Source organism: Triticum aestivum, chromosome 5B (assembly GCF_018294505.1).
Source record: "Triticum aestivum cultivar Chinese Spring chromosome 5B, IWGSC CS RefSeq v2.1, whole genome shotgun sequence".
Classification (NCBI taxonomy): domain Eukaryota; kingdom Viridiplantae; phylum Streptophyta; class Magnoliopsida; order Poales; family Poaceae; genus Triticum; species Triticum aestivum.
Window position 1 is genome coordinate 361,441,645 of NC_057807.1, and position 71,293 is coordinate 361,512,937.

The following is a 71,293-nucleotide window of genomic DNA, read 5'->3' on the forward strand; positions in this document are numbered from 1 at the left end:
GACAAGAAGCCCATTGTCAGTGACATGAGATGGGTTTATTGGGAGCACATTGACAACAGTGTTGATTATTTCCTAGGAGTTCATGACAGCTTTAGACTGACTGGAGTTGATAAGTTTGTTCGTCAGAAGCTCACTAAATGGAATGATGAGATGGTGATGCAGTTCTACGACACTTCACATTTCTACCCAGATGGTAAAATTTTCTGGATGACTGAGGGTACAAGGTACCAATCTTCTGTTGCTGAGTGGGCCCAGCTTATCAATGCTCCTGAAGAACAAGAAGATGACACAGATGTTGTGGTGGGTGCATGGCAGATGCCATGGGATGGCTAAAGAGAGGAGGGGGCTCGAGGGCACTGGTGGGCTCCAGAGGCGGGGTTGGCATGAGCGAGCGCGGGACGCAAGACATACCCAGGTTCGGGGCTCTCCGGAGAGATAACACCCCTAGTCCTGCCGAGTGTAGTTTGATGTGCGACAGTACAAGGTTGCTCCTGGAGCTGTATGGAGGAGGAAGGAAGGCTGGCCAAGGCTTAGGCTGCTCCTTCTCCCGGGGTGGATGCTACTGTTTGGTGGCTAGTTCCTCTATGCTTTCCTGCTTGCTTTTTCTCTCTTCCCGTATGCGTGGGCTCCTGGGGGGTTTTATAAGCCAACCCCCCAGGGATACGATGGTAATGTTACAAGTTGGTCGGTCCGGGTTGTCGGCGTCTGGGGACCCGCGCTGGGACCCGCTGGGGGCATGTGGTTCGCCGGGTTCCCCTAGGTGCGGGCCCCGCATGCCTAGGGGGACTGTGTGTCGTCTTGTCGATCGTCGGGGCGTGGCTGAGTCGAGTCATGTACAGTGGCGCTCCGTCAGATCACCGCTTTCTGTCGTCAGCGGTGATGACGGGAGCACTGTAGCCACACTGGCCCTTGTCAGCGGGTAGGTGAGGGGCACTATTGCCATGCTCCGGCTAACCAGAGGCATGGGCGGGGCACTGTTGCCTCGGTCGTCAGTGGCTGAAGAGTCGTCCCATCGTACGGCCTGGATGGGACGGGAGCTGACCCGTGGCTGGGTTGCGGAACATGCCACGGGTGGAGCTAGCTTGTTGAGGAAGCCTTGGTTGCGCCGGGTTCGGCTATCTTGTGCTAGTTGTTGAGGACGAGTCGATGCGCCTGGCCGAGTCAGAGAGTTTGGCCAGGTTGCGGGGTTTGGCCGGGTCGAGCGACCCGGCCAAGCGCGTGCTGGCTTGAGGGGTGAAGCCGGCCCCGTTGTTTTTGAAAAGGATCCGGGTTCCGTTGCATGCCCGGGGTTCATCCCCTGATAGTAGTCCCTGAAGCTGTGAAGGTCCGCCGTCTTCGGATGAGTGGGCCTTCGCAGTTTCCTCCTTAAGCAAGGCGGATTCTGCGAGCGCCGGGTCCGGCAACACCCACTGTGTGCCGGTCTTTTTGGAAATCGGATCGCGGCATCCCGGCGGTGGCGGGAACCGAGGAGTCCATCGAATATGTGGGCAATCCCTCGGGCTTCGCGCGGGCGCCACGTGGTGCCTGGAGGTCGGAGGGGCCTGACAGGACACGCGTGTGACGGGACTGGGTGACGGGCCGAGGCCCGCCGCCGCGCGCCCTTGGCCCATGCGCGCCGATTTATTACAGCGTCCGGGGGCCGTTTGCTCTTCCCCGGGCAGTTATTGCGTGCGTATGTGCGCACTTATTGCGGGGTAGTGGGAAAGGCGAGCGCAGACGATCCCACTCCCCCACGTTCAAACAAGGGGCTATAAATTGGGAGCCGGGGGCGGCAGACATTATTCTCGCTCGTGCCCTCCTGCCCCTTCACTCTTGCTCTGCTTATTGCGACCGCCACGCTGCGATGTCCGTTGCTTCGAGCAGAACCTCGTCGTTATCCATCTTCTTTCTTCCTCTCTTGCCCTCATCGATGGCACTACCGTCGGGCTCTTAGATGGGCTCGACCATCACCGACGAGGACATCGCCTATCTTCGCGTGTCCCGGCGCTTGCCGCGGGAGACGGACGTCGTCGTCCGTTTGTCGCGCGGCAAGCAGAGGCCGCATCCCCAGGGTGCGGAGCGCATGGTCTTCCTCATGCACTTCGAGCGCGGATTTGGGCTGCCGGTGAGCACCTTTTTCCGCACGTTCCTGGAGTTCTTCGGGCTCCACCCTCACTATCTCGGCATCGACGCCGTCGTCCAGCTTTCGGGCTTCGTCACCCTCTGCGAGGGGTATCTGGGGGTCGAGCCTATGATCAACCTCTAGGCACGCTTCTTCTCCCTGAAGCAGCAGGGACTGACGGCCGGAGAGTTCGCCGACTGCGGCACCGCCATCGTCTCGAAGCGGTCGGGGGCGGACTACCCAAAGATTCCGCTGGAGGATTCTGCCAAAAAATGGCAAAACTCCTTCTTCTACATCTGCAACTTGGGTGCGGACCTCATCAATCTTCCGACCTTCGCCATCACACCGCCGCAGGCGGAGATGAACTGGGGCTACTCCCCCAGGCGCCTGTCGCAGGAGATTCTCAATCTCTGCAAGCAGGTGGCAGTGATGAGGACGCGGGAGGGGCTCACCGGCAATGACCTCATCGCCGCATTCATTATGCGCCAGGTTCTCCCACTAAAGAGGCGCTCCTGCCTCATTGGTGAGATGGCCGGTCTTCAGGGCCCCAATCGCATGGGGTCGGCGCCTGACGGCGGAGTAGATCGCGCGCCGAGTGAACGATATCTCCAAGGCCAACCTTGGGGAGGACTGGCAGTTCGGCAAGGTGCCGTACAGCGAGTCGAATCCGGCATCACTTGTGAGTGTTTGATCTCCTTACTTTGATGTTGCGCATCTCCTTGTTCGCCCTCACGCGACGCGGGAGGTGCTTCTGAACGCCATCCGGCATCCTTACGCCCGGGCTCCATCGCAGGTGGTGCGGGCAGCGTCGGAGGAGGACGGGGCCACGGCGGGGAGGAGGAGGCCAAGGTTGACACTGGCGCTGGGCGTCGCGCGGGTAAGTCTTGTCTCTTCCTTTGTGTTTCTCGAGTTGTCGATCGCGACACGGCGCGGGAGATGCTGATGCCACTTATTGGTGTAGTGGCGCTAGGCGGGGGAGGCGACAACGCCGGGGGAGCCGGGTCGTCGCGTGAGGCGGCGCTGAGTCGCCCGCACGGGAAGGACAACGTTGCGTCGCGGCCCTAGGCCCCGAAACACGTGGCGGACCCGACCGGGAGCGGGAGGCCGGCCAAGAGGAAGCGTGGCGCCAGGAATGGGAGGTCGGCCCCCTTCCCAGTCCTGACAGGGTGAGTTTCTTCTCCTGTGCTCGTCCGAATGGTTGAGCCGGCTTCGCTTTTTGTTCATTCTGTCTTCTTCTTTAGGTTGCCAATCACGCTGGCGAGGGCGGAAGCGGATGCTGCGGCCGCCGAGGAGGCCGCTTCCGCAGGAGCCGGTCCGACCCAGTCGACCAGGTCGAGGAGGAGGAGCGGGCCGACCCGCCGCCGCCGCCAAGGAGGCCGCGTTCCGTAGGAGTCGGTCCTACCCCGTCGACCAGGTCGAGGAGGAGGAGCGGGCCAACCCGGACCTTGGCCTGGACCCGACCAACGCCGAGGGCCTGGCCTGGCAGGATAGGAACATGGTCGAGCCGGAGTTGGAGGCGGCGTCGGTCCGGGCTTGGACCGACGCTGCGGCAGCATGGGCGCGAGCCGGAAAGGAGTCGGCATGGCGCGAGATGTCGGAGGGCTTGGTGGTTGCGGCGACGGTCTTCGAGCCGTCGTCGGTGGGGGAGTGCGGTCGTGGAGGCCGGGCTGACGTGGTGATCCTCTACCAGGAGGTCGTGGATGTGGAGGACGACACCCCGCCGTGGGTCGACGCTGTCGAGCGGGCGGGGGCCAACGGAGGTGGCGATGGCACCGTCTTGGAGGAGCCGCCGTAGGCGGCGGTGCAAGGGACGCCGCCGGTGTTGGAGGAGGCGCCGCGGGTGGAGGTGCCGCAGGCCACCCTGGCTGCTAGGCCGGTGGTGGTGCAGCAGGCTGTCCCGGTGTCCGGGTCGTCAACGGCGCCGGAGAGGGCGTCGGAGGAGGTGCTGGCCGCGTTGGGAGCGGCCAGTGGGGAGCACGCTCTGGTGCCCCGGCAGGGAGGGCGTCGGGCCGGCGCGGAGCGGGAGCGTTGTGCTCTTCGGACCTCAGACCCAGGAGAGGCGGCGATGGACGCCGTCAGCTGCCGTCTGTGTGGCCGGACGAACCGGCTTGAGGCCTTCACCCAGGCCGAGGTGGAGCGGACGCGGGCCTGGAGCGCGCCGTGCGGGTAAGCTTCTTCTGCAACTTCTTCTTTGTGGTGGCGCGCCAGCACACCCACTGGGTTTAGCCCCCGAGCTTCGAGCCAATTATGTAGTAGTTGGGTCGAATCTTTAGAATGCCGTCCTTGTTCTGATTACTGCATTCTTCAGCAACGCGATGCCTACCAGGTCGACGCCTTCAACCGCCTCCTGGGCAAGTACCAGGAGCTCTAGGAGTAGCTCGCCGCCAAGGAGGAGGAGCTCTGCGTTGCCGCAGGTGTCTTCATGATCTTTTCTATTGGGGGCGCGCTAGGTTGGGCCAAATCTTAAGTCTTGCTTTTTTCCTTTCCTGAATCTTCCTTTTTGCAGCTGAGGTGTTGCCCCGGCAGACCCGGCTGCTCCGGGCTGGTCATCACTATGACCGGCTTGTTTCCGAGATTGGCCGCCTTGGCATCGAGGTGGCGCAGGCGAGGGCAGAGGCGGCAGCATCCCGGTGGTCGCTTGATGAGGCCCACCAGCTGTGGGAGAAGCTGGAGGGCCATAAGAGTCGCCTCGAGGCCGAGGTGGAGCTCCTTAAGGCGGAGGCCGCCAAGGTGGTGGAGGCGCAGTAGGCCCTGGTCAAGGCGGACCAGCAGCGCGGCAGGCTGGCCGACGACAAGGGTCGGCTCCAAGCCGAGGTGGAGCGCCTGATAGAACAGGCTGCCACGACAGAGGGGGCCCATCAGGATGAGGTCCGTCGCTGCGAAGCGGCCGAGAAGACGACCGATGACAAGGACGCTGAGTTGAAGGCGGCCCTTGCTAAGGCGGCCGACTTGGATAAGGCGCTCCAGGAGTGCGACCGCACTATTGAATGGGAGCCGCGCGGTACGTTGCTCGAAGCACAACACCTGGAAGAGTCCTTCTCCAGAAAGTGCTTTTCTTATGTTTCGCCAGGTCGGGATTCGGCTTTTTGTCCTTGTTGTACTTTTTCCTGACAGGCTTCGTTTTCTGGCAGGGGCCTTCCCAGAGATGCATCGGCTGGCGGAGGAGGCCGTCCGCTTCCAGCGCGACCCGACGGGAGTCGTCGGATCCGGGATGGGCCCGCAGGTGGCATGGACCTTCCCAGAAATCGTGACCGCCACCGAGGCCCGCCTGCGGGTTCTAGGGGAGCCGATGGGGCGGTTGTCCCAGGCCGGCACAGCGATGACGACGGCCCTTTGGTCGGGCTCTGTTGAGCCGAGCAGCTTCACGCGGCTGACGCGTTGGCTAGAGATGGGACCAGACCGACTTCATGAGTGGGGCGTCTCCGCCGCTCGTGTCAGTGCTGAGATGGCGCTCCGGTTCGCGTTGTCCTGGCATCCGGACCTACAGCTGGACGCGCTGATGGGCCAGCGGGACGGCTCGGAGCAGCTGTTGCAGGAGCAAGCCGGCCGGATTGCCTCCCGGGCCAGCTACATTGCCGAGTTCGCCTTCCACAACGAGTTCCACCCAGAGCAGGCGGAGGACGGCGGGGTCGTGGCCGGCGACGACTACGGTCTGCTTTTTCATGACCCGGAGGGGAGCTCCAAGGAGACGGGCGTCTACCGCAACGAGGGTGCCGAGGAGGACACCAGTACCTTGCTGGACCCGGAGGCCGCCAGGGGAGAGTCCTCGACATCGTGACGCGGTGCTGGAGATGCCTGAGATGTCTTAGTAAGATTTGTTAGGTAGCAGGTCCACCCACCCAATGGGGGGTCTGGGTGTAATGAACTCGGGCTGTGGGCCTTTGAATATTTATGTGTATATGTCATGAATGTTTCTACTCTTGCTTTTCGTTTTTTGGACCGATTTCTTGGGCTTTTCCTTTCTCAAACTCCTCCCCCCCCCCCGGAGTCATACAGCCGAGGCTCCGGTCCGTGACAAGGAGTTCGGTTCTTCGAGAGGATCGCGTAGTACTTTGGGTTTTTCAAAATGTTGAGCGCGAGCGTAACACCAACTGGGTCGGCTGGCGACAACCCGGCGAAGCCGATTGGCGAGCAGCCGGTCGTGCGGCTATTTACTTTTATTTTCTGAGCGACGGGCCGGGTTGGTCGACTCGGCAGCCTTTGACTTGGTGTTTGAAGCATGAAGGAGCTCTGGCCCATTGTGCTTGCTAGCCGACAGCCGAAGTCGGGTATGTGGCCTAGGGCAAAGTGGGGGACCGCGGCGTCCTTAGTGCATGAGGAATCACCAAGTAAGGCGGCGGGGTGGCGATCAAGCCGGCTAGCCCCCGAGCCCGCGGGTCGAGCGAGTCGGACCGGTGGCCGGGTTTAGAAGCATAGAGATGCAAAAAAGTAGGGACACAATAAGTTCGTCGACAAAAGGCAGCCCCCAGGTCTCGTTCGGGGGCCCCATAGTTTCATGCGTTTACAAAAGGAGACGATACATACACTCGTGCAGCTAACTGTAAAACGGGCCAAGGAGTTCCGCGTTCCATGGCCGGGTCATTTCTTCACCGGCGATGTCTCTCTTGCGCTTGTTTGACTTGCGCGCGTCGATGAGGTAGTAGGCGTTGCGATCGCGCAAGGCCCTGCTCACGATGAATGGGCCCTCCCATGGAGGGGACAGCTTGTACTGGCCGACTTGCTCTTGGACGAGTCGGAGGACGAGGTCGCCCTTGCGGAACGCGAGGGGCTTGATCTTCTTGCCGTGGTAGTGCCTCGGGCCTTGCTGGTAGATGGCCAAACGGCTGAGTGCCAGGAGGCGGGCTTCTTCGAGTAGGTCGATGCCATCTTCGCGGGCTTCTTTGGCTTCGGCTTCGGTGTACATCGCAACACGTGGTGAATCAAACTAGACGTCGGTCGGGATGATGGCTTCGGCTCCATAGACGAGGAAGAACGGGGTGAACCCGGTCGAGCAATTCGGCGTGGTTCGGAGACTCCAGAGAACGGCCGGCAACTCGTCGAGCCAGCTGCCGGGTGAGCGGATGAGTGGATCGACCAGTCGCGGCTTGATGCTGGATAGGATGAGGCCGTTGGCCCGCTCGACCTGCCCGTTGGACTGCAGGTGTGCAACGGAGGCCAGATCAAGGCGGATGCAGGAGACAGAGCAGTATTGCTCGAGCGCGCCCTTGGCGAAGTTGGTGCCGTTGTCCATGATGATGTTGTTCGGCATGCCGTAGCGAACCGCGATGTCTTTGATGAACCGGACGGCTGCTGGCCCATCTAGTTTCTTGATTGCCCATGCTTCGATCCACTTGGTGAACTTGTCCACCGCCACCAGTAGATGCGTCATGCCACCTCTGACAGTTTTGAAGGGTCCCACCATGTCGAGTCCCCAGACCACGAAAGGTCAGGCGATCAGAATGGTGCGGAGTGCTGACGCCGGCTTGTGGCTGCGTTTGCTGAAGTGCTAGCACCCCTCGCACTTGAGAACGAGGGACTCAGCGTCTTGGAGGGCCATGGGCCAGTAGAAACCATGGTGAAAAGCCTTGGCCACCAGGGATCGCGACGCGGCGTGGTGCCCGCATTCGCCCTGGTGTATGTCGAGGAGGATGTCAACGCCCTGCTCCTGCTCGACGTAGCGCTGGAAGACACTGGTGGAGCTGCGCTTGACGAGCTCGTTGTTGATGATGTTGTAGGTGGGCGCCCGGTGCTACACTTGCCGGGCTTCGGTCTCATCCATGGGGAGAACCCCGTTCTCCAAGAATTCTGATATTGGCAGGGCCCAAGACGGAGCCATTGCCACGGCGAAGACGGCCACCGGGGCGGGTTCTGAGTTGGCAGCCCCCGAGCCGGGTTGAGCAGCCCCCGGGTCGAGGATGGCGACGGCCGGGTCTGGGGCGACGGTGGCCAGGTTGGCCTGAGCAGCCCCCAGGCCGGGTTCAGCAGCCCTCGGACCAGGTTCGGCAGTCCCCGGGCCGGGTTCAGCAGCCTCGGGCCGGGTTGAGATGCGGCCGCATCATCTGGAACGTGGATGGACTCGGAGTCCGGCGATGGCTTGACGGATGGCTTGTGTGGGTGCTCGAGGGAGACGCCGGACTGGATGGACTGTCGGGATGAGGTGATTTTGGCGAGCGTGTCGGTCGCTTCGTTCTCCGCGTGTGGAACGTGGAGGAACTCGTATCCCTCGAAGGACCCGGACAGCTTTTGGATGAGGAAGCGGTAGCTTGCCATGTTGGAGTCGCGGGCATCCCACTCGCTGGAGCGCTGCTGCACCACCAGGTCCGAGTCGCCATAGCACAAGATGCGCCGGATGCCGAGTTCCTTGGCAAGCTGGAGGCCGTGCACAAGGGCTTCATACTCGGCGACGTTGTTGGAGGCGGCGAAGTGTTGGAGGCCGTGCACAAGGGCTTCATACCCATGCACAAGGGCTTCATACACGGTGCTGGAGGTATTGGGTCTCGGTCCAGTCGATGAGGAAGTCAGCCAGGACCTGAGACTTGATCATGGTGCATGGCTCGTAGAGGATGGTGTCACCAGCCAGCTGGAGCACCCACTTGGCGACCCGGCCAGAGGCATCCCGGCACCCGATGATTTCTCCAATGGGAGCCGTGTTGACCACGGTGATGACGTGCTCTTGGAAGTACTGCTTCAGCTTCTTGGCGGTAAAGTACACGCCATAACACATCTTCTGGTAGTGCGGGTAGTTCTGCTTGGAGTTGGAGAGCACCTTGCTCAGATAGTAGACCGGGTGCTGGACGACTTGGATCTTGCCCCTCTCTGGTCGCTCGACCACCAGCACCGTGTTGACCGCCCGTGAGGTCGCGGCTATGTAAAGCAACAACGGCTCCTTGTCGGCCGGCGCGGCCAGGACTGGTGCGGTGGAGAGCATGCGCTTGAGGTCTCGGAAGGCCTCGTCCACCTGGCTGTTCCATTCGAACGACTTCATTTTCTTCATCAGCTGGTACAGGGGTAGCGCCCTCTCGCCCAGCCGGCTTAGAAACCGGCTGACCGAGGCCAAGCAGCCGGTGAACTTCTGGACATTGCGCAGCCAAGCTGGCTTGCGCATGCGCTCGATGGCCTTGATCTTCTTCGGGTTTGCCTCAATGCCGCATTCCGAGACAAGGAAGCCGAGTAGCTTTCCGACCGGGACGCCGAAAACGCATTTTTCTTGGTTAAGCTTGACCTTGTATTTGCGGAGGTTGGGGAATGTTTCCTTCAAATCGTCGAGGAGCGTGAGGTGCTGCTTGGTCTTCACCACTATATCATCCACGTAAATGTGGATATTGCGGCCGAGTTGCGGCAACAGGCATTTCTGCATGCAGCACTGGAAGGTGGCACCGGCATTCTTCAAGCCGAATGACATGGTGATGTAGCAATATGCCCCAAAGGGCGTGATGAAGGACGTCTTCAGGGCGTCGGCCGGGTCCAGCTTGATCTGGTGGTAGCCGGAGTAAGCGTCCAGGAAGGACAGGAGTTCGCATCCGGCGGTCGAGTCGATGACTTGGTCGATCCGCGGGAGGGCGAACGGATCCTTGGGACAGGCCTTGTTGAGGCTGGTGTAGTGGATGCACATGCATCAGGTCTTGTTCTTCTTCAGGACGAGGACTGGGTTGGCCAGCCACTCGAGGTGAAACACTTCCATGATGAAGCCGGCCGCCAAAAGCTTGGTGACCTCTTCACCTATGGTTCTTCTCTTCTCTTTGGAAAAACGTCGCAGGGGTTGACGGACAGGCTTGGCGTCCTTGCGGACATGGAGTTTGTGCTCGGCGTACTTCCTCGGGATACCCGGCATGTCCTTGGGGGTCCATGCGAAGATATCCCGATTCTCACGGAGGAAGTCGACGAGCTCGCCTTCCTATTTGCTGTCGAGGCGGGCGCCTACGACAACGTACTTGCTGCAGCTGGGATCTTCCGGGTTCAGCTTCACTTTCTTGGTCTCCTTCGAAGGCTTAAAGGCAGCCTCGTCGGTCGGGTCCTTGGTTGGGATCAACACGGCCGAGGCTTCGCCCACCATGGCGACGATCCGGTCAAGCTGGCGCCGCTCCTCGGCAATGACCAGTGACTCGGCCAACTTGGTGTTATCTCGGGCGCACTCCAGGGACTTGTGGTAGTCGCTAGTAATGGTGATGAGGCCCTTCGGACCCGGCATCTTCATCTTCAGATACGGGTAGTGGGGGACCGCCATGAATTTGGCAAGCGCGGGTCAGCCCAGCAACGTGTGGTATGCGCTGGACAGGTCCACCACTTCGAACCATATTGGTTCGCGCCAGAAATGGTTGATGTCGCCGAACAGGACGTCGAGCCAGACCCGGCCAATGGGAGATCATGAGAGGCCGGGTACGATGTTGTGGAAGATCGTCCGGGTCGGTTCCAGGTCCTTGGCCTTGAGGCCGAGTTTGGTCATTGTGTCGCGGTAGAGGATGTTGATGCTGTTGCCGCCGTCGATGAGGACTCGGGAAAACTTGCACGTGCGCTGTGCGACGATGGTGGGGTTGAGGACGAGGGCGTAGCCACCCAGATTCGGCATGACTGCCGGGTGGTCCTCCCGGGTCCAGGTGACCGGGCGGTCTGACTAGTGCATGAACTCTGGTTTGGCGGGGACGACGGTGTTCACCTCCTGCCGAAGGAGGCGCTTGCTACGCTTGTCGTCACCAAGGCTGGTGAAGATGACATAGGATGCATTCTAGTCTGGGTAGGCGTCGTCGTGCATTGTGCCACCGGCTAGAGGCGGCGGTGGAGCGGAGGCGGCTGCCCTGCGCCTAGAGCCAGAGCTGGAGGAGGCGGCACGTCGCCCCTCATGATGCGCTTGGTGATGCCGCACTGCCGAAGTGTGTGCGTGGACGGCCTTGCCCCACTGTGGTGCTTGCAGGGGCGCCAAGCATCTCTTCAAAGCTCATGGCGGGCTGCCACGCCGTCTTGCCGGTCTGCCGGCGCTTGGCTGCTGGGTCCACCGCGGGCTCGGTGGCCGCGACGAGCCAGTTGTCGTAGCGCTGTGCCGGTTGGTCGGCCTTGCGCTTGTTGTTCTGGTGATGCTGCTGCCGGCCGCTTTCGCCGACCGGCTTTGGAGGGGGAACCGGCTTTGCCTTGCCGGCTTCATCCAGTGCCACCTGGATCTTCATGGCAGAGTCGGCGTTGGCGTATTTGTCCGCCATCACCATGAGCACGGCCATGGTGGCCGGCTCGGAGCGTAAGAGCTTGTGCTTGAGGAGGGTGCCGTCTCGGCACCCGTTAACGAAGTACTGGATTGCTTGGACTTTATGGACGCCCTCGCAGCTGTTCCGGAGCTCGGTCCAGCGTGCGAGGTACTCGCGACCGGTCTCCATAGGCCCTTGTACACACATGGCAAGCTGGCTAGGGCGGCTGGGTCGCTTGTAGGTCCCCGTGAAGTTGCGGACGAAGGCTTGCTCGAAATCGACCCACGTGTTGACGTTGCCCATCGGCAGACTGTTCAACCAGGTGCAGGCCGACCCCTCGACCATGAACGGTGCGTAGCGCACGGCGAATCGGCGATTGGCACCGGTGATGCCAATGGCGGTGGTGTAGTCACTGAGCCAATCTTCTGGCTTCACGGTCCCGTTGTACTTGGGGGTGTCGCGGGGAAGCATGAACCCTTTGGGAAAGGGCTCTTCCCGGATGCACGGCCAAAGCACGCCGGCCCGATAGCGTCGCTTTCCTCCACCTCCAGGGAGTGAGCGAGCTGGTCGAGGCGGTGGTGAGCATTGGCGTCTTCGATGGCACGCGGGCCGAGTCGACTGGTGACCAGGCCACGGGGGGTCGTGTCGGTTGGAGCCGAACGACGGCCATGCTGGCCGAGTCCATGCTGGATCTCCGGGATAGGCTCGTCGCCCAAACCGCCGGCGGCCGTGGTGGCCGGGTCGCACCGAGTCCGAGCTCGGCCGGAGTGTGCCTCGCCGAGTGGCGAGGATGCTGTGTGCTGAAGTTCGCCGGGTCCGGCGACGCGGGCGGAGCCGGATCCGGCCGGCTTGCGGAGCTGGTTGAGGCGGTCCTGCTTGGCGTTGGCCGCATTGAGGAGGTCGCGCATTCGCCTGATGCACTCCTTCAGTTCTTCGCCCGTGAGCTGATCCAGGTTGACTGCGGCTACCTGGGCAGCGCACATGTTCTTCGATGGGGTCTCGTAGATGGTCGGGACGGCTGAGGGAGTCCTGGATTAGGGGGTCCTCGAACAGCCGGACTATATACTTTGGCCGGACTGTTGGACTATGAAGATACAAGATTGAAGACTTCGTCCCGTGTCCGGATGGGACTCTCCTTGGCGTGGAAGGCAAGCTTGGCGATTCGGATATGTAGATCTCCTTCTCTGTAACCGACTCTATGTAACCCTAGCCCCTCCGATGTCTATATAAACTGGAGGGTTTAGTCCGTAGGACAAGAACAATCATAAGCATAGGCTAGCTTCTAGGGTTTAGCCTCTACGACCTCGTGGTAGATCAACTCTTTTAATACTCATATCATCAAGATCAATCAAGCAGGAAGTAGGGTATTACCTCCATCGAGAGGGCCCGAACCTGGGTAAACATCGTGTCCCCCGCCTCCTGTTACCATTAGCCTTAGACGCATAGTTCGGGACCCCCTACCCGAGATCCGCCGGTTTTGACACCGACATTGGTGCTTTCATTGAGAGTTCCACTGTGTCATTGTGATAAGGCTTGATGGCTCCTTCAATCATCAATAACAATGCAGTCCAGGGTGAGGTTTTCCTCCCCGGACAGATCTTCGTATTCGGCGGCTTCGTACTGCGGGCCAACTCGCTTGGCTGTCTGGAGCAGGTCGACAGCTATGCCCCTGGCCATCAGGTCAGGTTTGGAAACTTGAACTACACCGCCAACAGCCGCAGAGACTTGATCTTCGACGGGTTCGAGCCTACGCTAGGAGCGTCGAACAGTCACGACGTGCATGACTTAGGTCTGCCATTGGACGATGTTCCGGATATCGCACCTGCGGCTGCCCCGGCCCTTAATCTGGAGCAGATCACGCCATCCGAGTAAGGGTGGATGGACCCCACCACGGAGGCCGCACACTCATCGGCGTTGGAGCCGAACACAAACTCCACCTCCAAAGAGATCTGCGTCACTGGACCCCCGGACTTGTCTCTGGTCTTAGGTTCCGAACCGTGCGCACTCGTGCCTATCGAATCTGATTGGGCACCGATCATGGAGTTTACCTCCGCGGATATCTTTCAACACTCACCCTTGGGTGACGTGCTCAATTCATTGAGGTCTCTCTCTTTATCAGGAGACTCTTGGCCGAACTATGTCCAGCTCGAGTGGGAAGCGGACGACGAAGAAATTTGTTACCCACCCACCACCCACTTAATAGCCACTGTCGATGACTTAACCGACACGCTTGACTTCGACTCCGAAGACATCGACGGTATGGACGACGATGCTGGAGATGAACGGGAACCACCTCCCATGGGGCGCTGGACAGCCACCTCATCATATGATATATAAATGGTGGATACACCCAAGGAAAACAACGGCGACAAAAAGGATGCAACGGAGGATAATCCCCTCGTGCAGAAACCAAAGCGACGGCGCAGGCGCCGCTCTAAATCCAGCCACAGTAAAAATAGCGATAATAGCGCAAGAAAAAATAACACCCCGGTCGACTCCAAAGGAAACGATGACCCCATGGACCCAGCGATGGAGCAGGATGAGCCAGTGGACGCCGAACATAGCCCGGAGCAGATGCCCGATCACGGCGATCCCGAGGTAAAGTCATCAACCTGCCTCCGGAGAGGAGCACAGTCCAGAAGATGATGCATTCATCATCCTGGAAAAACATTTGGAACAAGAGAACCTCCACAGAAGGCTTATGGCCACCGCAAGGAGCTTGAAGAAGCATAAGAAAAGGCTTAAGGCCATGCAGGATACACTCAATCGCAGATGGAACAAAGTGCTAGACACTGAAGAAAAATACGGCAACAATCGCCACACAAAGAGCTACCCAAAGCGCAAGCTGCTGCCCGAATTCGACGAGGAGGCCATAGAGCCCATTCCACCGAAAAACAATACGGCTGATCAGCCGGACCGACCACCTCATGGCCGCGACAGGGCGGCTAATGATGCCACACACAAATCAGCACACGATTTGCGTGAGCTCCTGGACAAAAAAGCAGGTGTAAACAGGTCCATCTATGGATCCAAAAAGCGTGCTCCAGCGCAGGATTACAGACGCCAAAACGATCATATTGATCGAATACCAGCTCAAAATCAACACCAAACACAACAGCCGTCAACAGCATGCCACGACACGTCCAGATACAGAGGTGTCGCGCACCCACTATGCTTCACCGATGAAGTGCTGGATCATGAATTTCCATAGGGATTCAAACCCGTGAATATAGAGGCATACGACGGAACGACAGACCCTGGGGTCTGGATTGAGGACTTTATCCTTCATATCCATATGGCTCGTGGAGATGATCTCCACGCCATTAAATACGTGCCCCTCAAGTTGAAAGGACCAGCTCGGCATTGGTTGAAAAGCCTCCCCGAAAACTCAATTGGAAGTTGGGAGGAACTTGAGGATGCTTTCAGGGCCAATTTTCAAGGGACCTATGTCCAACCTCCGGATGCAGACGATTTAAGTCACATAATCCAACAACCCGGAGAGTCAGCCCGTAAGCTTTTGAATAGATTTCTCACTAAGAAGAATCAAATCGTCAATTGCCCGGATGCCGAAGCCTTAGCGGCTTTAAAGCATAGAATCCGAGACGAATGGATCACCAGACACCTCGGCCAAGAAAAGCCAAGGACAATGGCGGCCCTAACAAGCCTTATGACCCGCTTTTGTGCGGGAGAGGACAGCTGGTTGGCCCGTAGAGTCACCAGCGACCCAGGCACATCCGAAATCAGGGATGGCAACGGGAAGCCGTGACGCAATAAAAACAAGCGTCGAAACAATGAAGACAGTCCAGATAACATGATGGTCAACGCCGGATTCAGGTGCTCGCGACCCGGTCAACGGAAAAAGCCATTTAAAGGCAGCAGAGATGGAGCGTCCAGCCTAAATAAGGTTCTGGACAGATTATGTCAAATTCATGGCACCCCCGAAAAACCTGCAAATCACACCCACAGAGAATGCTGGGTCTTCAAGCAGGCCGGCAAGCTAAACGCCAAACACAAAGGAAGAGAGACACCAAGTGAAGACGAGGATGAGCCTCGCCAGCCGAACACTAGGGGACAGAAAAAATTCCCACCAGAAGTCAGAACAGTGAATATGATTTACGCAACTCATATACCGAAGAGAAGGCACAAACACGCACTCCGAGACGTATACGCTGTAGAGCCCGTCGCCCCCAAATTCAACCCTTGGTTGGCCTGCCCGATCACTTTTGATCGCAGGGATCATCCGACTAGTATCCGGCACAGGGGATCGGCTGCCTTGGTGCTCGACCCAATAATTGACGGATACCATCTCACCCGAGTCCTTATGGACGGCGGCAGTAGTCTTAATCTGATATACCAGGACACTGTCCGCAAAATGGGGATAGACCCGTCAATAATCAGCCAAAGTAATACTACCTTTAAAGGAGTAATACCAGGTGTTGAGGCCCGCTGCACGGGCTCTCTAGTACTAGAGGTTATATTCAGTTCTCCGGACAACTTCAGAAGCAAAGAATTAATCTTCTACATTGCTCCATTCCGAAGCGGCTATCATGCACTACTCGGAAGAGCGGCCTTTGCTTGCTTTAACGCAGTACCGCACTACGCCTACCTTAAACTCAAGATGCCCGGTCCACATGGCGTCATCACAGTTAGCGGAAACACAGAGTGTTCCTTACGTGTGGAAGAATATGTGGCAGCTCTAGAAGCCGAACACTGAGCGGCCTCTTCAACCAGAATAAATGACCGGTCGTTAAGACCACAGACACGGTTAGACGAGTCCAGCGCACCGCCGGTTGTAACAGCCCAGATAAACCTGAGCTTGGGTCTATGGATATACCCCCATAAGCGGTGCTAGGGGATGCCCGCATGTAAAAAGGCCCACAGTCCGGCTTGACCCTATTAATATAATAATAGATTGCATTTTCATGGTTCATTGAGAATAACCAACTTTTCGCACGATTACACCAGACTCTTTTACCTGGGTTTTTCCTTTTTTACAGATGACCATCATGCTACACCCTTCCAGGATACAACACAACGGAGACAAAGGTGCAGACATGCAGCAGGGCCCCGCTCAAAGGTTTCTCTTTAGATTAAGCCCATGTGTAAACCTTCTTTAATGTCTCTTGTTGCTTGACACCCCCGGTACTTAACGCACCCGAGAGGGATACTGGCGTTATTGGCATTTCATCACGACAGATTAATGCATGTACCTGGAAATTCGGGGTTCATTATCGAGGGTGTTACTCAGCCCAGTATATTTCACAAAGTCCGAATACCTTCGGGAGTGTTCGGCGTCGCGAGTTTGGCCTTATATGCATCAGCTCCAAATCATGTCTTTGGTCAAATGTTGGGTTTGCCCAGCTCCTGGGTTTTGCTACCTTATGTTCCGTTCTATCGGCTAAGGCGGCCAAAGGAGAACTACTGTGATTGTGCCCTGGTTATTTCGGATGAGCACCTCAGTAGAGAAAGCTGAAAAGTGACTGTCATGATACATCGAGAGACTGGTCAACCACTCGATGACTTAGCGGAATCTTCGGGATTCCTCAGCATTAACGAAGGACCGTATTCCCGGTCATGTACATACCTGCACCGTATTCGGATGAACGCGGAAGTACCAGGGGCTATATAGTAGCCCCACCGTCAAACTCCTATGGCTAAGTGAAAGTGTTAAAGCTATATAGTCTGATTGCCTAGTTCGACGTGCTATCACCTCCTTAATGGACCAAGATGTTGGATCAAGTGTGATTACGTGCCTTTTTCGAACACCCCCGCATTATATGCGTGGGGGCTGAAGCCGACGACTGCAAACTTTCAGGTTATATACATACATAAATGGCCGCACAGGAGGCATTACAATACTTTCGGGCAAAAGTATAAACACAGCCTTTATAATCGAAGTAGCATTGTTTTTACAATTGGGATACATGTCACTCGAACATGGTACTCTCGAGCACTGAGCCTCTATTAAACCTGCCTTCTAAGACCTGTTCAAATTAGTGCTCGGTCGGGGCCTTCCGCCGACCCCGGGTTGCAATGTCGGTGGCTTCCATCCCTGCCCAATATGTTTTCACACGGGCAAGAGCCATCCGTGCACCCTCTATGCACACCGACCTCTTCACAGCGTCGATATGCGACACAGCACCAAGGAATTATTGCACTAAACCAAAATAATTGTCCGGCCTTGGTCCCTTTGGCCAAAGATGATCCACGACAGACCTCATAGCAAGCCCGGACAACTTATGGAGCTCGGCCCATGCGGCTATCTTTTCATTCAATGGCAGCGGACGCGTGGGGGAGCTGAACTGCGACCAGAACAACCTTTCCACCTCATGATCTTTCCGATCTTTGAAAAACTCACTCGCATCAGCAGTACTCTTTGCCAAGTCCGCATACGCGTCTGCACCACTCCATAACTGATCCAAAGGAGCATACTTCAGATCTCCAAACTTCATCTGCAACAAAAAGGGCCTCCTAGCCGTGGTATCTCCGGCTTCACGAAGCTCCTCCCTTATCCCTCTAATTTCAGAGCTGGTTTCCTTGGCTGCTTCCAAGGCCTTCTTCAGGTCAGCCGCTTTCGCTTGGCTCTCCTTTTCAAGGAGCTCGTATCGGTCGGCGGCATCTTTCAGCTCAACAGCCATCTTGGCTATTTTATCTTCGCTCTGGCGATGAGCAGCCCGCTCGGCTCTTAACTCTTCGGCCGCCTTTAGGACGGCCGCATCACTTATCTTAGCTTGTTCCTTGGCAACGGCAAGCTCCGCCCGGAGGGCCTCCATGGTAGCAGCTCCATCTGCAGCCACAGCATATTATAGATACTAGCATCATGCTCCTCTTAATAGTTGCTGAAAATACTAAAAACATACCCTGTGCCTCATCAAGCCGCTTGTTCACAAGCATGATGTCGGCATCCGCCACGTCAAGTTGTCGCCTCAGTTCAGCGAAATCAGCAGTCCGGTCAGCCGTCGGACCCTCAGCCGCCTGCACATAACGCAGCGCGATCACTACTTGGGAGTATGATCCACTATTTGCCGCCTCGGGACAGCAACCAGAGTCTCAGGGGCTACTATCTATATGGAGCACACCTAGTGTGTGCGGTACAGCCGAAAATATACATATTACTTTGCGTACCTCAAAGCCTTTGAGCAAGCTCGTAAAAGCTTCATTCAACCCGCTTTTGGCGGATGAAATCCTCTCAAACACCGTACCCATTAAAGTACGATGCGCCTCTGAGATAGCCGCTTGCTCCAGAAGGCCCGTCAGTGTGTCCGGCTATGTGCCGGACAATCCCAAACTCCTCCTGCTGCTCTCCTTGGGAGCCGAATACTTCGGGCTTCGGGTGACCGAAGCGTTAACTTCTGGCCTTGACGGATCAGGAGAAATCCTCCATGACGACACCTCGGGGTCGCCTGCCCCATGTGCGGCGAGGCAGGAGGAGGCGTTTTGCTCTCCATCATCTCTGGAAGAAGATCCCCCAAAGACGAACTCTCTTGAGAAGGGCTACGGGCCGGACTACAAGAGATAGGTCTTGGTTATTATTCTCAGAGGTAAAGCAGGATATATTTACCAAAGTACTTTTGATTCACTTACAGCTCGGTGGAGGGCTCGCCCGTTTGCGGGCGCTGTGTGGTGAGAACGCCCCCTGGGGCAGGGCCCCCTGGTGAGGGTTTCTTCCCTCGTTTGGAAACCTCCGTTTCCAAGTCTTCGGAGGCGGCCCTTTTCTTCCCATGGGGGGAGGGGATTTTAGATTCCCCTCCCCGACTATCCTCCTTCATGGAGACATTAATTCCCTGGTTTGGATGTGTAATGTATGAAGCCCGCTCTTGGCTTCTTTATTCCTCCCTTCATCTTCTCCTGATGGCACTTGATAGGGTGCGCGCTCAAGCATCCTGGCTAGTACAGGATCCGGCGAGCCTTCGGGAAGAGGGGCCGAACACCTGATCCTCTCCGCCTGCCGTATCCAGTCCTGGACGAGAGCATTTTTCAGATTGGTGTTGTGTCAAATATAAAGACAGCATGTTCGGTTGCGAGATTACTCACTTGGGTATCTGGACGGTTGCAGTTGAGACCCGCGTCCTCGGTGGTGTCCTGACACTTTATCCGTGATCCAAAGAACAACCTCTACATCCCTTCGAGCGTCATGCCGAAGAATTGTTGAATAGTTCGCGGTCCTTCCGGGTTGAACTCCCACATGAGGAGAGGTCGACGTTGGCACGGCAGGACCCGACGAACCAGCATTACTTCCATTACCTTGACAAGACTGGCATCCCTCTTGAGAAGATCCCGAATGCGGCTTTGCAATGTCGGTACGTCATTAGCTGGCCCCCAATCCAGTCCCTCGTTGACCCACAACGCCAGTTGAGGTGGAGGGCCCGAGCGGAAGGCGGGGGCGGCCGCCCACTTTGTGCCTCGGGGAGCTGTGATATAGAACCACCTCCGCTGCCATAAGTCGGACACCTCCGGGAAGGAACCCTCTGGCCATGGGGCATCGGCGCTTTTGCTTATTACAGCGCCTCCGCACTCCGCATATCGCCCATCGATTACCTTCGGCTTTATATTGAAGGTGTTGAGCCATAGCCCGGAGTGTGGGGTGATGTGGAGGAAGGCTTCACACACGACGATAAACGACGAGATGTGAAGGATGGAGTCCGGAGCTAGATCATCAAAATCTAGCCCATAATAGAACATGAGCCCTCTAACAAAGGGAACGAGACTAAAGCCTAAGCCTCGGAGGAAGTGGGAAACAAATACGACGCTCTCGTTGGGTTCGGGAGCAGGGATGACCTGCCCTTGGGCAGGTAGCCTGTGTGGGATTTCGGCGGTCAGATAGCTGGCCTCCCTGAGCTTCTTGATGTCCTCCTCTGTGATAGAGGAGGCCATCCACTGACCTTGAAGGTTGGTTCCGGACATGATTGAAGGTCCGAAGCACTTAAGCCTGAGCTTTGGGTGTTGGAACTCGAGGTTGGGGAAGGAGCAAGCATGGGAAGAAAGGGACATGCCTTGGTCCCTCTTTAAAGGGGGTGAATATCAAGCGTCCTCAGTGTGACCGTTTGGAACTTGCCTAAAATCGAGGAGTCATGCTAACAGGCGTAGTTGGGTTACCCACACCCGTATTGATGAGAATCCTGTGATAAAGGGAACACGATCTCTGCTTCGACAAGACGTGCCAATAAAACCGCCTCGCAATACGTCTAGTGGCAGGCTGGGAAAAACGGTTCGTAATAACCGGGCCGCGGCATGATGTCATGCCGTAAAAGGTTGTCAGTAGGTTAGGATTGTGGAGTATTGTGCTCTCTACGGTGGTAAGTGGAAGTTATTTTGCAGAGCCGGACACGATCCTCATATTCAAGATCTTCTATGGAGTATTCGGAGAAGGAACCTGCCTTGCATGATGAAGACAATCTGCGTGCCGGACTCATCGTCATTGAAGCCTGGTTCAGGAGCTACCGAGCGAGTCCTGGATTAGGGGGTCTTTGGACAGCCGTACTATATACTTTGGCCGGACTGTTGGACTATGAAGATACAAGATTGAAGACTTCGTCCCATGTCCGGATGGGACTCTCCTTGGCATGGAAGGCAAGCTTGGCGATTCAGATATGTAGATCTCCTTCTCTGTAACCGACTATGTGTAACCCTAGCCCCCTCCGGTGTCTATATAAACCAAAGGGTTTAGTCCGTAGGACAAGAACAATCATAATCATAGGCTAGCTTCTAGGGTTTAGCCTCTACGATCTCGTCGTAGTTCAACTCTTGTAATACTCATATCATCAAGATCAATCAAGCAAGAAGTAGGGTATTACCTCCATCAAGAGGGCCCGAACCTGGGTAAACATCGTGTCCCCCGCCTCCTGTTACCATTAGCCTTAGACGCACAGTTCAGGACCCCCTACCCGAGATCTGCCAGTTTTGACACCGACAACGGCGCCGAGGGCCCGGCCGATTGCTCCTCCCCAGGCACGCATGTCGGCAACCCGGCTCGGCTAGGCCGTGGCAGGCGTGAATCCGTACGCGGCATTGTGCTCCAGCTGAGTGGAATCTAGGCGATGCTGGGTGGCGGCGAGCGTCTCGGTCAGCTCCGGCATCTGCTGGCGCCTTTCCTCGAGTTGGGCTCGGGCCTCAGCGACGTTGGTGGCGTCGATGTCGGAGCCGATGGGGACGCGGAGGCTCTGCATCACGGTGCGCAATGGATTGGACGGCTTGGTCCATTCCGTTATGGCCCTGGCTTCGACAGCCTTCCTCGTCTTGCTCGATGAGGAGGAGGCGTCGTCGCCGGTGACGAAGACCTCCACGTGGACATCCATTGCCCCGACGTAAATGCCACAGTTGAGGGAGAGGGGGAGTCGGAGTAGCTAAATACCTCGCTGGGGTACCCATCGGTCGTGGGCACATCAGAGATGCGCAGCGCGGCGAAGGAGGCGGCGAGTGCATCGACGACATCGTCCGCCAGCACGACGAACTCGTCGGAGTAGGAGAAGGGCCCCGTCTGAAGCGTGCTCCCGGCCAGCTCCTCGAGCTGCCCCATGGTGGGCGCCAACTGTCGTGGTGGGTGCACGGCAGATGCCATGGGATGGCTAAAGAGAGGAGGAGGAGGCTCGAGGGCACTGATGGGCTCCAGAGGCGGGGTTGGCATGAGTGAGCGCGGGACGCAAGACATACCCAGGTTCGGGGCTCTCCGGAGAGATAACACCCCTAGTCCTGCCGAGTATAGTTTGATGTGCGACAGTACAAGGTTGCTCCTGGAGCTGTATGGAGGAGGAAGGAAGGCTGGCCAAGGCTTAGGCTGCTCCTTCTCCCCGTGTGGATGCTACTGTTTGGTGGCTAGTTCCTCTATGCTTTCCTGCTTGCTTTTTTCTCTCTTCCCGTATGCGTGGGCTCCTGGGGGCTTTTATAGGCCAACCCCCCCAGGGATACAATGGTAATGTTACAAGTTGGTGGGTCCGAGTCGTTGGCGTCTGGGGACCCGGGCTGGGGGCCTGTGTTTCGCCGAGTTCCCCTAGGTGCGGGCCCTGCATGCCTAGGGGGGCTGTGCGCCGTCTTGTCGATCGTCAGGGCGTGGCCGAGTCGAGTCGTGTATAGTGGCGCTCCGTCAGGTCGCCGCTTGCTGTCATCAACGGTGATGACAGGAGCATTGTAGCCACACCGGCCCTGGTCAGCGGGTAGGTGAGGGGCACTGTTGCCACGTTTCGGCTGACCAGAAGCATGGGCGGGGCACTGTTGCCACGGTCGTTAGTGGTTGAAGAGTCGTCCCATCGTATGACCTGGATGGGACGGGAGCTGACCCGTGGCTGGGTTGCGGAACACGCCATGGGTGGAGCTGGCTTGTTGAGGAAGCCTTGTTTGCGACGGGTTCGGCTGTCTTGTGCTAGTTGTTGAGGCCGAGTCGATGCGCCTGGCCGAGTCGGAGAGTTTGGCCGGGTTGCGGGGTTTGGCTGGGTCGAGCGACCCGGCCAAGCGCGTGCCGGCTTCAGGGGCGAAGCCGGCCCCGTTGTTTTTTGAAAAGGATCAGGGTTCCGTTGCCTGCGCGGGGTTCATCCCCCCGACAACAGATGTATATGCCAAGCCTAGGAAAGGACGCAACTCCATGGCACACATGTACAAGAAGATTCCTGATGCTGCCTTGGAGACTCACAAGTTTGGCTCAATATATTATCTATTGTATGGGCTGCCCACCATCAACTCTATTCTAAGGCACACATTGTTGCCCAAGTCTGGAGATGACAGGATGATCAGAGGGCATTCAATTAACTTGTTGCATATGTTTGATGTGCCAAAGAAGTTCAAGGTGATAACCTTGATTGTTGAGACAATAAAGAGGAATGCTGCTGATCAGAAGAGATCATGTAGCTATGCTCCACACATTCAGATGCTCATCAACTCTAAGATGGGCAAAGACATATATCTTTTGGACAAGGAGCACCATTCCCTGTTGCATGAATCTGAGGACAATGAGGTTGTCATGGATGCTTCACATCCTACATCAGTAGAGGCTCAGGAAAAGAGGGAAAAAGTAAAGGCAGAGAAGGCAGCACAAACTTCACAAGTTCCTGGTGCTTCAGCTGTACACCTCAAGACAAAGTAGGATTAGCTTAGCTATCTACTTGAGGCCACTGTGAGAATTGAGAAAGGATTGGCAACCCTGACTCAAAATCAAGAGAGTCTTGAGAGGATCATCGAGACAAAGTTTTATGATCTAGACTTGAAGGTCACAGAGATCCAGACTACAGTTGAGCAACTCCAGGAAGAAGCTGAAGAGAGAAGAGGGAGAGCTACCACTGAATTTTTCAGAGAGTGCCAAGGGCACAAAGGTCTGGAGCTGTTCCAACCAGTGACACTAGGGCTACTACTTCAGCACCAGCAGCTACAGCCTCAGTTGTTCCTCCAGTTGCAACTCCACCAGCTCCACAGACTTCTTCAGATGCATTTGTTGCAGGACTCCTCCCCACGCCACCTTCGCACACCGGAGCTCCGGTGATCGTGCTTATAGAGACGCATAGCACTATGCATTTTCAAGCTTTTTGGTACCTTTTTGCCAAAGGGGGAGAAAATGTATAGATCATAGGCTTCAAGAGAGTGAATGTTTTGCTTCATTTGCCTCTCTTGCTACTTGTTTACTTGCTTGTTTGGTTGATACACTATTTATGCTTGTGTGTGAGATACTTCTAGGATCATGTGTATGATCATATTATGCTTTAATGTGTGCTTGAATGATGATATTCTATCTCTTATGTATGATCATTCATATCTTGCCTTGGTGATGAGTGCATATCTTATATTCTATCATTTTGAGCACTCCACCAAGATGTATGTGACATGAAAGAGTAACCCATGATCCTAAACGATTGTGCATTTGCATTCAAAAGCAAATTTTAAATAATGCACAAATTTAGGGGGAGCTCTTGCTTATCACATACTTCTCAAAGCGACGATGTACTTCATTTATATTATCATTTGTCGAAGCTTTGATCTATATATTGTCATCCATTACCAAAAAGAAGGAGATTGAAAGATCAAATGTGGGAGATCATGACTTGTTATGTCATCTTGTACAACATGATTATTGAGAGCGAGCGGGAAGAGCCAGTGTTTGACACTGAACCATATTACATACAGGGTCCTCTTTCCCAAGTTGATCACCAGCTACCGGCAACTTGAACTGCCTTCCTCAATATGTGTCAGGAGATCTGAGACCCACAGGTGCATCAACAACTGCAGCGGGATCTGTTGGAGCACCTATGGAGGCTCAAGGGAAACGCCTAGCTCGAGACGTGATGAAATATGAGTTTTTATTTGTTGAACTATTTGTATTGAACTATTTGATTTCTATTGATTTTCTATGATGAACTATGTGATAAAAATAGCTTCGGTTCAATTTGTGCCCTTAGTACGCCGAATACGGGCTGAAATTGGTCAATTTGCGCCTATAGTGGGCTAATTTGCGCCGAAAATGAGCTGATAAGAGCATTTCTAGCAGACCTCGCATAAGTGGTCAAACTCGTAAATTTTTTGCGTTTTACAGTTTTGGGCGAAAAAGTGTCCAGAACAAAAACCATAAAAGTGGTCCAACCCGTAAAATTTTTAAGGGCCACCGCAAATGCCCACCCGAAACCCTTATCTTTGGAGGTTGGAAGGCCGAATCTAGGGGGGCCCGTATACCATTCAAACCTCGTCGGAGCAAACACGCCGCCGCGGAGTTTGCCGGAATCCGCCCTAAACTCACTGGAATTCATCACCGCTCACCGGAAAAGGCCGCTAGGCGCCGCAATCGATCACCGCCGGTTCGAATTGGACGAGCTCGACATAGCCGTGGCCTCCCATGACCTCAGCCTGGCCCCCGGAATCCTCCCGGCGCGGCATGCAAAGGGGCATGACTCGGCTGGCAATAGAGTAAGGCGCGGACGGCCGAGGCGGCGGGGCGTGACCGGCAAGGCTGGGCGCGGACGAGGAGGCGACAGGGCAAGGCTGGGCGCGGCCGGCGCGGTGATGGGGCGCGGCCGACAGGGGCGGGACGCGACCGACGGGCGACGCGGCATGGCCTGTGGGCGATGGGTGCGGCCGACGGGGTTGGACGCGACCGGCGTGGCCGGCTGGGAGAAGGGGCGGCAGCGGCCGGACTGGAGGAAGGAGCTCTTTATTCTAATTTTACAGTTTGTTTTATAGTATATGTGCAGCCGCAGCTAAAATGAACCATTAAAATGCACTTTTTCCAACTCGTATCCCAGTTTTTGCAGTTTGCGATTTTAATGGGTCTACTAGAGATGGTCTAAATGGGCTAATTTACTCCAAAAATGAGCCGAAATCGGCACCTCGGGCGACGGGTGAGAACCAGACCGCCCCAAGCTGATATTTCAGCCAACGCGTCCCAGGACGACGTTTTTTTAACCCCTGAGGACCAAACGAGTGGGGATGCTCTTATACTTCTCGAATAACATAAACGGATACGGGTGAGAACGCATGAGATGAAGAAGGCGAGGGTCTCTGGCAGGCAAACAGTTTGTTAGTAGGAGTACCTTTTTGTAGACTACTGTGTGATGTCGTTTGCAGGGCGCCTTTACCCTTACCTTCGGTGGCGAGAATGGTTTTGACAAATTCATAATAGAAATTTTGCAGTTTTTTATGTTCCAAAAGAAGACCAGTTTAGTGCAGTAGTGCTCCACGTGTCCACCATTGCCCATTTGCAGTGTGCTGAGACGAGACTAGATGGGGCCAGCCAAAACTCCCCTCCCCTCATGGCCGGCGCCTTTTCCCTTCACCACATTTAACGCCACCACTTCCCTCGAAACGGCAACTGCGTGACCTCCTGCTCTCCTCTCCTCTGCTCCTCCTCCACCACCACCTCCCTCTCCCTCCTCCCCCAGAGCTCACCAGACGCCACTAGCTCCGCCGGCACAAGCGAGGTGCGATGGGCAACTGCCAGGCGGCCGAGGCGGCGGAGGTCATCATACAGCACCCCGGCGGCAAGGTGGAGCGCCTCTACTGGCCCACCCCGGCCGCCGAGGTCATGAAGACCAACCCCGGCCACTACGTCGCGCTCGTCATCCTCCGCCTCTCCCCCGACGACAAGGCGGCCGCGGGGGACGAGGCAGCCGCGGCGGCCGCCGTCGCAGGCGCGGGCGCCGCCGCCAAGATCACCCGGGTCAAGCTCCTCAAGCCCAAGGACGTGCTTCACCTCGGCCAGGTCTACCGCCTCATCACCGCGCAAGGTTCGTGTACTGTCCTCCACTCTCCCTGCGTGACTGCGTCCGTCGACATCGAGAGCCGCCGTGCTCTTCTTCCGTGTCATCCATGGCGCGGAGCTCGTTCCTGTGCCTGGATTCCGCCGTTCGTTGCAGCAATCTGTTTCTAATCGATGCTTGTTGGTGTTGCGGTGCGCAGAGGTGACCAAGGCGCTGCGGGCGAGGAAGAACGACAAGATGCGGCGGTGCGAGGCCATCAAGCAGCAGCACGACCAGCTCCGGCGCGGCGACGGGGCGGAGCAGGGCGCCTCTGACAAGGTCAGTGCCTCTCCATTCTCCTGATGATAATCTCCTCTTCCTATCTGAAACCGCACGAAGCAGTATACTGATTCCTATACGCGCTCCTGCCTCCTCAGGACGCGAACGCGAACGCGAAGCAGCGGGGGGAGAAGGACCGGCACCGGGGCTCCGGCGGCGCGCAGCCGGCCGGGAGCGGCAGGGGCCGGCACTGGCGCCCGTCCCTGCAGAGCATCTCCGAAGCCGCGGCGGGCCAGAGCAGCAGCGCCAGCAGTAGCATCTCTGAATCCACTGCGAGCTAATCGACGGATTAACAGTCCGCTTTTCTTCTCCTTTCTTTTGTTTTTCTTAGTAGTATAAAAGTGCTTGGAGTTGGGACCTACCAGACCAGAAGAAAAAACCTGTAAAAATCAGAGTACCAGAGCAGCAGCAGCAATAGGAACGAAGCTTGTTTCATCTCTCGTGTACTGTAGTAATTATTGCCGTGGTGAAACTGTGAGTGCTTTCGATGGAGTGGCTTGCAACCTCGTAATCTCAAAGCCTCTTTTGAATTTGAAACGCCCGAATTTCCGCCAAACTCCCGCGACTTAGGTTAGTAAATCTTATTAATAAGAGCATAAAAGACTTTCATTCTAGACACTTCTCAAAAATCCAATTTCATCTTGCCTGGGTGCTGTGCCCGTTTTTAATAAAAATGGGGAGGGTGAAAACCCCTTTTGATCATTTTTTTAATTTCGTCATTAAATAGAAACCCTTTTGGATTTTTTTTCATTGTATTGAAAGAATTTTCAAAAATCAAATGAGAAATTAATCAGAAAAAGGTTAGTTCTATAATTGAAGTTAGAGAAAATAAGTTCAAACTCTTTCAAGCAGTGTTTCTATCTGGCATGGGCGCTGCCTCCTAGCGGCGGATCTGGTTACTCCCAGATTGGATCGGGGATTGAGGCTTTGGAGATGGGATTGGCCGGTGGCCCTGCGGGATGGCGGTGGTGGTGCATCTGGTGACCAGGCTCCGCCGGTTATCTCGAGGCCTCTGGGTGGAGGTGCCGGCGGCAGCGTGTGCTCAGCCTGGTGGTGGCGGCGGCCGTGCACGGGAGTTGAATTCCTTCGAACAGAGCTGGGTGAAAACTTGCTTTCGGCTACAGCCAAGGCCGGCGGTGACGACGCTATCTGCATCGTTCCCTTCTTGAAGGCATCGCCATGGAGAAGTTCAAGGCCACTCTCTGCTACCTTCGGAGGAAACCCTAGATTGGATGACAGCGGCCCTCTGGTGTCGTTCCTCCCTTGGGGGCGTCATTCTTGGAGGTACACACGTGATCGAGGGACCAGAGAATGGATTCTTTGGTGGAGCGATGCGTCGTCTCACTCATTGATGGCGGCGGGTCTCGGCGGCATGGCGCTGTGGTGACTCGGCGTTCGATGCGCGGAGATGGACTCGCGCAGGAGGGTGACGCAGTTTGGCGTCACGGTGGCGTCGACGGCAGTTAGAACGGGCAAAGTAGATGCAGCAGTACATCTTCGAAGATGGATTGGTGGCAGGTGGCTGCGGCGGCCTCATACCCGGCAGGCGTCCTAGTTGAGGAGTGCGCCGGACCGGTGGGTGACCCATACCCGGCAGGCGTCCTGCATGGGACCTCAGGTCTTAGATGTTAGGTTTGGCTGCGAGGTCTGTTTGGTATTAGGCCTAGACTATCAGCATCCCTTCATCAATTGGATAGGAGTAGCGACAAATGTTGCCTAGACGGTGGCTTTAGTCTTACTGTTGTATCACTTTGTGAGATTTTGTGTGAATAATTAATAAAGTGGATGCATGCATCGTTCAGATGCAGAGACCGGGGTCCTGCTCCATTTCTAAAAGAAAAGGCAAGAGTTTGTCGTGAAAATAATAATGAAAATGATTCTACCAGACGAAGTCTATTTTAATGAAAACTCTAATGTTCCTGAATTTCATGGATTTTCCCAATATCGCCGATTCCCGGCGATCTCGATGGAACGCCGAAATTTCGGCTGTTGGTCTGCGGCATTGCAAGTTGTACATGAGCGGCTGTTTGTTTTACCATGCACGGCACGTCGTTTGCAAAAATCAGCAGATTTCCATGTGTATTGGCAACCTGCTGGAATCAAACCGTACCACTAGTTGTCACTGATGGCGACAAAGCTGCATTGAACAACCGCAAGATCGAGGCTCCAGATGAAACTCAAGCCCGTTTTGAATTTTCAGGAAGATGGCACATGCGTTTCCAGTGTTCCAGAGCGTAAAAAACTCGGCAGCCGAGGACAACAGCGGCACCACTGCTGGTGATTCTGCACTGTTTAGTTTATCTGCTACATATGCTAACTATAACTAAGCTCGGCCAGTGACAGTCGTCCAGTCCACTTGGATAGAGCCCAGGCCGAGGGCGATGCCATTGCCACTTGCCATGCCGGACAGGCGCCGCCCAACGATGCCCGCCAGTCGAGCTCCAGCGGGGCTCCCGTCGGGCAGAGGCCACCGTCGCACGTGTGGCTCCGCGCATCGGCGCTGCTCCGGCCGCTCACCGCTCGGGATCCGGTCTCGCATGCTGTCCTGCACGCCGCACAAGGGTCAGTCAGGGTCAGGGTCAGTCTCTGCATTTGGAACAACTGAAACTGAAGCTGAGCTGAGCTAATAAAGAACTGGTGCTGATTGTACTGAGATCCGGATCCACAGGCCACGGCCAGTGCAGCAGGCCAGTGATCGCGCTTAGTTTTAGCCCCGGAGGCCAATCCCGACCTCTGAAAATAGTATTTCAGACATGTTATCTAGTATACGGTTACCAGGACATTTGTGCCAGTCGCGCGTCGCGGTTCGGTTAGAGCCCGAGCCACGACGCATGAAGATATCTGTTATCCAGCTGGTAACTTCTGTGCGTGTCTGGTCCCTTGAGATGTTCCAGATCCAGATCTTACAGTTGCGTGCATTGGGTATTTGGGTGGGAGGATTAATTGGCGATCTGGCTAGAACTGTGATCCCATGCATCCTGGCTCATGATTAAGTGAAGTGGCGAAAGCCTGATTAGCTGCGGCGTGCGTTGCTCAAAAAGGTCGGTCGAGGTGGTGGTGTATCATTGTTGAGACAAAAGCCTCCTCTTTTTTGACCAACAAATCAATCAAACCCGTGCCAGAAATTGCGAAAAAAAAGGAGCACCAGAAGAGGACTCAAGGGTAGAGGAATGTGCTGCAAGCACTAGAAGAGAGTAGTATATATAGTTGGGCATATGAACATCATGATCAGGTATCATTGGATGAGATGTTGACAAAATATCTGAAAACTAGAAGTGGAAATTACTGACAAGCTCCCCGGTCCACGACACATACGTACAAAAGCGCCATTACACCTCCACCATCATCACTAAATGTCTAAAACTACTCATAATCATAGCTGCTAAGTGATACCAGCATGCATTCACTAAAACCGTCTGAACAAATGTCGCCCTTCGCACATTTCTCGTCTTTAAATCCAGCGTCTCCTTCCAAAAAGATAAAAAGGATCCTGCATCAGAAAGGTAACTGTTGAGCCATAGCTTAGTACTACTAGTTCAGAATCGGATTGCCGTGTATAAATTTGAAAAGGGTCTTACATGGAAGATTAAGAAGGCCCAAGTACTCAGTCGGAAAGATCATTGGCTGAGGCCTTGCTTGCAGAACCTAGGGTTGCACAATGTATGGTTAATACGAGAATGTGACAGGATATCGATGAGAAAAGCGAGAGAGTGGAACGTACGGTCTGGTCCGAGCCAATTTTGAGTACAGACAAGCTGCTCAACCCAGTGCTTATGACCTGACTCGCAAATTGCAAGTCCGGCAGTCCTTGTTGCTACCTCGTAGTCGCATCTGTACGGCATAGCCAATATATCACGTGCCATTCGAGCAATTGTAGGATAGGTCAGGTTATGTTCCTTCCACCACTGAAGAACACTCGTCTGGCCTCTACAGTAGCTTGGCTCATGCAAGTACTGGTCAAGTTCTATCATCGGCCGCCCTTTATTACATTTGTCTCCATAATCGCCACAGCATGCAAATGGTGCATCATCTTCATTCATACCATCTTCAGTGATAACAGTTTCCTTGCTAGTTTTAGACCCAGAAGTGCAGCTGGCGTCTTCCACCTGACCAGAATATTCATAGAAGAGACTTAGCAATGTATCATGGACATCCTTTTTATAGCCATCTTTGTCATTTTTACAGAGGTAACCGCTCCTAGACTTGATGTGTTTCAGGCCGTATGAAGGATCCATGGCTATAGTCATACATAAATGTAAGCAACAGAGTTTCCAATATTGCTTGAACTTCTGCTGCATCTTCTTTAGCATATTGGAAAATGATCCATCCGCATCGCTCTTAACTCCGCGGCGCAAATCACGCTTCACATCCCTAATTGCATCAAATAAGTGGACTGGACCACGAAGACTCTGACTTGTGTCCATGTACTGATGAAACTCTTCCAAGGTCTCACACATCTTACGCGCTTCGCCCCAGTCTTCCTGAGATGGTGCGTATTTGTAGTTGGGATACCGCACTGCAGACGACTTAGGACCCATCATAGGTTTAGAACAGTTCGCTGATTTCTCCATGATTTTTTCAAGTTCATCCAGCCCCACCTGAATAACCTGATCAAGTAAATGAGTTCCACGACGCACCACAAACAGGCTCTGGTTTGCAAAGGTTGAGTTATCTTTCATGAGCTGTGCTTTGACACTTGAAGCCACTGAATCATCAATAAATGCATCATCCAGTACAATGCTAAAAACTTTTCCACAAAGACCCCAATCTCGGATAGCCAGCAATATGGCTTCACCCAGTTCTTCTGCATTGCAGATAGTATCCATGGCACGAAATGTGACGATCTTTTGTTGCCTCTCCCATTCATCATCAATGTAATGAACACTCAAGCACAAGAATGCCGAGAGTGGATCATAGTGCCAAACGTAAACACTCAAGCATACCCGACTGCGAAGGGCTGCAAACTTCTCCTTCAGCTTGGCCTTTTCACTGTCGAACAAATCCAAAAATGTAGATATCAAGTCAGCATAGGATGGCATCTTGACCACAGGATTCAAGAAATCCACAGACTTCCTGAGTCCTCCATGGTCCATCATCAAGGGCAGGTAACCGTGCAAGGCCAATTTCCTAACAAGCTCGCCATGGGATCCGTCCTGACCAACATCCTGATTCTTCTGTTTCGTGGCTGTAGGAATGGCCTTGTGTTCAGGCAATGCAAGTTCCTCATGGGACTGATTCTTTACATTCTTGTTGATGGGATTGTCAGGGAAGGCATCATTCTCCTGCTCAGCTGTAGCTAGTTCGTCATGAGACCCATTTTGATCAACTTGTTGACTCTTTGTTTTCGTGTCGGTGGGAACATCAGGCAAGGAAAGATCATTCTGCCCAGGCGATCCAAGTTCCTCGTGAGACCCATTGTGATTACCCTCTTGGCTCATCCGATTAGTGTCACTGCGAAGCAAAACAAGATCCTTCTTCTCAGGCCTTGCATCTGCTGTGCCCAAGCATTTCTTCTGGCTGGTGGGAAAGAACGATAACTTCTTCTGTGTCGGATCAGAGCCAGCTGATGCTGTACTCTTCCGTTGCATTGGCCTCTTCTGGGCCCGGGGGCCGCACATGGCTTGGTGCTTAAGCAGGTTGCTAGTGCCATTTGTGCTGTTGCTATTGAAGACCAGGTGGCAATGCATGCACTCAGCCTTCGCGACCTTCCCGCCAACGTAGATTGGTGTGAAATCTTCCCACGCCTTCGATCGGAGCCTTTTCGGGTTTGCACGGGAGAGGCTGCCATTGTTGTGCTCTTGTGCCACCATGTTTTTGCCACCGTCAACTTCCTGTTCCATGCCTAGGCATAAAAAAAGGCAGGACCAGTAAAAATGTAGCCATTTGAAGAAAAAAAGTGTGTGTTAATATTTCAGCATTTCCTTATAAGTTTGAACAAGTTCTCTGTGGAACTTTAAGTAAACAAATTAGCAAATGGTCGATTCCTGTAAAAATGGATCGAGAGACCGAATTGGGAGTTAGAGGAGTAACAGCTAGAAGAACAATGGGAGCGCAACAGAAAATACCGATACCATTCAAATCGATCAAATGGAATATCGTTGCAGCTTCTGATTAATGGTTCTGATGCCATTCAAACTACATAGATTATAGATTGGTATGGGAGATGGTACCATTTTTCACCCCCATCCCCTCCCTGCCGAGCCATATGCGAGAATCACATTACTGATCCATACGTACACAGTTAGGGAGATGCAATTTTATCCGACGCAAGTTGACCAATCAGATCTGACGCACATATCAAACGAACAGGAAAGTGCAAAATCCACCAAGAAAACCAGTCATGAGTGACAGGCTGACAGCACTATCTACGGAGAAGAAACGGAGCAAGAATTCCAGAAGGCGCATACCGTTGGCCCGGAGGCGGCAGGTCAGAGTAGAGCTGGATTGCGATCGCTGCCGTGTTTCTTCTGCGCCCTCGGGGAGGGTGAGACCAAGAGCGGATTGAGATTTTTGTTGCCTTCTTTCTTTTACCTCGGCGGCGGAAGAGAGGGGGCCGTGGAGGGAGAAGTGAAAAAGGAGAGAGCCTTTCGCGCCGCTTTTCCGCGCGCAATCGCTGCGCCTCCTGCCTTATGGGCTACTGGGCTTGCTATGTAGACAGGCCATACCCTAAAAGACAGGACGTTTCGGCCTAATGGATGGATTTGTTTCTAACTGCACACAGTTTCTGTCCTATCAAAAAAATGCACACAAGTTCAAAATAAAAATGCACACGTTTTGTTTTTGTGTATGAGGATGATCCGAAAGTACAAATCACTCCAAACATAATAAAAAAATTCATCGAAGCCCCTGAACTACCAAACGACCACTACCACCGCCGAAACAAGCCACCGGCTTGACCTGCCGATGACAGCTTGCACACGAATTTTGATCCAAAGACTGCAAACGGGCTTTACTTTCATAATTTTGGATTCCATCATTCCAAATAAACATTTTATTTTGCGCAAAAAAACATTTTATTTTGTGGATAAACATAAATATTTTTTAGTATAATTGTGAAATGTATGAAACTATGTGTGCACTAAATATATGTTTACGGAGTATTAATACCGTTGTGAAAGCAGTCGAATCGACCGTCAGCCAATAATTATACCTGGCCAAACCTCGGGCCGGGCCTAGCCAAGCCCGAGGCAAAAAAACCAGGCCCAGGCCCGGCCCGGCCATCGGGCCTGGTTTTTAGGCCCGAGCCCGGCCCTAACATGTAAAAGCCCGACGGGCCTTGGGCCACGGGCTGGGCCCCTTCAGGAAATTGCAAAATCGACGGGCCCGACCATCAGGCTCAAAATCTAGGCCCGAGCCCGGCCCGGGAGCAGCGTCGGGTCGGGCCAGGCTTCCCATGGCCAGGACTACCAATAATGGTGATTAAACGGAACCGAGATACACCTACACACACAAAATCGATGGACGCATGACATTTTGGGAACAAACGCTAATGCCATTGCTCACAATCTCATCGCTTCACTTGCAAGCAGTGTAAATGAATTTTTAGTGACATTTCTTTGTTTGGCCATGCATCTGATTCTTATTGACGCCTTGTTGAGACAACCGTAAGCAAATTCATAGTTGATTTATTATTATTGTTGCTGTTAAAAGAAAAGAAACCAATGAATTTCGCAAACTACAGGCAGTCCCTATGGACCACGCTTTGGACAGCCTCGGATGAGAAATTTATAAACAGAAATCTTAGAAAGACAGGAAAGAGGATTCTAGTCGTAGAAGTGGCATAAATCAGATTAGCAGCGTGCTGAAAGGCTGAGTGCATCACATTGTTCAGAAGTCTGAACCTTTGAACCGACAAATCAAGCTGGTCCAGGAAAAACGTAAATTTTTCACGCGAGGTACTAGCAAAATTATAAGTAATATCTGGACATAATTTTCAGGTGTATCTGAAGCTAGAAGTAGGAATTACTGACAGACTCCTCACCAAGCATAGACACAAAAGCCTCGCTACACCTCACTAGTAACTGAGAAGCTACTGTGCTGTTAACTACATCTTGACAAATCAGCTTAGCATACTGCCTCCAAAACTGTCAAAAAGGAACTCCCTGTCTGCGCAATATCTCGTATTTGAATCCTGCATCAGAAAGGTAACCAATCAGCAGTCACTCGTCGAAAAGGATAGGATTAAAGTGGGTGGACTAGGAAGCAAAGCAGCTTACATGGGACATCCTGAAGGTTGAAATATTCACTTGAAAATATCACTCGCTCGAGGAACCTATGATGACATGAGAACTACGATTAGCACAAGACAGCTTTAATGGGATAAAAAAAGAGAAAACCAAGGGTATGGACCATACCATCTGATCTGAGCCAGTCCTGAACACACACAACCTCTTCACGCCACATGCTACTAGACTCGCAAATTGTGCGCCTCGCAGTCTTTATTGCTACGCTGCAGTCTACACTGAGTGGCACGGCCAATATATCACGTGCCATCCGAGCAATTGTAGGATAGGTCAGGTTGTGTTCCTTCCACCATTGGAGAACACTGGACTCATCTGCAGAGAGACCTGGCTCCTGCATGTACTGATCAAGTTCTATCATCGGTCGCTCACTGTATGGATATTCGGCGGCTTGGTAATAGTCCATCAGTGTATCACGTCCCTCCCCAAGAGTTCTTTTTCTAGTTTTAGATCCAGACGTGCAGCTAGTGTCTTCCACCTGATCAGAATATTCACAGAAGAGGTTGAGCAATATGGCATGCACTTCTTCAATATAATCTTCTATATCATCTTCAAAACTCCGCTTCTCCAGATGATAATTGCCTGCATCAGACCGGAGACGGGACTTGATGCGTTTCAAACGGTATGAAGGATCCATGATCATAGGCATACATATATTTAAGCAACAGAGTTTCCACTGCTCCTTAGACTTTTCTTGCATCTTCTCCAGTTCTTTGGAAATTTTACTATCTCCCCAGATATAGGAATCAGCATCACGATGCAAAAGTTTCTTAACATCCCACACCTTGTCAAACAGGTCAGCTGGATTGCAACAATTGTGTATTTCATCCATGTGTCGTTGCAAATCTTCCATGACCTTACAAATCTTCTTTGCACTTTTCCAGCCTCCTGGTGACGGTGCATATCTGTGGTTCGGATAATGTACTACCGGAGGAATGTGGCCCTTTGTATACTTAGAACACTTTGTTGACTTCTGCGTGACTTTCTCAAGTTCATCCTTCCCAACCTGTATGACATGTTTAACTAGATGAGTTGCATACCTTATCACAAACAAGCTCTGATTTACAGATGTAGACACACTCCGATTAGCCGAGAGAAGGTTCCATTTTTCGAGACGAGCTTTGACATCTAAAGTAACTGAATCATCCAGAAATGCATCGTCCAGTATAATGCTGAAAACCTTGTCACGAAGACCCCAATCGTCAATAGCATACAATATAGACTGGCTCAATTCCTCTCCACTGCAGGAAGGATCGACGGCACGAAATTTGATGATATTTTTCTGCTTCTCCCATTGACCATCAATGTAATGAACACTCAGGCATAAGAACGCTGAGAGCAAATCGTAGTGCCACACATAAGCACTCAAGCAAACCCGACTGCCCAAAGCGGCAAGCTTCTCCTTCAGGTTGGTCTTTTCTTTGTCAAACAGTTCCTTAAAGTACCTGCACATGACATATTCATCTGGCATCTTGACCATAGGATTCAAGCAAGCAACAAACTTGCTAAACCTATCATGGGCTCTTATAAATGGTGACTGCCCGTGCGCAGCAAATATCCTGACAAGTTCTTTGTGTGGCTCACCCTGATCAACCTCTGGATTCTTCCGATTCATGTTAGTGAGAATGTCCTGCTCAGGCACTGCAAGTTTTGCTCCCAACTGATTCTTCTGCTCGCGTCCTGCAAGTTCCTCATGAGATGAATTCTGATGAACCTCCTGATTCATGTCATTGGGAATGTCAAGCAAAGCAAGACCCTTCTTCTGAAGCATTGCATCGGCTGTGCTCAAGCATTTCTTCTGGCTGGCGAGGGAGAATGGGAGCTTCTTCTGTGTCAAACCAGGGCTAGCTGCAACGGTGCTCTTCTGGGTAGATGGCAACATTTGAAGCTTGTCTTGCATTGGCCTTTTATGGGCCCTAGCGCTGCACTTGGCCTGGTGCTTTAGCAGGTTGCTAGTGCCACTGGAGCCGACGTTGTAAACCTTCTGGCAGTGCATGCATTCAGCCTTTGCAAGCTTAGTTCCGACGAAAATGGGCATGAAATCGTCCCACCCTTTCGACCGGAGCCTTTTCGTGTTTCTGCCTGAAAACGATGGGCTAGGGGCGCTGCCGGTGCTTTCCTCTTGTTCTACCATGTCATTAGCACTGTCTACTTCATCTTCCATGCCTAGATATCAAAACATGCAGCCATTTGAGTAAATTGTGTATATTGACAGCTGAACATTTCCTGATGAAATCGAGTAAATTCTTTACAGATAATAATTGAACACATTTGAGCAAATGACCAAATATCGAACAGGCCAAATTGGACCCCGAAGACTAAAACTGGATCTCAACATCGTACATTTTATTTATACTAAGATCAGTGAGCAAACGAGACAAGTAGCACTTGGAAGGCTAGAGGTAGGGTAGAGTATGTACAAGTATGTCAGGGCGGCCAACAGTCCCATCCAGATGGATTGAAGGAAACGACATTGCATCGCAGGAACATATTGCAAGAACGAGATAAGAATCGTACCCGTCAGTATTTCCACCTCTTCCTTGCTGCTGGGACTGGGATTGGGGCCATCACGTTCTTGGTCCATACCTACACACATTTGTCCCAACCAGCCAAGAACATGGTGAGACGAATCAGCCACTGGCTAGGAGCAAAATCACCAAGAAAAAAAAAAGTCATGCGTACAAGATTAGAGAGGGGGGTCTAGGATTCAGGAAAGCACATACTAACCCTCACAGGTATCAATTGCAATGGATCAGTGAGGCGCGGTGCGACCAAGATTTCTCGCCGGCCCCTTTCTCCGTGGCGGGGAGGAGGGAGGACCGTAGGAGAGAGAGACAGAGGAAAGAGGAGGGGACGGAATGGAGGGAAAGAGCGAACACAGGAAAACACTTTGGCGCCGCTTTTCCTCCTCGTTGCCGCCTCTCACACACGGCACAACATTTCGTCCCCGCGGAATAGCGGATGGGCTAAGCAAAGTATAAGGCACTAAATGTTCCGCCCACGTCCGTTTGAAAATAAACACACGGAAAACATGGTCCAAAATTTTCGATCCATTCCCGACCTAAACATCAACCCCTATTACGTGTTCTGACCAGTTGGCCCCACCACCGGCGACCATGACTCCTCCTGTTGGACTGGAACGGCCGTGACGACCAGCTGGCCGCAACAGCTGCTTCCCGGCCCATGTCTGGGACACCACAGACGTGGTTAAGAGGAGGTCGAGCCCTCCTGCGTGTGGTGACGAACAAGTATTGTGTATTGGCGGCGGCTTCTCTTCCTTGATCCCCTTCTCCCCCTCGGGAACCCTAGCTACCAATTGAATAATTATATCCCATTCAATATTCGAGAGATAAATTCCTAGCGAGAGCGTAACAAGTGGTATCAGAGCCGTTCCGATCCACCAATTTTTTTTCTCTATCTCCGAATCTAGTCGGGTGTTTCCCCTCCATCATCAAAACCCCGCGCAGCAAGGACGAGCACGCCAAGGCGCTGACGAACCTGACCACGGCCATCGCTGCGCTGACGGCCAAGATCAACGACATCCACCCTGTGGTGCTCGATCTCTAGAGTTGGAAGCCCTCCATCGAGCGATCCATGGACGAGTTGCGACAGGAGGCCAACAACATCCATACCCAGATCAACGACAAGGCCCCGTCGGTGGACAAGGCGAAGGAGACAATGATTGCACATGTTCGTCTTACTGATCTGCCTGCTCTACTTCCTCTGTTGGCAGACATGTCGTGCCCACATCAAGGCAACCTACCTCAGGCCAGGGGTGACGAAGGTTACTGGTCGCATGGCCACGGCGTTGCAGTAGATCTTCGGGGGAAACCGTTGGGGGAGATCCACACCCCACGATTGCATCTGGCCACTGGTACGTCTGATTCCTTCCATGCTGGGGAGCACTCGTTCTCAGGTGACCAAGAATATCACCGTTTTCCACCATCATCGCGGTTCGATTTTTCTCTGTTTGATGGAACTAACCCAAAGGCTTGGCGCCTCAAATGCGAAGCCTACTTCCGGGTGTGCACTCTTAGTCCTGATACATGGGTTTGTTGTGTTGCCATGTACTTCACAGAGGGAGCCCTAACATGGCTTCAATCCTCTCAAGCTCACGTACATTACCTAGATTTGGGAGAGTTTGCCACCGCCATTTGCACCCAGTTTGGTCGGGAGAAATTCCAAAATCTTCTTCGCCAGTTCAATAGGCTTAAGCAAACAGGGACGACAGCTGAATATGCACAACTCATGCACCAACTCCTAGCTCATCACACATCTTGGGATCCTGCATTCTTTGTTACTCAATTCATGGATGTTTTGCAATGCGACATCCGCGCAACCGTCGTTTTACATCGTCCCCAAACCTTGGATACTGATGTGGATCTCGCGTGTTTGCAGGAAGAGGTGGTGGAGACATTCAGGCCTGAGGACAGGAGGCACTCCTTTCCGCCCCTACTGTCGATGAGTGGACACGCGGTACCCACATGGCCCTTCCTCTGCCATTGCCGCCATCAAGATCAGGCGTGCCCTAGCCTAACGTGTGCCAAGAGGACAACCGCGCAAACGACAACAACCGGCCAACCACGAACAACGACAAGCTAGCTGCTCTTCGCGCATATCGACGCAGCAAGGGCTTATGCTTCACTTGTGGTGAATGGTAGGGACGCGATCACCGATGCGCGTTGTCGGTGCAACAAACCCCAGGTGTGTTGCCCTGACTATACACAGGCACAAGGGCAAGCTTACAACATCCAAGACAATACCAAGCAGAAGAAATAGCTCTTTGAGAAATCAAAGGGCAGATTAAGAAGACCAAGTCAAGCCAAATGAGAAAAATACCACTAAGGAAAAAGCTCCCTCGTTGGGCAGGCGAGCATGGCAAGGTCGAAGTTACCCCGAAGACAACCTCAAGAATCCCCCGGCAAGCTTGTCAAGCCCCCAAGTGACTGAGTGGCTATTATTTGACACATGGCAGCCACTTCTAAAGGAAATCACCTCCAAAATGACACCCATCCAGAGACGTGTCAAGCAGATAGGCGAGAAGGTGGCCGAACGACCCGGCAAGGCTTGTCGGGCACACCACGATGTGACACTAAGCGGCCTGCCCTGTCTGCAGAGTTAGGTATGATAGCATTTTTTACTATCTAGTCAGTACACAATGACTGATTTGCCATTGTGGTGACCCCTTAATTTATAAAAGGAGGGCCATGGCAACCTTGGAAAGGATTTGGACCTTTGTACACCCATACACGCATAGATGCTCTCGTCCCAAGGAAACCCTGTCGGGCTAGAGCGATGCGTCTCCACCACGGTCCTCTCATCTATCCACCAAACCAGGAGTAGGGTTTTACGCCTCGTGGTGGCCCGAACCTGGGTAAAATTGCATGTGTGATCGCTGTCGCGCTGCCCCTGCACCCTCCGCTCTTTATGCAATGCATTCCTTCCCCCCGCCAAACCACAAGTGGTTGATGGCCCCATAGGTGGTCGTGGTTTCCCACGACATCTTTGGTGCGCCAGGTAGGGGGAGCGCTTGTGCGAACCCGAGAGTGTATGCAGCGCGTCATCTTCATCATCGTTTTCTTCATCGATGGCTTCATCATCCATGGCGCCCAAGAAGAAGACCGGCGCTGCAGCTCCCCCGTCCACCTCGAACGCCCCTCCGCACACGGTCGTCGAGGTCGTGGGGGCTTCGGGGATGCACGAGGACATGGACGCTGTGGGGGATGGGGCGGGCGTAGGAGGCGGCGTCACCACCTCCCCTGCGTCTGAAATGGGAGCAGGAGGCACCAGAGAGGGATAGCGCCAACAACATCCCAACAGCCACGCCCCACAAGGTACGGGTGGAGAAATCATTCCATCGCTGCCTCTCCGTCCCGTTGAGGGGCGTAGCCGCACCGATGGCGCTCGTTCTGGGGCAAACCGCCGCGATGCTCTGGCTGCCCCCGCTGCGGGTGCGGCCATAGGTCACGCGCCACCCCAGAGCAAGCTGGCAAAGATAATGCACCGGACGGGGTCGACAATCCCCGCGCACATCCTCCTCGTCGCCACGCCGCGTTGGCGACCGGCTCAAGGCGGCGAGAGCATGGTGCCATCACTACTGGCACCATCAGAAGCCGAGCAATGTCACAATCTGCGTCGCCGTCCATGCCAAACACTGCTTTGGAGGCTATGGCGCGGGCCCAACTCCTATTGAGATTCCCACTGGCGGCCGATCAAATGGATGAATGGAGAGCTACCATTTAGAGTTTGATTGGTTTCGACGAGGCGGGAGGACCACAGCTGGTAGGCCCGCCATGGCCTCCATAGGCGGCAACGACGGCCCGGGCTGCTGGTCGTACCGAAGGGGGTACCCCCATGGTGCAGTCCCCTCCGCGGCAGCCAGCGCAGGGGCCACAGCTAGAGCCACACAACCAAGAACCCGACGACGTATCGATGGCTTCATCCGACCCTCGAGTGCATCGAGACCAGCGGCGAGCCTAGAAGACATGCGGAGGGAAGACACGCGCGTCACCATCGAGCCATGCCGAAAAACATGTCGCTAGTCTGATAGGTGCAATGGCCCCGATGTCGACGAACCCACACCCGGTGAGAGCGGGTACCTGCCTTTCGAAGTTGGGTGCCCCGCCTTCACTCGTGAATTGTGGCAAGTTCGTTGTCCATCCTCCCGCATGTTCAAGCCAGAGATACCGAAGAAGTACAATGAGAGATTGAACCCGTCAGAGTTTCTGAGCATCTACACCATCGCTGTTCAGGCAGATGGGGGAAGAGATGAGAAGGTATTCGCCAACTACTTCCCTTTGGCACTTAAACCAAATGTGAGATCTTGGCTGATGCACCTGCCAAAGAACTCCATCTTAACCTGGGCTGATCTATGCCGTGAGTTTGTTGGTGCCTTCACGGGTGGCCATCAAGAACCTGGACGGCCCAGCGACTTGCAGCTCCTCCCGCAGAAGGAAGGAGAAAGTCTGCGGAAGTACATGCAAAGGTTCAGTCGAGTGCACAGGAACATTCCAGACATCCACCCGACATCGGTGATAGCTACATTGCAGTCCAACATACGCAACCGCATGATACGTTCCAAAATGAACGTGCGGTTGCCCAAGACTGTGAATGAGCTGTACACCCTGGTGGACAAGTGTGCCCGTGTAGAAGAGGGGAGGCGGCTCCCCGATGAAGAGGATGGCGCCGATGTTGGCTCAAAGGAGGACGACGACGACACCACCAATCAGAAGAAAAACGGAAAGAAGCGCAAAGACAAAGCAGTGATGACAGTTGAAGGATCGAGCGCACCTAGTACCGGCAAGAAGGCCAAGACCGAGGCCCTCGGCAAAGAAGCTGCCGCGTGCGCTGATTGCCAGGAAGTCACGGTTGTCGAGAAGGCTGGGAAGGGTGATTGGCAGTACTGCAAGATCCATCAGACCAAGGGCCACGATCTTCAGGAGTGTCATCAGGTTGAGCAACTCGTCAAAAAGTAGAGGGCTGAGTATGATAAGCGTGATAAGGAGAAAGGTCAAGATGGTGCTGGCGAGAAAGGCCGAGGCGGTAGAGCAAACCGCCCTGGCAAGGCTCCTTGGTATCAAGGGAAACCCACCGGAGGTCGTGACAAGAAGGATTGTGATGGTGAGAGTGATGAATGGGATGAAGAGGAAACCAACGAGCAGGAGTTCCATAAAGCCACTGACGCCTTGTGCATTGACGGGGGTGCATCTTTGCACTCCTCTCACCGCCAACTTAAACTGTGGGCGTGTGAAGTCAATGCCATGGAGCTAGCGGCAGATTCTCGGAAGTCGCACAAGTGGTCTCGCACGCCCATCATCTTTGATGAAGAGGATCACCCTGACCGCACCACTATGGTAGGGTGCTTGCCGTTGTTGGTCTCACCAACAATCCGCAACCTCGAAGTCACAAAGATGTTGGTTGACGGCAGGGCCAAGTTGAATCTGATTTCTCCAAAGGTCATCAGCAAGCTCCAAATAGAAGATGAAGAACTCAAGGTTACTCGTATGTTCCAAGGGATCAACCCCGGCAGGAGATGTCCTAAGGGAAAGATCACGCTGCCGGTGACATTCGGAGGGGAGTTAAACTACCAGACCGAGAAGATCGTATTTGATGTAGTTGACCTCCCCCTGCCGTACAATGGAATCCTTGGATGCCCAACACTGGCCAAAATCATGGTGGCACCCACTATGCCTACAATACTCTAAAGATGCCAGGGCCGGTAGGCATCATTTCCATTCCATTAGACCAGAAGGAGGCAATCATTTGCATGGACAAGATGTATTGGGAGGTAGTCACTGCAGAAGCTGCGGAAGCTACTACTCCCGCCAAGGAAAGCAAGAGACAAAAGAAAGCTAACAAGGGCTCCAGTGAGGAATCCGGGAAGCGCACCTCTTTGGAGTGTGCTACGCCTGTTGATGACTTGTCGGAGAGTTCCAATAGTAAGAGATCCAAAGCTGTTGCACCTGCTGTGAAGAATGTCCTGGCAGGGCTGGCTGGCGCTGATGGTACCTTTACTATCAGTGCCACCCTCGACGACAAATAGTAAAGTGCTCTTGTGTTTGCATGGCAACCATCTGACATCTCCAGTGTTCCTAGGGAGGTAATCGAGTACCACCTTGTTGTCTGCCCACATGCCCGGCTTGTCAAGCAGAAGGTACGGAAGCAAGCTTTGGAGCGACAACAGTTTATTGCTGAAGATATCAAGAAACTTGAAGCGGCTGGTTTGGTTAGAGGAGTGTTGCACCCAACATGGTTAGAAAATTCAGTGGTGGTGCGCAAGGCGAATTGGAAATGGAGACTCTGCATAGATTTCACAGATCTAAGCAAGGCATGCCCGGAGGACCCATTCCCCTTGCCGCATCGACCAGATTGTGAATTCCACCTCTGGATGTGACCTGCTTTCCTTTCTGGATGCCTACTCCGGATACCACCAGATCTTCATGTCCAAGGAATACAAAGAGAAGACCGTGTTCATAACCCCATGTGGCACATACTGCTTCGTACAGATGCCCTTCGGGTTGAAGAGCGCTGGATCCACTTTTGCAAGAGCAGTACAAATTGGCTTTGAGTCCCAGCTGCACAAAAACATTAAAGCCTACATGGATGATGTAGTCATTAAGACCAAGGACAAAATGACTCTCATTCGGGATTTGGAAGAGACCTTTGCAAATATGCGTAGGATCAACTTGAAGCTGAACCCGGAAAAGTGTGTCTTTGGCGTTCCTTCTGGCAAGCTACTTGGCTTAGTCGTGTCCCATCGGGGGATAGAGGCCAACCCCAATAAGATCAAGGCTATCGAGCAAATTCAAGCCCCCAAGATGGATAAGGACGTGAGACGTTTGACTGGATGTGTTGTCGCGCTAAGCAGGTTCATTTCCAAGTCTGCCGAGCGCGCCCTGCTGTTATTCAAAATCTTGAAGAAGGCAGGACCCGTGGAGTGGACCCCATAGGCAGACGCTGCGCTACAAGATTTGAAGACCTATCTTTCCTCTGTGCCCACTTTGGTTTCTCCCAAACCACAAGAGCAGTTGCTGCTATACTTAGTGGCAACCAATCAAGTGGTAAGTGCAGCACTAGTGGTGTAGCGGGAAGTGGATGAAGCGACAACCACAACCACTGTTGAGAGGAAAGCGAACATGTCCCGGCAAGGTCAGATGCAGTTCAAGATAAAGAAGAGCAAGGCAGCGGAGACAGTTCTAAGGTCACGACAAGGAAGAATGTGGTGTAGAGTTCAGTGTACTTCATCAGCTCCCTATTACAGGGGGCTAGATCGAGGTACTCTGGCATGCAAAAGTTGATTTTTGGCCTCGTCATGGCCTCAAGGAAACTGCACCACTACTTCCAAGCCCACGAGATCATAGTTGTCACCCAATTCCCTTTGTAATGCATACTCAGAAACCCAGAGGCCACCGACAGGATAGTGGAATGTGCCTTGGAGTTATCTAGCTTTGGATTAAAGTTTGAGAGCACATCAACTATTCAGAGCAGAGCACTCACAAAGTTTATTGCAGAATGGACACCAACCCCTGATGAAGAAGTGTTGGAGACAGTCATCCCCGGCAAGGAAGCGCCCCAAGAATGGATTATGTATTTCGATGGTGCCTTCTCCCTACAAGGTGCAGGGAATGGCGTTGCTCCCACTGGGGAGCACCTTAAGTACGTCGTCCAGATGCATTTCCCTTGGGAGAAGGCTACCAACAATACTGCAGAGTATGAAGGGCTCCTTGTCGGGCTCGGGATCGCAACAGAACTGGGAATCAAGAAGCTGATCATCCGCGGAGACTCACAACTTGTGGTGAGACAAGTAAACAAGGACTACCAAAGCCCATTGATGGAGGCATACGTCGAGGAAGTGAGAAAATTGGAGGAGTGCATTGACGGATTACAAACAGAGTGTGTGCCCCGTGCGGAAAATAGCATTGCTGATCATCTGTCAAAGTGAGTTGCGCAAAAAATCCATGTGGAACCAGAGAATTTTGTTCTCCATCTGACTCACCCTCCATATCCTCGGCAACAATGACCAGAAATAGGAGGAAACTAGACTCCGGCAAGCCTCTCCAGGCAGAGTTTTCCGAAGCCCCCGACATAGAGCTTGGCAGGAACAACTCCCCTTCGATTGGCGAGTTGCACCCTCCTGCCAGACCACCGGTCCCTGCGGGCGAGGAGTGCGCTCCCATGAATGAGGAGGTGCCGCTGGTCCTTGTTGTCGAGCCTCTGGCTCCAACTTGGGCACGACACATTGTCCATTTCCTCCAAACAGGAGAACTTCTCGAAGAGCAAGAAGAAGTTGAAAGATAGCCCGGAGGGCCAGTATGTATTAGTTTGTTGACGACACACTACATAGAAGAGGGCCCAACGGTGTGAAATTGAAGTGCATTTGTCGAGAAGAAGGAAAGGAACTATTGGCAGAGATACACAAGGGTATGTGCGGCTCACACATTGGATCGAGGGCCCTGGTTGGAAAAACCTTTCAGCAAGGATTTTACTAGCCCACGGCCCTCCAAGATGCAATTGAACTCGTCACAAAATGTGAAGCCTGCTAGTTTCACTCCAAGAACATCCATCAGCCTGCCCAAGCTCTCCAGATGATCCCTTTATCATGGCCCTTCTCGGTCCGGGGGCTCGACATCTTGGGCCCATTCCCCCGTGCTAGCGGGAGCTTTGCGTTATTGTTCATCGCTATCGACAAGTTCACAAAGTGGCAAGAGGTGGAGCCTGTGAGAAAGGTGACCGCACAGTCAGCTATCAAGTTCTTGAAAGGATTGGTGTGCCGCTTTGGGGTCCCTGCCCGAATCATCACCGACAATGGCACCCAATTCACGAGTCATGCCTTCATGCAATACGTTCATGCCCTCGGAAGCAAGATCGCATTTACCTTTGTTGCCCATCCCAGGAGCAACATGCAAGCTGAGAGGGCGAACACTGAAGTGCTGCGAGGCCTCAAGACAAGAAAATTTGATAAGGTGTGGAAGTGCGGCAGACGATGGATCGACGAGCTGCAGTGGTTCTTTGGTCCCTCCGTACGTCACCAAATCGAGCTACCGGGCAGACTCCCTTCTCCCTAGTCTATGGGGCAGAAATATTTATCCCCACGGAACTCATATACAGGTCACCTCGAGTGCTTTCCTACGATGAAGTAGCGCAAGAACATCACCACGTGGGATGATGTTGTGCTACTTGAGGAGAACCGTCTCCGGGCTACTAAGTGTGCTGCACAATACCAGCAAGCCCCGCGTCACTATCACAGCCGCAGGGTTCATGCCCGTAGCTTAAGGAAGGTGACCTTGTCCTTAGGCTCATTCAGTCCGCCAAGGGTACAAACAAGTTGACGCCAAAGGGGGAAGGCCCTTACCGGGTAGTACGAGTCACCAGACCTGGCGCAGTCCGTTTGGAGACCGGAGAGGGCATTCAGTTGCAAAACTCATGGAACATTGAGCATCTCCATAAGTTCTACCCGTAAGGCATGGCTGTTAGGCCCTGCCCAGCAGCCACCCTTTTGTATAGGCCTTGCCGATGTTAAATGTAACCCCTTGTACAAAGCCAGGCGTAGACCCTGAGCGACAGAGAAATAAACAAAGAACAGCCCCCCTCTGACAAATGCACGCATGCATAAGCATATCATGAGCATAGCATGCTCATGTACATAAGATTGCATGTAGCACTGTTTTCATCTGCACTAAGTTGCAGGGTCCTTGCCGTGGATTTGGACCCGAAGAAAGGAAGAGAAGACAAGTCTACACAGCGATCCCTGATGAAAGGTCGTGGATGTCGCCTAGAGGGGGGGTGAATAGGCGCTTTAAAATAATTACGATTTAGGCTTGAACAAATGCGGAATAAACCTAGCAGTTAATTTGTCAAGCACAAAACCTACAACAACCAGGCTCACCTATGTGCACCAACAACTTATGCTAAGCAAGATAAATAACTAAGTGATAGCAAGATATATGACAAGAAACAATATGGCTATCACAAAGTAAAGTGCATAAGTAAATGGCTCGGGTAAGAGATAACCGAGGCACGCGGAGACGACGATGTATCCCGAAGTTCACACCCTTGCGGATGCTAATCTCCGTTTGGAGCGGTGTGGAGGCACAATGCTCCCCAAGAAGCCACTAGGGCCACCATAATCTCCTCACGCCCTCGCACAATGCAAGATGTCGTGATTCCACTAAGGGACCTTTGAGGGCGGTCACCGAACCCGTACAAATGGCAACCCTTGGGGGCGGTCACCGAACTTGTACACTTTGGCAACCCTTGGGGGTGGTCACTGGTACCCATCAAATTGCTCGGGGCGATCTCCACAACCTAATTGGAGACCCTGACGCTTGCCCGGAGCTTTACACCACAATGATTGAGCTCCGAACAACATCAACTGTCTAGGGCGCCAAGGCACCCAAGAGGAACAAGCTCTCGGGTGCCCAAACACCCAAGAGTAATAAGCTTGTCAACTTGAAACTTCCACGTATCATCGTGAAGAACTCAAACCGATGCTCCAAATGCAACGGCTAGGGCACACGGAGTGCCCAAGTCCTTCTCTCCCATATTCCACCAAAGCAACTAATGCTAGGGAGGAAAATGGGAGGAAGAACAAGAAGGAGAACACCAAGAACTCCAAGATCTAGATCCAAGGGGTTCCCCTCACATAGAGGAGAAAGTCATTGGTGGAAATGTGGATCTAGATCTCCTCTCTCTTTTCCCTCAAAAACTAGCAAGAGTCCATGGAGGGATTGAGAGTTAGCAAGCTCGAAAAAGGTCAACAATGAGGGAAGAACACGAGCTAAGGAGGTAAGGTTTATTGGGGAAGAAGACCCCCTTTTATAGGTGGGGAAAGTCCAACTGTTATCCTCACAGCCCACACAGAGCGGCACTACCGCTCCAAGGAGCGGTACTACCGCCGGAGCGGTACTACCGCTCATCCTCACGGTACTACCGCTAGGGATCATGGTACTACCGCAAAGGGTAGCGGTACTACTGCTTGCGAGCGGTACTAAACAAATACATCCGTGCCTACCACTGCATGACTTGGGATGAGTTTTTGGTCCAGAGCGGTACTATTGCTGTAGGAGCCGCGGTAGTACCGCTCTGGAGCAGTAGTAAAAAAGTATATCCGCTCCAATTTGCAGTAGTACCGTTGCAACCTTTTTAGAACACAAAAACTGCCACAACTTCTACAAACGGACTCTGAATTCAACGAAACCAAGTTTGTTGGAAAGCTAGCGACAAGGCCTAACACAATCTTGATAGAAATAACAATAAGAAGCAAATTAGAAAAGGCCCAAAAGAAAATAGTGAGAACCCTTCCTCGAATATGATCGGTAAAACCTCCAACACCGAAAACGCAATAGAAGAAGCATGTGAACTCCGTTTTCGATGAACTCGAGCTTGTCAAGAAGATGACCACAAGCTCTAAAACCTCAAAATAAAAAACAAATAAGAATCAAGAAAGATGATGCAAGGATGCATTGGTTTGATCTCTCGACGAGCGATACGATCAAGCTAGTAACTTGAGAGCCCCCCTTGATAGTACGGCTATCGATCCTATAACCCGGTCGCCAAACTATCACCATGAGACCGGTAAAATATAAAACCTATCAAGGGAAAACCTTTGCCTTGCACGAAGTCCACTTGAGCTAGATGATGATGATCGTGACTCCCTCAAGTTGGACCACCTTTCTTGATTGCGCTCGCTCGACGAAGACTAGTTGATTGCTCCCCCATACTCCACTATGGGTGAGCCACTCTTTGGCACATCTTCACAAGTCGATTGACACAAAAATGGAAGGCAAGCTTCAAGCATTTGATCTCTTCGTGACGCTCCACTTGAACTTGCACACGGCAATCTTGATGACAATGACCACTTGATGTCATCCTCTCCATGGGTTGAGTGATATCTTCCTCTTGACGCAAGCCCATGAACACGTACCTAACCCACATAGAACTCTCACATAGACCATGGGTTAGTACACAAAGCACAATGGACAATGCTTACCATACGATGGGATCACTTGATCCCTCTCGGTACATCTTCTACGCTTTGTGAGTTGATCAACTTGATTCACTCTTGACTTAGTCTTGATCAACCTTGAAACTTTCCAACTCTCTTCATTTGGATGATGTCTTGAAGGTAAACATGAATGATCACACAATCTTCTTCTTCAAGACATGCTTGCAATAAGCTCAACACTCGCATGACCAATCTTTGGATAATTCCTTAATAGCACCTTGGTCAACACATAAACTCCTTGAAACCAACACATGGACTTCAAGAAAAGCCTATGGACAAATCCTTCCAATATAACTCAATGCAACCATTAGTCCATAGAGAATGTCATTAATTACCAAAACCACACATGGGGGCACCGCATGTCCTTTTAATCTCCCCCATCTTGGTAATTGATGACAATCATTTTCAAGAGAGTTTATAAAAGGAATTATGCATCACCATGCAATGCAACAACCAATAGTGCATGCGTATGAGATGCAAATGCTAAGGAACAAAACCAAAGCAAGAAGAGAGATCTCCCTAAACTTCTCCACAAAACTTTCTGAAACTTCTCCCCCATTGGCATCGATTGCCAAAATGGGCGAAAAGCTTAGAAGGCCAATATATTGTGTTCCTCCATAAATTGTGTATTTCTCAACAAGAGAGTGGAATGCCATACGCATATCCAAAGGTAAATACTTAGAGGAAGACAAACTATATTAAGGCACAAAGATTATTAAAGAAAGATATGCCACAAAGACAAATCAAAGAGAGTCACACGCAATAAAGCAATCAAAAGATACCAATTCAAGCAAGCAAACAAAAGATATCAATTGAACCAACTATACCAAGGATCCTATGAGCCACAAGAATAAATGATATTATGATATGAGCATAAGAGTGTTCTAAAGAAACTAGAGAAGCTCCCCATGATTTGTGCACAAATAAGAATATTTGTATTGGATACAAAGTGCACAAAATAGGATCATAGCTCCCCCAAAATCAATAGAAACTTACAACAAGTGCAAGTTAGCATATAGGAGACAAAGCCTAGCACTTGCAACAAACACATGGTTGGGCAACCTATAAAAGAGGCAACTTAAGAATAGGCTCAACCAAAATGATGTGTGTGAGTCATGGCAAAGCACTTGAGAAGACTAAAATAAGGATGAGCATTAAGCATCAACATAGTCTTGGATAAATGAGATACATGGTGCATGACATTCCTCCCCACATACACCCAACAAGCAAATGGGTTCACAAGCACACTAAAAATGCAAAATGAATAACCAACACTTGTGACAACCCATGGTGAAGAAAGAAGAAGAAAGCCTTATCAAGACAAGGGATACCAATTAAGATGGCAAAAGCCTCGTAAAGACAAGCATGAGGAAAATAATCTTTACCACACAAGAGTGCATCAGGATGCAACAAGAAATAAGATCCGCACTCAAGAAAAAAGCTTTCACGGAGCCACCAAAGAAATAGCATAAGAAAGACAAGGTGGACGTGAAAGAAAGGATATCATCTAGAGATGTAATTTCTCTCAGGTGTATAAGGTTCTAGGTAGACGAAATCATGATGATATATGTCTACAAAGAAGGATGTACACCCGACATAGTTACAACACGCAGGAACAAGATATCCACAAGGAAGTCATACATATACCAACAAGATATTTGCTTGGAAGCATAGCACATGGCTAGATATGGTCTTATTGTATATAAATGAATTCCTACCACACAACCATCAAAGACATCACAACTAGCAGCATGAGATCGTCGTTGAGATGCTTTGAGAAAGGAAACAAGTATCACAAGAAAGAGTGAATTACATGCCATGATACAACCTACACAAGGTTGATGCAAGAAATGTGTGCATGAAGTAGATGATGATACTTGTTACCGAGATATCATTGGAAGGATGTAGTAGATACCAAATGAAGGTAGATGGTAGTTAATTGATCATCCTAGCTTGACTCCAATAAGCACATGGTGACAACACCTTCCTTGTGAGTGAGCCGAGCATCCAATGCATCTCCAACCGTTGCTAGAAGAACAACACAAACTAAACGGTACCCAAACTCATTGGGACCAAATAGTTAGAAACACCAATACATAGGACAAACTCCACATAAATATGTGCATATAGATATGGAAATGAATTTCATGCACATCTCATCCAATTTGAGACTTGGTGGAGTTTCCCCTATATATTGGGTCAAAGAAAGAAAGCATGCCAAATAAAATACATGAAGTAAATATGCATACTCAAAACTTTCAAGAACCGAAACCAAATGAAAAAGAAGTGCCAAGTGAAAAGGATACCAAATGGAGAAATCATCACTTGGAAGATATCATTAAAGATACATCAAGTAGTGAGATATCCATTGATACACACTAAATTAAAGATGTCAAACTCCCAAAGAGAGGATGGTTCCAAACAAACCAGGCTCTCAACAAAGTTTCATGATGGCACAAAGTACCAAAAATAAAACAGCTTACCTTCCACCAACACACACTTGATAAGGATCACAAGAAGAGTGTTCTAAAGAAAATAGGATAGCTCCCCCACGAGTTGTGCATTATAGACAATTTGCATTTGAATACAAAATGCACAAGGTGGGATCACCACTTCCACTATATCTGTAAAACACTAGACAAGAACAAGAAGTTAACAAGATCCACAAGTTGTATGGAAGACAACTGGAGTTGACACAATCCTTGGCAAGAGAAAAGGCAAATAAAAACAAAAACCAATTTAAAGATGATCAATAGATTCTACCACACATAAGTGAATACCAATTGTCAAAAGACAAGAAGTATTTGGAAATAATTCCCGGTGGTAGATAACAAGGATATCCAACATCATGTTCACAACAAACACAAGCAAGCTACAACTTGTAGAGCTAACATGTCACCTAGGAACAATATAATTACAATATCAACTCTAAGTGACAATATCTCAAATGTACACATTCTCTAGGCTTGTAATATGCACATAGCATATTACACCCCCATAATGTGATACCAAAGAAAACTTAACAAGAGGCAATAAGAGGATCCAACGAGAGATAATCAATGGACTTCTAGAATTTGAATTTCTCATGAGAGATATACCACCTAGCGACTAGATAATCTTGTAATATCAATACTAGATGGTATTCCTCATGTACACACATTTATAGGATTGTGAGGTGCACAAAGCACATCACTCCCCAAAAATGGGATGTTCCATTAATCTCTCACATGAGCCAACTAGGATACAAACAAGAAGCATAAAGGCTCAACGCACGACACACACGTACATGATGTTCAACCCAACACACAGATACTTGATTGCTCAAGATAAGCAAGTTGGAAGCACAACATATACAAACACATGCAAGGAACAAAACCAAAACATGCAAGGGGCAAGTAACTTTCAATGTAAACAAATTAAGTACAAGTTACCGCAAGGAGTCACATTGGATATAAGATAGAAACTTGATAATCCAATTGACTTGGCTTGAGACAATAAGAATGATGAAGTCCCCTTAATTCTTCATAATGTAGCCAAGTCTCCAATGCCCTCCAACAACACCTATTGATCAAGTTTGAGCTTGGTGGTCCCCAACCAAGTTGGGTCCTAAGAGGTTAGTCACAATAGGCTTGGCTACCCAAATGGTTCTTTTCTTGACACCACTTTGAGTACCAACAAACTTGGCAAACACATTGCCAACCTTATACTTCCCAAGAGAATAGATATCATCAATAATAATTGGGTTGGATAAGTTACCACTAGTGCATGAAGAAGCAACGTGACCTTTCTCATGACATAAGTAGCAACGTCTACTCTTCACTTTCTTCTCACTTGATTTCTCAACAAGAGAAGCATTAGCTTGAGTTTTCTTGGGAAGAGGCCTTTCTTCAACTTGAGGTTGAGCATGAGAGTGAACTTTTGGTCGCTTCCCTTGTTGCTTGTCACTAATGGGCTTCTTCTTCAATGGGCAAGATCTAACATGATGCCCTTCTACTTTGCACTTGAAGCAAATAATCTTGGCCGAATTCTTGACTTGTTCTTGGCCCTTCTTCTTGTTTCTCTTGGACTTCTTCTCCTTATTGGAGTCGAATCCAAGTCCACCTTTGTCATTGGGGGATTTTTGCACACTCAAGATATTGTTGAGTGTGGATTTCCCTTCACGACTCTTTTCCAAGTCTTTCTCCAAAGAAGTCACTTGGGCCTTGAGCTCTTTGATTTCCTCTACATGGTTAGTCTCAACACAAGTACTAGAGGAAGTGTAAGCTTCATCATTAGAGCAACAAGGCAAGGAAAGCAATTCATCACAAGATGTACCAATGTTATGCATGGATGAATTACAAGGACTAGCACAAGGCAATATAGCATTTTGACTAAAAGTAATGCTAGTATCCACATGAGGCTCACTTGATGTTACCTTAGCAATCATGGCCTCATGAGCTATCTTTAGCACATTATGGGATACTAGTAGATCATCACGAGAGCTTTTCATGGCTTTATTTCAATTTTCCATAATTGCTAGATAGCAACTCAAGTTGAGCCTGTAGCTCAACATTCTCCTTCAAAATGGATGCTTCACAAGAAATAGAGTTAGTAGCACAAGTGTCATCATTGACAACAAGAGGAGAGGCAACTTGGCAAGCTCTTTCAAATAGGAAGCTTTAAGTTGAGCATGAGACTCGGTGAGTTCGATGAGCTCACTCTTAATGACCCTAGAGCCATTTTCGAGGTGCTCAAAGTCCTCAAGGAGTCTAGCATGAGCAACTTCAAGCTTAGCATTTTTTGTTTTGAAATCATTGGCCACCTCAAGAGCTCTATCATGAGATTCCCTCACTTTAGATAATTCTAGAGCAAAAGTCTCCTTAAGAGATTCAGAGGTGTTTTTTTTCATGTTCAAGAGCTTGAGATAGCTCCGCGATCTCATTTGCGTAATCACGCTCATGAGCTTCCATTCTCTCAATGGTGACCTCATTCTCCTCTAGATGGGATTCCAACTCCTCAATGTATTTATTGCCATCAATGGCAATGGACATTATTTCCATGAAGTTGGAACGAGCAATTTTATTTTTATGAAGAGCTTTAAAAATCATTTCCCCCTTGGTTTTTAAGGAGGCAACATTATCATTCTCTTCATCATTATCCTCATCATCATTAGCATCAACATCATCATTAAGAGACATATTGGGGTTCGAGGTAGGAGATACCTTTGAAGCCTTGGCCATAAGGTAAAACGCAATAGATGATAATATAGGATCCCTTGAGGCACCATTAAAACCACATCTTGTTCCATGGAGTGTTGGTTTTCCTCTACATTGTTAGCACAACAATTCGAGGAAATAGATGCATTTTTTCATGGAAACAAGACATAGCAAGCATGTCATCATGAGATTTAGTCAAGCAATTTCTACATGATATGCAAGGACTATCAACACAAGAATGTGAAACATTTGGAGTGCTCGAAGTGTTATAGCCCAAAGAAGGAGCATTGCAATAATATAGTGATGAAGGATCATCCACAATAAGCATACTATCATCATTGCAATGACCAACACTACTGACCATATCATTACCTTGTGGCAAACCACATGTAGGTGAAGTAGAAGAAGTTGAGAAGACTATACAACCGGGGGTGGAGGGAGAACAATCATCCCCACAAAACTTGGACACACCATATTTATCTTGAAGCTTCGTCCACAGCTCATGGGCATCCTGGAACGGCATGAGTTGAAATATAACTACAATGCTCAAACATCGAAAAGCACATTAGAAGCTTGAGCATTGACATAAGAGTTTTTCTCATCCTCTAAACATAATATTTGGGGATCCTTTGGAGGAGAAAAACTCATATCTACAATTCGCTCTAAATTTGGGTCCATGACCCTAAAGAGATTAAGCATGCGAATTACCCAAACATCAAAATTTGTGCCATCGAAACTAAGAGTGTCAGAGAATCCTAATCCCCTAGTCAACATCTTTACTCTCTAGACGGTAAAGCCTAATAAAGAGAGACGAGGCTCTGATACCAATTGAAAGATCATGGATGTCGCCTAGAGGGGGGGGGGTGAATAGGCACTTTAAAATAATTACGGTTTAGGCTTGAACAAATGCGGAATAAACCTAGCGGTTAATTTGTCAAGCACAAAACCTACAACAACTAGGCTCACCTATGTGCACCAACAACTTATGTTAAGCAAGATAAACAACTAAGTGATAGCAAGATATATGACAAGAAATAATATGGCTATCACAAAGTAAAGTGCATAAGTAAATGCCTCAGGTAAGAGATAACCGAGGCACGTGGAGACGATGATGTATCCCGAAGTTCACACCCTTGCGGATGCTAATCTTCATTTGGAGCGGTGTGGAGGCACAATGCTCCCCAAGAAGCCACTAGGGCCACCATAATCTCCTCACGCCCTCGCACAATGCAAGATGCTGTGATTCCACTAAGGGACCCTTGAGGGCGGTCATCGAACATGTACAAATGGCAACCCTTGGGGGCGGTCACCGAACCCGTACACTTTGGCAACCCTTGGGGGTGGTCACCGGTACCCGTCAAATTGCTCGGGGCGATCTCCACAACCTAATTGGAGACCCCGACGCATGCCCGGAGCTTTACACCACAATGATTGAGCTCCAAACAACACCAACCGTCTAGGGTGCTAAGGCACCCAAGAGGAACAAGCTCTCGGGTGCCCAAACACCCAAGAGTAATAAGCTTCTCAACTTGAAACTTCCACGTATCACCGTGGAGAACTCAAACCGATGCACCAAATGCAATGGCAAGGGCACACGGAGTGCCCAAGTCCTTCTCTCCCAAATACCACTGAAGCAACTAATGCTAGGGAGGAAGATGAGAGGAAGAACAAGAAGGAGAACACCAAGAACTCCAAGATCTAGATCCATGGGGTTCCCCTCACACAGAGGAGAAAGTGATTGATGGAAATGTGGATCTAGATCTCCTCTCTCTTTTCCCTTAAAAACTAGCAAGAATCCATGGAGGGATTGAGGGCTAGCAAGCTTGAAGAAGGTCAACAATGGGGGAAGAACACGAGTTAAAGAGATAAGGTTCATTGGGGAAGAAGACCCCCTTTTATAGGTGGGGAAAATCCAACCATTATCCTCACAACCCGCACAGAGCGGTACTACCACTCCAAGGAGCGGTACTACCGCTCGTCCTCACAGTACTACCACTAGGGATCGCGGTACTACCGCAAAGGGTAGCGGTACTACTACTTGCGAGCGGTACTAAAAAAATACATCCATGCCTACCACTACATGACTTGGGACGAGTTTTTGGTCCAGAGCGGTACTACCGTTGTAGGAGCCGCGGTAGTACCGCTCTGGAGCGGTAGTAAAAAATTACATCCGCTCCAATTCGCAGTAGTACCGCTGCAGCCTTTTCAAAACACCAAAACTGCCATAACTTCTGCAAACGGACTCCGAATTCAATGAAACCAAGTTTGTTGGAAAGCTAGCGACAAGGACTAACACAATCTTGATAGAAATAACAATAAGAAGCAAATTAGAAAAGGCCTAAAAGAAAATGGTGAGAACCCTTCCTCGAATAGGACCGGTAAAACCTCTAACACCGAAAACGTAATAGAAGAAGCATGTGAACTCCGTTTTCGATGAACTTGAGCTTGTCAAGAAGATGACCACAAGCTCTAAAACCTAAAAATAAAAAACAAATAAGAATCAAGAAAGATGATGCAATGATGCAATAGTTTGAGCTCTCGATGAACGATACGATCAAGCTAGTCACTTGAGAGCCCCCCTTGATAGTACGACTATCGATCCTATAACCCGGTCGCCAAACTATCACCATGAGACCGGTAAAATATAAAACCTATCAAGGGCAAACCTTTGCCTTGCATGAAGTCCACTTGAGCTAGATGATGATGATCTTGACTCCCTCAAGTTGGACCACCTTTCTTGATTGCGCTCGCTCGACGAAGACTAGTTGATTGCTCCCCCATACTCCACTATGGGTGAGCCACTCTTTGGCACATCTTCACAAGTCGATTGACACCAAAATGGAAGGCAAGCTTCAAGCATTTGATCTCTTCGTGATGCTCCACTTGAACTTGTACACGACAATCTTGATGACGATGACCACTTGATGTCATCCTCTCCATGGGTTGAGTGATATCTTCCTCTTGACGCAAGCCCATGAACACGTACCTAACCCCACATAGAACTCTCACATAGACCATGGGTTAGTACACAAAGCACAATGGAAAATGCTTACAATACCATGGGATCACTTGATCCCTCTCGGTACATCTTCTATGCTTTGCGAGTTGATCAACTTGATTCACTCTTGACTTAGTCTTGATCAACCTTGAAACTTTCCAACTCTCTTCATTTGGATGATGTCTTGAAGGTAAACATGAATGATCACACAATCTTCTTCTTCAAGACATGCTTGCAATAAGCTCAACACTCGCATGACCAATCTTTGGATAATTCCTTAATAGCACCTTGGTCAACACATAAACTCCTTGAAACAAACACATGGACTTCAAGAAAAGCCTATGGACAAATCCTTCCAATATAACTCAATGCAGCCATTGGTCCATAGAGAATGTCATTAATTACCAAAACCACACATGGGGGCACCGCATGTCCTTTCACCTGACAAGCCAAACATATAAGTTTTATCTCTTATCCATACGTGTTCTGTGAAGAGAAACTTGTGCATATGAAAACCCTTCAAGCATATGTGCTCCCATCCATTGACTCGAACGTTGCTTCGGTCAGGATAGTTGTAGTGGCCTTTGACAGAAAAGGTTTGGCGGGGGGTTGGTCCCTTTTTGTGATTTTGTGCTCGGCAAGCTTTAGCCCCGCGGCAACAAACTCCAGCAGGATAGCCAGCCGGGGATAACTTGTTTACTTGAATATATAGAGGCATTTCACCTCTGCATGGATATAATACATCCACAAGTGCCCGACAAAGCTTGTCTTTTTCATTAATATGCTAATAAGCAAGTACAGATCTTACAGAACACAAACATGGATAAAGAAGATTGCATAATTTAGACTAAAGTTTGGCAAGTGCCTACATATTTTAGACTAAAAAAAATATAAGTGCCCCGTAATCCATTTTTCTTGTTCCTCTTCTCCAAGGTACTGCGGTGGGAAGTGAACAGAGCAGAAGGAGTGCTTGAGCAGATGTCCGACCCGTTCCTGCCAAGGCTTGCCGGGTGCGCCTAACAAGATCGGGAGTGGCAAGGCTGCGAAGGAGAGGGGCGGGGGGAGGGAGAATCTCGGCGGTGCCCTGGTCGCCACCTCCAGGACCAGCTAGAAGCCCTTGCACAAGCACCGGCGGGGAGAACCGCAGTAGCTAGACTAGAAGACTGCTAGAGGAGGCGAAGGCACCAAGAGAGAGATCCCCTCCCCTACAACTAGGAGGCCCGTGATGATGGTGCCAGGGAGGGAGGGGAAGAGCGGAAATACGAGGTAGAAGGTCGGTAGTACGAGACAAAGGCGTCGGTGCCATCGTACTCTGACCTGACGGCCTGCTAATGTCTACTACGCAACCTTCTTCTTGTAGACTCGTGTTGGGCCTCCAAGCACAAAGTTTTGTAGGACAATATAAAATTTCCCTCAAGTGGATGACATAAGGTTTATCAATCTGTGGGAGGGTAGGATGAAGATGGTCTCTCTCTAACAACCCTGCAACCGAATAATAAAAAGTCTCTTGTGGCCCCAACACACCCAATACAATGATAAATTGTATAGGTGCACTAGTTCGGCGAAGAAATGGTGATACAAGTGTAATATGGATGGTAGAAATATATTTTTATAATCTGAATAAATAAAAACAGTGAGGTAACTAGTAATAAAAGTGAGCGAAAAAGGTATTGCAATGCTTGGAAACAAGGCCTATGGTTCATACTTTCACCAGTGCAAGTTCTCTCAACAATGATAACATGATTAAATCCTCAACGTGCGACAAAGAGTCACCCCAAAGTTCCTATCGTGGAGAACGTAAGATGAAATTGCTTGTAGGGTACGAAACCACCTCAAAGTTATTCTTTCCGATCAATCCATTGAGCTATTCCTATAAGTGTCACAAACAGCCCTAGAGTTCATAGTAAAATAACACCATATGATACACATCAATCAACCCTAATGTCACCTAGATACTCTAATGTCACCACAAGTATCCGTGGGTCAATTATAAGATATGCATCACACAATCTCAAATTCATAATATTCAATCCTACACAAAGAACTTCAAGACTATCCCAAGATTTCTATCAGAGAAAGGAATATGAAAATGCGTACCAACCCCTGTGCATAGATTACCCCAATGTGACCACGGGAATCCGCAAGTTGATAACCAAAACATACATCAAGTGGATCAATAGAACACTCCATTGTCACCACGGGTATCCCACGCAAGACATACATCTAGTTTTCTCAAATCCATAAAAGTATTCAATCTGATAATAGTGAAACCTCAAAGGTAAAACTCAATTCATCACAAGAGGATAGAGAGGGGGAAACACCATGTGATCCAACTATAGTAACAAAACTCGCGATACATCAAGATCATGCCAAACCAAGAACACCAGAGAGAGAGATTAAACACATAGCTACTGGTACATACCCTCAACCCCGAGGGTGAACTACTCCCTCCTCGTCATGGAGACCGTCGGGATGATGAAGATGGCCTCTGGTGATGGTTTCCCCCTCCGGCAGGATGCCAGAACGGGCTGCCGATTGGGTTTTCATGGCTACAGAGGCTTGCGGCGGTCGAACTTCCGTTTTAGGTTTCTTTCTGGGGGTTTCGTGATTTATAGGAATTTTTGGCATCGGTCTCACGTCAAGGGGGTCCACGAGGCAGCAACAAGACAGGGGGGCACGCCTTAGGGGGTGGGCGCGCCATCCACCCTTGTTGTCACCTTAGGACTCTTTTGGCCTAACTCTGGTGCTTCGGGGGTCTCTTTTGGTCCATAAAAAATCACCATAAATTTTCAGCGCATTCCAAGAACTTTTATTTCTGCACAAAAAACGACATCATGGTAGTTCTGATGAAAATAGCGTCAGTCCGGGTTAGTTCTAGTCAAATCATACCAAAATCATATAAAATTGTTGTAAACATGGCATGAATAGTTCATAAATTATAGATATGTTGGAGACGTATCACCTGCCATCCGCCTTCTCTGTCTTCCCTCGTTCTTTCTTTGTCACCACCGCTCCAGGAGGACGCCAGCTCCTCGAGCCGTCGCCTTCCCCGAAGGAGCATCGGGCAACGGTGACATCCGAGACGTGCGAGGAGCATCACTCCCCACCTCGGAGGGCAGGAAGGTGCCGTCGTCGTGAATGTTCGCCCTGACTTCACCAAAGGGAGCAGTGCTAGGATTACCAGAAGCCCTGAGCGCTGCGCCCCAGACAGGCGCCGGAAACCCCAGGGGCCCCGGCGTCAGGGTGACAAGCCACGACGACTCACAGAGAGGTCCAGCGCCCTCCACCAGATGGCCAGCCCGAGCGGAGGAGACAAGCATTCCACCATAATGGAAAAGCTTGGCGCCTCCTATGTTGCGAGCGGCTCGACTGCCGCATCTCCTCGGAGCTCGGACTAGACTCACTCCCCAAGCATCGACACAAGCATTCAGCGCCATCGACCCCAAGCTAGAGCCCGGGGCCTGACCCCATTCCCTCCACCTTAACATAGCAAGAAGAAGGCGGGGGATGGAAGAAGAGGGGCGTGTGGATGAGCATTTCCGCTCCTTCCTGCCCCCACTTTTATAGGCAGTCTGGGGCTGGGGTATGATCCCTCGATGAGTAACCACCGTCCCTCTTCACCAATCTGGGAAGGCCGCCCCCTACCTTGACGCTGTCCCGCACCATGCGCCCCCGTTACCTACCCCACTCAATACATGCATCATACATGGCTAAAGGTAAGGGCGTGGTGGGAAGAGTGAATTGGCAGTTACTCACCCCGTGCATTAAAGTCATTCACGGGCCATTTCAAAGATGGCCCCACTGCAATTGGCATCACGCAACGTGCGGGAAAACCAGAAACTGATCCAAGCTCAAATTAATGAAGAAGCATAGAAGACCTGAAAGGACAAACTACCGCAACCTCTTCGCCTGTGTACTTGGAAGGGCCTACCCCGACGACTCTCGACAGCGCATTCGGGCCAGGCCCAGGGGATCCTCTCAGTGCAACAAACCCCAGGTGTGTTGCCCTGACTATACACAGCCACAAGGGCAAGCTTACAACATCCAAGACAAGACCAAGCAGAAGAAACAGCTCTTTGAGAAATCAAAGGACAGATCAAGAAGACCAAGTCAAGTCAAAGGAGTAAGATACCGATAATCCCCAAGTGTAGGGAATCATCGTAGCAATTTCCAAAGGTGGAAGTGATAAATATGGAGTGTCGAACTCACGAGGAGATAAAGGTAAGATCAATATTCTCTCAAGTCCTATCTTCCACTGATACGACTCTACGTACACCGAACGTTTGCTTTCAACTAGAAATGAGAAATAAAAATATGTTGTGGGTATGAAGAGGATAACTTTGCATGGTATCAGAGAGATAAAATATAAAAGTAGGTGCCGTTATCATAAAGTTAGAATATATTACTTAAGTACTATAAATAGTGAGTGTGGAATAATGATGGGTCGGTGTGCGGAATTATCCTAGGCAATTGTTAACAAGATCAATAATCATTATTGCAATTTCATATGAGGGAGGGGCATAAGCTAACATCCTTTCTCTTCTTGGATCATATGCACTTATGATTGGAACTCTAGCAAGCATCCGCAACTACTAAAGATCATTAAGGTAAAACCCAACCATAGCATTAAAGTATCAAGTCCCCTTTATTCCCATACGCCATGACCCACTTATTTGTGTTTGTGTTTAGGTCACTCACGCAACACAGACAAATAAGCAAACCATGAACATATTGCAAACCCTACAGTGGGGATCCCTCACGCTTGCGCGACACGGAGGGCACCATAGGACATCACCAATAATAAAACATGCAACTCAAACCAATCTAGATCATCAATCAATCCAAAGACAAAGGAAATCTACTCAAAACATCGTAGGATGGCAACACACCATTGGATCATAATATGTAGCATAAAGCACCATGTTCAAGTAGGTGATTACAGCGGGGTGCGGGAGAGTGGACCGCTGAAAAAGAGATGAGGATGGTGATGATGATGGTGATGTTGATGAAGACGATCACCACGGTGATGATTCCCCTCCCGATGGCACTCCGACGCCACCGAGAGAGAGGAGGAGAGGTTCTCCCCCTTGTGCTTCCTCCTCCATGGCCTCCGCCCTGGATGGGGAGAGGTTCTCACTCTGGTCCTTGGCCTTCATGGCGATGATGGCCCCTCCGAGATCCTCCCCCATGGCCTTCGGTGATGATGCCCCCTCCGACAGGGTGCCTAAGAGGGCCTAGATTGATTTCTCGTGGTTCTGGAGGCTTGCAGTGGCGGAACTTCCGATCTCTCCTCTGTACTGGGTTTTTTAGGATTTATAGGAGGGGTTGGCGTTGGTTTCACGTCAAGGGGGACCATAGGGAGTCCACGAGGTAGGGGGGCACGCCCTAGTGGGGGGGGGGGATCCACCTTCGTGGTGGCCTCGGGACCCCTCCGGTAGCTTTTCATTCCAGTATTTTTTATATTTTCCAAAAATATTCTCCGTCGATTTTTAGCGCATTGCGAGAACTTTTATTTTTGCACAAAAACAACACCACGGTAGTTGTGCTGCAAACATCATCGGTTTGGGTTAGTTATAATCAAATCATACCAAAAACATGTAAAAATATTATAAACATGACATGAATACTTAATAAATTATAGATACATTGGAGACGTATCAGCATCCCCAAGCTTAATTCCTGCTCGTCCCCGAGTAGGTAAATGATAAAAGAAATAATTTATGAAGTGTGAATGCTAGCAAGTGCATAGGTTTGATCAATGATAATTTTAGTCACCTTTTCTAGCATCATTAGATATCATAATAGTAGCTCAACTCATAAAACTTCTCATGATCAAGTAACAAGCAATTCTCATGTTAAAGTATAGATCATAAACTTTCTTGAAAACTAACAAACTATGTTCTCAGTCATCAAACAATTGCAATTCATCTTTTTTTCAGGAAGGGTCTATGTAAGAGCTTTGATTTAGCAAATTCCACATACTCAACTATCATTTAATCTTTCACAATTGCTAATACTCACGTGATATTTATGGGTTCAAAGTTTTAATCGGACACTGAGAAAGATAGAGACTTATAGTTTCGCCTCCCAACCTTTTACCTCAAGGGTAATGTCAAAAATAATACTTTATGAAAACCTACATTCAAGTGGATATATATATACATATATACATATGGGCTATTCTGTTACGCGTAACATAATATTATTCTGTTACCCTCTCTGTACTGACGTAGTTCACAGTTTGGACTGATGTGTTTTTCAACAAGAACTGATCTTCCTGCGTGCACGACAGACGGAAACAGGGGATGCAACGTCGAGCTTCCGGTCGTTCTCCGGCGCGATGCTGCGGGCCATTCGTTGCTAGAGGAGACATGTAAGGGGTTCCGCACGTGCGCGCGCTCAGCTGGATGTGTTTTGCGATCTGTAGTCACCGAGGTGACGGCGTGGGAATTTTGGCGGCGGACGTGATTTTGGGCGTCAGTGTTTACTGTGGTGTTCGTGGGCCTTAATTTACGTCGTGTTTGTCGTTTTTGATGTGAAAATTATCGGTATATTATAGTTTTTTGAGATTATTTTCATCTGTGATTTATGATTACAAGTTTTGGTGTTCTTGATCGTTTTCCATGCCCGCCATGGAAATCTCTTCTTCTTTTTCTGTTGTTTTACTTTCGAATTGGTGTTGCAGGGAGAGATATAAGGACTGTATGAAAAGATTTGCGTTGTCAATTTTTCTTTTTTGAGTTGTTTCTACCCCGGATTCCCATGTTATTTTGTCGTTGGCGGAGGTTGTGTATGGCGGCTGACTGTAAGCTGCGATTTCTTGTAATCTGGTCAAACTGTGTAATTAAGTTGCGTGTTTTTCAGTGTTTTTTTGAATTGCTGCCGTATGTGTAGTTGGACTGCTGCGTGTCAAAGTTTTGTTACTGTGTGTTGACATCGGAGCCGCACCGATGGCTCTACACTTTGATTATAAAGCTCGAGCCCTCTGTCAGTTTCATTCTACGAGCTGCAACCGAAGGAAAGGGAGATGGATCCTGAGCTGGGAGAGGTTACAGAGGAGGAGGGGGACGCCATAGATATGAGGGCTGCAGTAGTGGAGCAGAGGAGGAGGAGGCGCAGGCGTAGGCAGATGGCGCGACATGCTACCAAGGAGGAACTGGAGGCAGAGTTCAACAGACGGCTTGCGCGTGAGGTGATGGATACCTGCAACTCCAATGAATTGGAGCTTCTTTTCCCAGAGGGCAGGGGGAAGGAACCATATTCAGATCATTAGTTGGGCTAGGGCGAGAGCAGCCACGACTCCACATCCATCCACCAGGGCAAAATGGCGTCGTTTCTTTGATCGTTATGACTGAAGTAGTGAATATTGTGTTTTTAAGATTTTTGTTGTGAGGGAGTAGATGTTCGAATGACTAAATGAATTCAACTTTGTTTTTGTCTGTGAATGTGTTGTTTTGTCTGCATATGTTCGACATGTGCACCTTTGAACTGCTTGTTTTTCTGAAGTTGAACTGATTTGCGGTCAAATGTTGCATGGCTTGTGTAATAACTATTTCCTACCAGCTGGCTGCCCATCTACCTATTTATTATTTTTATAATCTGCGAGTGTCCCTTACTATAAACGCTATCCATCTATGTGTGGTGTGTGGCCAAATCTTCCCCCTCCCTTTTCTTGCTTCTTCCAGAATCAAATATAGGTTCCTCTCTCTTCTCTTTGTTGCCTTTTCTCTGTTCCTGTGTGTTCGATGGAGGATTGTGCATGCGGATGCCTGGTAAAGATGGCACGCATAGCTGACGGCTGTGTGTACGAGTCTGGTTTGGAGCTCACTCAGACTCAGCGGCGTGGGAAACTTTCTTGTTTGCTGTACGACAACCATGGGTTTCGTACACCCTATGTTTGTCGCCTGACGGATGGTGTCTTGAAGGAATCATGGGTATGTGTTTCTATTCGTTTTGTTTTCTACTTTCTTGTTGGTTTCCGTTTGAAACCCATGGACTGGATCTGCAGTTTTGTCTTATGAATAGCTTGTCTATATTTTTTTAATTTGGTTTTGTTAGATTTTAACAGTAGGGATTTCTGTGTGTATTTGTTCTTAACAGTATTTTAACCATTTTTTGTATAATCCCTGATCTGTTTATGAATAGATGTTTTTACTGTAGGTGTATTGATATGTATATTTTTCAGTTTAGTCAGTTCACATGTCTAATTAGTTTTGTGTTATTGTTTTGGTTCAGATTTTTTCCATTTTAGTTTGTTATGCAAATCGTTCCTATATCTGTGTAAAAATTCAGTTATGTCAGGTGTTCATTTTGTTTTGTACTCCCATGCCCATTTGCAGAAAATGTCACCCAGGATCAGGATTGTTGCTCCTAGTTCCGGTGTTCTGAAGATGGAGACTTCAGACAAGAATGCGTATCAGTTTATGGATGTTGCCTACCACATCGACTTTGATGGTTGCATCAACCTAACTACTGGGTAGAAGGAGTTTGCAGTTGAGTCTGGATTTGAGGATGGTGATGTGGTTATGGTTATGTTCTCGAGAGAAGACGACTCTCTGACATTCAGAATTTATGTGTTGTAGGTTTAAATGAGGCAAATGACGCCGGCTGTGAGATTTGTGTGTGGTTGATTATGTTGCAGTATTTTTTCTTTTAAAACATTTGCATGTGAGATAGTTGAATTGATTGGTATTATCAGAATGGAATGGAACTAGTTGTGTAATGTTTTTCCTATTGTTCTACTCAATTATAACTGTTTTATTTATACATTCTTTATATTAGTACTGGAACAATTTCTATAGTTGAACTGATGGGCATCCTTTGTTTTGACTGGTATATTTTTCAAGTTCATAACTCGCAGATGGTGATATACGCTGATGATTTTTTTAGAACCCCTTTTTGTTATTGAGTTTGCTAAACTTACATTCTGTTAATGATAGTACTGATCTATTTTCGGCTGTCAATTACCAATCAAATTTGTTTGTTGTATAATATTTTTTTCTTACTTTTTTACATGAATTTTGGAGCATGTTTTTTCTTTTTTATAGATGAATAATGATAGTTTTGGTATTTTAAAAAATAAAAAAAATTAGTCTTCGCTGCACAGTACTTTTTTTTATTTGTACTTGAACCTTATGAATTGTAGTAGTTGAACTTTTTTGTAAATTCGTTTATGAAATTTTTATTTACAGTCTTATATTTATTTATTTATTTTTACTTCTTACCATTAAGATGTGTTTGAAATTTTTACAATATTTTTGTTTATTAACTGATTTTTCTTGTGAGTTTTTTTATATTATTTTCATTTTTTATTTTTTGTCGTGCGTGATCTATTGGATTTTTTTAATGGGGCGAAGTACATTGTTGGGCCATCGGCCTGGGTCGTTGTATTCGGCCCGGATAGCTACTCTCGCGCGGCTGTGCAGCACGGCGTGTGCGTGAGCTATGTGTTTAGTCCCACCTCGCTAGTCGAGGGGGCTCTAGACTTGTTTATAAGCGCAGCCGACGCTCATCAGTCGAACTCCTCTGAACACTTACCATAGCGCTTATACACGGGGCTCTCTCTCTCTCTCTCTCTTGACCTATGGGCCCTGGACGGCAGGCCCTGCGGGTGTGCGGATTACTAGGGATTCACCCACGGGCTCGAGTTCAAGTATCTAGCATTGTCAGGGCCTGCGCCTGTCCTTGGGCGGTCAATTTTTGTTGTTGTTGTTTTGGATCTAGTACTTGACTACACCAGTAACTTGGACTAGTACTTTTTTGTCCTTGGCTGTCAATTTTTTTCTTTTTCTTTTTTTGTTTGTTTGAATATAGTACTGAGGGGCATGACTTGCCCCCGCACCGAACTGTACCGAGGGGCATAGTTGTACTGACACATCTTCCTTGTATAGACTTTGCCCCATTATCTATCTTAGGGTTGTGGGTGCGTGGGGTGTGGGGGGGGGGGACAGAATAACCGCACTGCGCCTGTCAAACGAGGGCACTACCGCGTTAGCGTGAGGCCGAGCCGGGGGGGGGGGGGGAGGGACCCCCCTCCCCCATCCCGGCGAGGCCGAGCCACGAACGAGTCGTAGCAGGCGACGACGCGGCGTGCCGCGACATCACATGCGGAGGCGAGTCCGTAACATGACTTGCCCCATTATCTATCTTAGGGGTGTGGGTGCATGGGGGGGGGAACATAATAACCGCATTTTCTATCTTAGGGGTGTGGGTGCGTGGGGGAAACATGACTTGCCCCGCACCAAACCGTACCGAGGGGCATAGTTGTACTGACACATCTTCCTTGTATGGACTTTGCCTCATTATCTATCTTAGGGGTGTGGGTGCGTGGGGTGGGGGGGGGGAACAGAATAACCGCACTGCGCCTGTCAAACGAGCGCACTGCCGCGTTAGCGCGAGGCCGAGCCGGGGAGGGGGGGAGGGGGGGTCGGGCATCCCGGTGAGGCCGAGCCAGGGACGAGCCATAGCAGGCGACGACGCGGCGTGCCGCGGCATCGCATGCAGAGGTGAGTCCGTAACATGACTTGCCCCATTATCTATCTTAGGCGTGTGGGTGCGTGGGGGGGGGGAGGAACAGAATAACCGCATTTTCTATCTTAGGGGTGTGGGTGCATGGGGGAAACATGACTTGCCCCGCACCGAACCATACCGAGGGGCATAGTTGTACTGACACATCTTCCTTGTATGGACTTTGTCCCATTATCTATCTTAGGGGTGTGGGTGCGTGGGGTGGGGGTGGGGGGGGGGGGAAACAGAATAACCGCACTGCGCCTGTCAAATGAGCGCACTGTCGCGTTAGCGCGAGGCCGAGCCGGGAGGGGGGGGGGAGGGGGGGTCGGGACCCCCCTCCCCCATCCCGGCGAGGCCGAGCCAGGAACGAGTCGTAGCAGGTGACGATGCGGCGTGACGCGGCGTGACGCGGCGTCGCATGCGGAGGCGAGTCCGTAACATGACTTGCCCCATTATCTATCTTAGGGGTGTGGGTGCGTGGGGGAAACATGACTTGCCCCGCACCGAACCGTACCGAGGGGCATAGTTGTACTGACACATCTTCCTTGTATGGACTTTTGCCCCATTATCTATCTTAGGGGTGTGGGTGCGTGTGGGGGGGGGGACAGAATAACTGCACTGTGCCTGTCAAACGAGCGCACTGCCGCGTTAGCGCGAGGCCAAGCCGGGGAGGGAGGGGGTCGGGACCCCCCTTCCCCATCCCGATGAGGCCGAGCCAGGAACGAGCAGTAGCAGGCGATGACGCGGCGTGCCGCGGTGTCGCATGCGGAGGCGAGTCCGTAACATGACTTGCCCCATTATCTATCTTAGGGGTGCGCGTGGGGGGGGGACAGAATAACCACATTTTCTATCTTAGGGTGTGGGTGTGTGGGGGAAACATGACTTGCCCCGCACCGAACCGTACCGAGGGGCATAGTTGTACTGACACATCTTCCTTGTATGGACTTTGCCCCATTATCTATCATAGGGGTGTGGGTGCGTGGGGTCGGGGGGGGGGGACAGAATAACCGCACTGCGCCTGTCAAACGAGCGCACTACCGCGTTAGCGCGAGGCTGAGCCGGGGGGGGGGGGGAGGGGGGTCGGGGCCCCCCTCCCCCATCCGGACGAGGCCGAGCCACAAACGAGCCGTAGCAGGCGACGATGCAGCGTGTTGCGGCGTCGCATGCGGAGGCGAGTCCGTAACATGACTTGCCCCATTATCTATCTTAGGGGTGTGGGTGCGTGGGGGGAAACATGACTTGCCCCGCACCGAACCGTACCGAGGGGCATAGTTGTACTGACACATCTTCCTTGTATGGACTTTGCCCCATTATCTATCTTAGGGGTGTGGGTGCGTGGGGGGGGGGGTGGGAAACAGAATAACCGCACTGCGCCTATCAAACGAGCACACTGCCGCGTTAGCGTGAGGCCGAGCCGGGGGGGAGGGGGGTCAGGACCCCCCTCCCCCATCCCGGCGAGGCCGAGCCAGGAACGAGCCGTAGCAGGCGATGACGCGGCGTGCCGCGGCGTCGCATGCGGAGGCAAGTCCGTAACATGACTTGCCCCATTATCTATCTTAGGGGTGTGGGTGCGTGGGGGGCGGGGGGGGGGGGGGACAGAATAACCGTGAAAGTGCTAGTTATCGACTAGAGGGGAGGGGGTGAATAGGCGATTTTTATCAAAGTCTTCAAAACGTGGAAGTTTCGAAGACAAACAATAGAAATGACCTAATTGATATGCAGCAGAAGATAAACTACAACAAACAAGCCATAGTCAAGTATGCAATAGAGTTAATGTACGAAGACTAATAGCAGCTAGGTAGTAAGGATCAAGATGGAAGATAGTATGAAGCCAATCAACAATAGTAGTCAAGCAATGAAGTCAAACAGATAAGACAGATAGGCAATGACTTCACGAAGACAAACTCAAAGTAAATGAGGGAAAGGATAGAACCAGTCATTTGTTGAAGACACAAGATTTGTTGGACCAGTTCCAGTTGCTGTGACAACTGTACGTCTGGTTAGGGAGGCTGAGATTCAACTCAGAAGACCGCGTCTTCACCTTATTCCCCTTGAGCTAAGGACACATAGTCCTCGCCCAATCACTCTGGTAAGTCTTCAAGGTAGACTTCCGAACCTTCACAGACTTCGTTCACCGGCAATCCACAATGACTCTTGGATGCTCAGAACGCGACGCCTAACCGGCTGGAGGATACACAGTCCTCAAGTGTAATAAGTCTTCAAGTCACACAGACAGAAAGACTTCAGTGATGCCTAACACTCTTTGGCTCTGGGTGTTTGGGCTTTGTCCTCGCAAGGATTTCTCTCTCAAAGGCTTCGAGGTGGGTTGCTCTCAAAACGACAAAAGCCGTAAACTAACTCTGAGCAGCCACCAATTCATGGTGTAGGGGGTGGGCTATTTATAGCCACAAGGCAACCCGACCTGATATGTCCGAAATGACCCTGGGTCACTAAGGAACTAACACGTGTTCCAACGGTCAGATTTCAAACACACACGGCAATTTTACTTGGGCTACAAGCAAAGCTGACTCATCCAGCTCTGGATAAGATTTGCTCTCATTGTCTTCGCTCGAAGACATTGGATTTGGGTTGAGCATCACTTCAGTCACTCTGACTTAGTTCACTTGGACCCCACTTAACAGTACGGTGGTTCCTATGACTCAACACAGAAGAAAAGGAAACAACGAAACAACTCAGTCTTCGCGCTCCATAGTCTTCACTCAATGTCTTCTCATGTCATAGTCTTCAATGTGAATATCTTCACACACCAACATTGTCTTCAATGTCTTCATACATTTTAGGGGTCATCTCCGGTAGGTAAACCGAATCAATGAGGGACACTACCTGCATTATCCTGCAAGTCTCACAAACGCATTAGTCCCTCAACCAACTTTGTCGTCAATACTCCAAAACCAACTAGGGGTGGCACTAGATGCACTTACAATCTCCCCCTTTTTGGTGATTGATGACAAACTGGTTGAAGTTTTCAATGGGAAAGAAGTATGTGAAATTGTAAGGATAGGGTATTGTCTTCATAAGTGGCAAGGGCTCCCCCTGAAGATGTGCATATAAATAATTTGCTTTTGGAATGCAAATGCACATGGCAGGTT

General features: G+C 50.7%; 3 protein-coding genes across 3 annotated transcripts; 1 reads left to right on the top strand and 2 right to left on the bottom strand.

Moving 5' to 3' along the window:
• Positions 1-25,986: 25,986 nt before the first annotated feature.
• Positions 25,987-27,173, top strand: LOC123116133 (uncharacterized). The gene is made up of 3 exons (XM_044537135.1): positions 25,987-26,447; positions 26,620-26,738; positions 26,837-27,173. Exons 1-3 carry the CDS (start codon positions 26,147-26,149, stop codon positions 27,017-27,019), a joined length of 603 nt encoding a protein of 200 aa, XP_044393070.1. The 5' UTR covers positions 25,987-26,146; the 3' UTR covers positions 27,020-27,173.
• Positions 27,174-29,908: 2,735 nt separating this feature from the next.
• Positions 29,909-33,307, bottom strand: LOC123111862 (zinc finger BED domain-containing protein DAYSLEEPER). Its single transcript, XM_044532747.1, has 4 exons — positions 33,146-33,307; positions 30,460-32,580; positions 30,317-30,383; positions 29,909-30,228 (listed from the first exon to the last, which is right to left on the bottom strand). The coding sequence occupies exons 2-3, from the start codon at positions 32,576-32,578 to the stop codon at positions 30,343-30,345; spliced, it is 2,160 nt and encodes a 719-aa protein (XP_044388682.1). The 5' UTR covers positions 32,579-32,580; positions 33,146-33,307; the 3' UTR covers positions 29,909-30,228; positions 30,317-30,342.
• Positions 33,308-34,513: 1,206 nt separating this feature from the next.
• On the bottom strand, positions 34,514-37,915 carry LOC123111863 (zinc finger BED domain-containing protein RICESLEEPER 2). Its single transcript, XM_044532748.1, has 5 exons — positions 37,706-37,915; positions 37,496-37,564; positions 35,093-37,144; positions 34,955-35,010; positions 34,514-34,869 (listed from the first exon to the last, which is right to left on the bottom strand). Exons 2-4 carry the CDS (start codon positions 37,560-37,562, stop codon positions 34,994-34,996), a joined length of 2,136 nt encoding a protein of 711 aa, XP_044388683.1. The 5' UTR covers positions 37,563-37,564; positions 37,706-37,915; the 3' UTR covers positions 34,514-34,869; positions 34,955-34,993.
• Between the last annotated feature and the right edge of the window lie 33,378 nt (positions 37,916-71,293).

Bases quoted from the DNA above. Each gene is read 5' to 3' on its own strand.
- LOC123116133 (XM_044537135.1), top strand. From the start codon at position 26,147: ATGGGCAACTGCCAGGCGGCCGAGGCGGCGGAGGTCATCATACAGCAC. The intron at 26,448-26,619 runs GTTCGTGTACTG...TGCGGTGCGCAG, and splicing joins CCGCCTCATCACCGCGCAAG to AGGTGACCAAGGCGCTGCGG. The intron at 26,739-26,836 runs GTCAGTGCCTCT...CTGCCTCCTCAG, and splicing joins AGCAGGGCGCCTCTGACAAG to GACGCGAACGCGAACGCGAA.
- LOC123111862 (XM_044532747.1), bottom strand. From the start codon at position 32,578: ATGGAACAGGAAGTTGACGGTGGCAAAAACATGGTGGCACAAGAGCAC. The intron at 30,384-30,459 runs GTACGTTCCACT...GTGCAACCCTAG, and splicing joins AAATTGGCTCGGACCAGACC to GTTCTGCAAGCAAGGCCTCA.
- LOC123111863 (XM_044532748.1), bottom strand. From the start codon at position 37,562: ATGGACCAAGAACGTGATGGCCCCAATCCCAGTCCCAGCAGCAAGGAA. The intron at 37,145-37,495 runs GTACGATTCTTA...TTTGATATCTAG, and splicing joins AGAGGTGGAAATACTGACGG to GCATGGAAGATGAAGTAGAC.